The sequence below is a fragment of the Talpa europaea genome, assembly GCF_964194135.1.
Source record: "Talpa europaea genome assembly, chromosome: 9".
Classification (NCBI taxonomy): domain Eukaryota; kingdom Metazoa; phylum Chordata; class Mammalia; order Eulipotyphla; family Talpidae; genus Talpa; species Talpa europaea.
Window position 1 is genome coordinate 7,915,576 of NC_140076.1, and position 60,948 is coordinate 7,976,523.

The following is a 60,948-nucleotide window of genomic DNA, read 5'->3' on the forward strand; positions in this document are numbered from 1 at the left end:
CTCAGGCGTTAAGAGTGGGTTCCTAGGATTCAAGGGGTGTTTTTGCTCATCTGTGTGTGGGCCCCAATTCCACCATCCAATGCTATAGTCTTATTTATCTGAAAATCCCAAAACCTAATTGTTTGAAACCCCCTCCCACAGCTTTACTTATTAGCAATCAGTCCTCCTAAAGGGTCCCCCTGACTCGGTTTGCCCGGGACAGGTGATTCCCCAGGACACAGAACTTTCCGTCTTAGATGGGACAGTGCAGGCAGGTGGAGTTGACTTGGCCCCACTCCTGTTGTCCCCAGAGAGTTTTCTACTGTGAGCTCAAGCCAGTACCTCATAAGCATCCACAACAGCTCAATTCTTTTTTTTTTTTTTAGCCAATGAACACATTTGTTTATAATAATAACCATTAAAATTATTTATTTAAAACAAAAAGTTGGCACCCATCTTGGAGCAGCCATGGATACAATCAGCAGCAGGTGGTGGAGTCATCACAAGGCAGGCAGAAAGAGGGGTGTCTGGGGGGCCCAAGTGGGGGTGGGGGAAGGAGGCATTGGGCCTGGTGGATGATCAAAGGGAAGAGGGAGACACTCTCCATCGACTGGGGGTCACTTTTTTACCCCCCTCTACCTCACCACCACCTTAGTTTGCTCTTCTAAAAAATGGTATTTGAACTAGACCAGGCCTCCCCCACGTTTTTAGGAGACAGAGCAGGTGGGAGTTGCAGTGTTGGTGGCAGAGCCCCAAAAGAAGGGAAAGCTGGCTTCTGATTTCATTATTTTAGGTTTAATTTGCAGAGAACTGTTCCGTTGAATCAAATCGACACTCCGTTATAAAACCAGATACAAAAGCTCAGCCACAAGCATGTGGTCACAGGAGGAAAACTACACTGTCAAATGGGCATGTCAAAATAAGCAGGTGGCTGCCTTCAAGTGTTCCCATTAATATTTGCTGGCTCCTTGTTCATTTGTCTGTCTGCTGGCATTTCTTTGCCAACGAGTGGCCATAGGCACCAGAGATTCCAGAAAAGTCTATTGGAGGGAAGCGAAAAATCAGGAAAAGAGTGACCGTTCACTAAAAGGCTTTCGATTTGGTTTTGGTTTTGTTTTGGTAAATCAGAGAAAAGCTGAGAGTCCATTTGACAGAGGAAAATCTGAGTCCAACTTTGAGGTGCCAACAGCACTTCAAAGGGACCTCGTTTAAGTTAAGACTGGATGGAAGGACACTTCAAGGTCTTTTCCCAGAAAATCCGAGGGTCCCTGTCCAGCCTCTGTTGCTGTATGAATCGCGGGGCAGCTGGTCCTGGCAGCACCTAGGGGCCCAAAGCAGAGCCCAGGGCAGTTGTCCTGATGTTCTGTGCCAGCCTCAGCTGCTCCCAGGCACAGTCACAAGGCCACAGAGCAGGGCGCAGCCGACAGGCAGGCCAGATGTCAGGAGGATTGAGCTGGGAAATAAACATGGCGAGGCAGCTGGGCTGAGGCCCTGTGTTCCCCGGGACTGCAGCCAGTGCAGTCACATATGCCCCGTCACGGGCCCCAGGAGTGGCCAAGCCAAGCCACCAGCTGTCCCCCAGGGGAGGCTGTCCCGGCAGCTGCAGAGGGGCTGGTGAAACCTTGCAGTGGTCACAGCCCAGGGCACGCTGTGTGCAGCCTGGAGCCACACACAGGCACTTGGGAGCACCTGCCGGGACAAAGCTAGACAGGTGATGAGCCAAGGTCAGGACGCTCTGAATAAAAGGCACGAGTAGCAAGTGACAGGAGGAGACAGGTGGCCAAGGACACTCATCCCATCAACAAATGTTCTTTGAAAGACAGCAACACATGACTCGCCAACATTCGCCAGCTTTTATTTTAAAAAGTCGTGCATACTTTGTGAAAATATTAAAAGAACAGAGGAGTGTAACAAGAAAAAGTACAAGCTCTCCCTCATTTCATATCTCCAGTTCCACCCGCCCCCCCCCAGAGATAATCATGGTTAACAGTGTGGTGTGTGTGGTCTTCTGACTTGACTGATGTGCACATACGAAATACCTATCTGTGGACATCCACAGACACTGTCTTCCAGACAAACGTGAGATATCACGCTTCATCCTGCTCTGTAACTCAGTTTTTTCACCTAACACCTAATCACAGTTTACACTGTGTCCATGTACCTTTGTCATTCTTTTGAGCAGCTCAGTAATATTTTGTAGCACCAACATAAAGACAGAACCTCTCATCTGCTTCCTGTTTTCCACTATCCAGTTGTGGCTATGAACAGAATGGATGTACATTCTTGCACATCGGCCTAAGTATTTGTGCTAGAAAGATGCAGGAGCATCATGGGGTGGGCAGATTTTAGTGTTTCTAGACATTGCTAGATGCAGCTGAAAACAGGTCACAGCCCCCACACACACACACACAATGCTTAACAGAGTCTTGCAAACAACCATGGTGGTCACACTTTCAGACCTCTCAATCTCTTCGAGAAACAAAATCTAAAAACCTGGCCATTCACACATTTGGCCTATAATTTGTTGGAGTTCACAGCACGCCTCTCCTCCCAAGCTAGAACTCCAGGCTACGTCCCCTCTTCACAGGAAGCCCCGAGCAGATCACTGCAAAGCCATGATAACATCCTTTCCTCCCAAGCAGTCCAAACTCCCGGGGTGAGAGCTGCTTCGGCAGACCACGGCTAGTTCAAGTTCGCAGCACGGAGCCGGAGGCAGGGAGCCAGGAAACAGCCAAGCTGCTCTGCTCTGCCCGGTTAACCTGATTCTCTCCTTGTATGTGTCCTGCAGGCAATGGCAAATAACTAACCACCAGCAGCCCCCCCGGGGACCTTTTCAGGCTCAGAAAGGTCACAGAAGGAAATCAGTGATAATAAAGTGACAACTACACGAATCACATCTTGGAGAGTCATTATTTAGCAATCCATGGGACGTCCAGGGCCCCAAAAGCAAGAATAGACCGGAGTCAGGACAGCACCCAAGACTTTGGGGAAGCCCAACATCCCACTGAGGCTCAGCCAAGAAGGCACCTGGAGGCACAAGTGGCCTCTGCAGATCCAGGCCGGCCACTGGTTAACTGGTTCCTGGGACAAGCGACTGAACCTACCCTGGCACCTGGCTGTGCCCCTCCACTTTTGGGATGGGGTGGAGTGCAAATGAAATAAGAGATGGGGAAATAGTTCCAAAGAAGCAAAAGCCTCCTTTATAAGGAAGAGCAAAGAATTGGAGCAAAATGGGGGGGAGGGGGGGTAGTGTGAGGGAAGGAAATAGGCACAAGAGCCCATATTTACCTATGATTTATTTTTTAAATACTGCAATACTGCAAAATTAACAAAATTTAAAACTTCATGTAGGATTCACAGTTTTCTGCTCTCAGACTCTAGCCACCCCAAATTTGCTGATCTAAGAAAGACGCTGCTTTGTTTGTAGCCAAAATGTCCCACAGATCAGGGGTCCTCAAAAAGTTGGGGGAGGCAGGGGTGTCCCGCCAGAGGAAATGTGGCAATACCTAAAGACATTTTAGGTGGTCACTTCTCCCTCCAGCAGTACTGGCATCTAGTGGGGTGAGGCAGGGAAGCTGCCAAATATCCGACAGTGCAAGGAGCAGTGCCCACACAAAGGATAATCTGGCCCCAAATGTCCACAGGGCGCAGGCTGAGAAGCCCTGCTCCAGAGAACCGAGGTCGCAGCCACAGCACCCAACAGGGGCCTGGCCACTGGTGAGATGCCCTGTGATGTCCGTGGTGTCTGCTCCTCATCCTCCGTGGCTGTCTTTGCCCCCAGTTTGGAAGCTGTTAAGAGCCTGTTGGGGTTCGGTGGAGAAAGAGCTGCCTCCGCCCCCCCCACCCTCACTGCCTGGAGCAGGAAGGTTTGGGGGTGAAAGTCAGGCAGGGGGAGTGGCTTGGCCGCCTTACGTTTTAAAGAATAGTTTTTTGCGCAGGAAATTAAAGCACCCAGGCATCTGCTTGAAAACCCCTCTCTCTGAAACAGCATCAGCGACCTGTGAAGACAGGACCCCAGGGGGGAGTGTGAGTTCTCATGGCTGAAATAAGAATTCCAAAGAGGGGCTGGGGGGGGACAGTCCAGGGAATTAGCACCTTGAAAAAACAGCTGGAACGCCCCCTTGAGGGGGAGTCTGATGAGCAGCACCTCAACTCTAAGCTTAGAAAACTCAAAATTTCAAAATTTAAGGATTCACCAAGTTCTAATCTGTTTGAAAGGTTCACTGGGAGCGACGCTGGGAGAAGAGATGGGGCCAAGGGCACGTGCACTGCTTAGCCCTAACAGAACCCATTTCTCCTGTCCCCAACAGCAACCCATGGCCTCAGAGGTCACATACGGGAGGCCCTGGCCCGGGGCGCCCCCTAGAGGTGGCTGAGGGGGGCCCTGCACTTGCTCTTCTACCCGCCCCTCTGCAGGCACAGCTGCGCAATTGGTAGGCACAAGCCCTGCCCTCGCAACCTGCTCTCAGGGCACAGAACACCTGGGCAGAGCCAAGGGGCCCATGCGGGGCCTGTGGGGGGGGCGCAGCTGTCCTGAGTGAGGTTTCACTGGGTAAGGTGGGGCCGCTCCCGGGCCATCCTTCCCTGGTCCCTCAGTGGGGCCTCCCGAGAAGGGGATATCCTCCAGGGATTGAAGATTCTTGAGGTTCAAGAGTGGAAGACTAAGCAGTGGGGCAGAGAATGCTGGGGTGAGCCCCACAACCCGTCTTCGGGGTCCATGCATGAGCCACTGAGTCATCCCAGCCTCTGGCTCTCTATGGATAGGGGGGCAAGAGGTGTCAGCCTGGAGGCCTCCCAGGAGCACTCCCAGGCAGCACTTCTGAATAAAAGGAAATGTCACTGCAGGCAGTGCTATCTGCAGTTAAGGGCACAAGCTTCTTTCACCTGATTTACCTGCTCACCCCCACCAGCCCCTTCTGGCCGCCTGACGCTCCCCCCAGGAGGAAGGCAGTGCTCACCCTGAGCAGGAGGGTCTGCAGGTCTTCAGAGTGAGCCCACTGCTCCAAGACATGGTCCAGGGTCTCCACATACCAGGAGCCGCTGTTGAGGTCCCTCCAGGAGACAAAACCTCCAGGACAAAGTTGAACGTTAGCGGAGAGTGGCTCCTCCCAGGTACCCACACCAGCTGGGCCCCTCCAGAAACCACAAGTCCATCAGGAGCCGCCATCTTGACCCACTTCATCTCCTCCACCACCTCATGATAGGGTTTCCCCAAAAAGGAAACCAAGGCTGGGGAAGTCAAGCGACTCACCCCAGGGCTGAGAAAGGAAGGCAACCAGCACCTGAGCGCCAGGCACCGCGTTCAGCTGTGGGATGTGCCACCACACCCACATAGCCCAAGGCGTGAGTCCATTTTAAAGATGAGAAGCCCAAGGCAGGACAGAGTGAAGCACACCAGCCCAAGGGAGTGCGCCTTCGATCTGTACCCTAAGTGCCTCGCCCGCCTCGCCTTGTACTTCTGGGCACAGGGAGGTAGAGTCACTTGTTCCAGGGCACACAAGTGGCAAGAGGCAGAACCAAGACTCACACCCAGGATGTTTCTCTGGGGCAGACGCGGAGACCCGCTGGCTGGGAGGACAAGATCCCCGGAGGCACTACCTGGGAAGGTGGAGTAGGACACGAAGATGTCACTGGGGGTAGGTAAACTGGCCACGGCATCCGTCTGGTCGAAAGTCTCCAGGCCATCCTGGAACGGAGCAGCGTCCGACTCAGAGTCAACGTCAGGGGCCCTGTCTTCGTGGGGAGCGGAGGCCACTGAAAACCCATGGTCTTTCTGGTCTGCAGGAAACAGAAATGGCCACCGCTTGTCACTGAAACACACAGACCAGGGCTGCTCCGGCCCCCACCCCGTCCTCCTCTACCCCCAGACCACCTGGTTCCCTCTGGAGCCAGGGTTCCTGCGTGGGGCAAGCATGACTAGGGAGCTAACACAGAAGTTCTACCTTTTTCTGCAAGTTGTATATACTCATTACAAATTGGGTAGGAGGGAAAAGCAGAAGAAAAACACCATAAAAACAAACGACAATGTACACACCCAAAAAACTGAAAACAGGTGTTCGAACAAAAACTTGCAGTCAGATGTTCCCAGCAGCATCATTCACGACAGACAAAAGATGATCGGGGAACAGAGACATGCGATGGGGTGGCACCCAGCTTCCAAAGGAATGACGCGCGGACACGTAAGACAGCGTGGCTGGAAGACACGCTTAGCGAAAGAAGCCAAACGCAAGAAGCATTTCTATGAAGAACCAGAATAGGCAAATCTGTGACCCAGAAAGCAGATGGGCTGCTGCCAGCCACTCGAGGGAGGCAGGAATGAAGAGTGACAACGAGTGGCTAGGGGGTTCCTTTTTAGGGTGATGAAAAGTTCTGGAGTGAGATTGTGGTGGTGGCTGCACAGCCCTGCAAACGTAAGTAACGCCATGGAGTTGTCCACATTAAAACGGTAAAGTATCTGTCACTTAGAAACAAGACATATTACTCAGGCTTAAGAGGACGAAAACCCACACAGGTTACAACCCAGGAGAACACAGGACACACAGCAGGACACCCAGCAGGACCCCAAGGGAAATGCCGGCTCTGTTCCCAGCTAAAGTGGTGCCCCCATGTGGCCACAGCGCTAAACACACAGTCACGGGGCCTGCCAGGGGCTAAGCCAGGACCCGCACTCCAAAGGTCCCAGGGTCCTCACTCCAGCTTTGGAATCTTGCTATTCCCTGAGGTCTGGTAGCTTCTCTTTTCAATGGCAGGAGCTTACATTATCTCAAATTTTGCTCACAGAAATGTTTTTTGTATCTGCATAAGATACAACCATATTGCATAAGAAATTTGTGCCAAGCCAGGAACCTTGGAGAGCTGACCAGGGCATACAAGGAGAAAGTGCTATGACAAGGCAAGAACAGGGGCTGCAGGAGCAGAAGGGGCAGCTAATCCTGACTTTGTACAAGGAAGGGGGTGTTGACGGAAGACTGCCTGGAGGTGGTGACATAAGTTGTAACCAGATGGATGGATGACTAAGAGTTGGCCAGGAGAAAAGGCAGAGAGGGTGGAACAAGCCAGAGCCTGTGACATCCTGGGAAGGTTGAGCAGTGCTGGGATGGGCACATCCCAGTCTGGGGGGGATTCAAAATGGCCTGGGCCGGACCAACGAGAGACCAGTAAATCACTAGAGTCCATGGTACGTAGGCCAAAGGGTAGGCAAAGCTGCTAACTACGGACATGGAGGTGCTGCCAGTCAGACAGCAGTGGCCTGACTACCCAGAGAGAAACCCCATGTGCATGGTAACGGGCTAGATGGAGGAGGAAGACGGTGGCAGCATCATGCCCCTGGATTCATCTGCAGAGAGGGTGAGGCCCAGCTTACCCCCACCGCAGGCCTGGATGAAGAAGAGCTTGGGCTTCCCTCCCAAGCTGGGGCAGCCGGTTCCATTGAGGATATTCACAATGCTCTCAACAGACACAGGACAGCCATCTGCACCATAAACAGCCCCTGGGAACTGGCGGTGACTGGCCTAGGAGAGCAAGAATCCTGGTTACCAAACCCAGAAGTCGGGGTAGGTGCCTGACAGCCTATTTGGAGGCTTCGTGCCTCCTGGTCAGGCATTTAGAAGGTGCCAGCCTGGAGTGCAAGGCTGGTTCCAGATGGGCACCGGTCAGCATCTGCTCCAGGGGTCTCAAACTCAGAGGTCTAAGGGGCAGACAGGCCAACTGGAGCTCGTCAGCGACTTCCTCCAGGTGGGAGGCTCTCAAGTTATGGCCGCTAGACCAGCAGCATCAACAACATCAGGGAATTTGTAAGTCCTGCCCCACCCAGACCTCTGAAAGCAGAAACCCTGCTCATGGGTCCAGCAATTCACCCCCCCTAGGTGCTGGGGTTGTTAAACATCGAGAACCACGGCTCCAGATCAATTCCCCTCAAATGTCATGTGCAGAGGGACCTGTTCAGGTGCTGCCCTGAATAAAGAGTCTGAGAGCAGCCTGGGAGTCTGCATTCTCATGTGCTCGCTCCCAGGCAATGCCCCTGCTGCCAGCCCAGGGGCCACACAGCAAACAAAGGACCAGAGGGGCAGCTCCTGCCCAGCTGCAGGCAGTTTTTGAGGATGCTGGCCTGGTAAAGCCAGATCTTCGCACCTCTTCAAGGGAAGCCAGAAGTCCTGGTTTTCGTATATAAGTTGCTAGTTTTGAGAAACATGCCTTCAGCTTATAACTTCAGATCCGTCCAACTCCTCAACTTAAAAGATGAGGCGGCTCAGGAGCGGGAAGGGGTTGAGCACACGTCCCAGCATATCAGTGGCCAAGCCCAGAGTGGGTGCCAGGTTCCTGGCTCCCAGCCAGCAGCTGAGGCCCTGGAACACTGCCAGCAGGACTGAGGCAGGAGTGGGGAGCTCTTATGTGCGCTGCCAGCTCTGAGCAAAACCTGGGGGTAGGAGCTCTGTGAGCACAGCTTGTCTCCTCCTGGACTCTCCCAGATGGCTTCTCCCGGGAACACGGTTCCACCCAGGAGGCGCATCCAACTCCTCAGAGAGCCAGATGGCTCCCGAGAGAACAACAGCAGTGGACAGGGCCCCACGGCTCTTCCCACAAAGCCGGGAGTGCTGTGGGCCAGCCCGAGAGCTGAGGCCGCCCACCTCGCAGCCATGAGAAAGGATGACCACCACGCAGCAGTCCAGAGCTCTGTGGTCCTGCTTCGCCAGCTCGACCAGAGCCCGCCTCATTTCCTACAAGAGAAGGTCACAGGTGAGCCAGAGACTGACTCTGGGGCCCCCCCAAAGCCTGGACAGAGCCTCTTCCCTGTTTCCAGGGCCAAGACTGAAGTAATGACAAGCATAAGAGTTATGTCTGCCCCCATTCTTGGGGAAAGGTGCTGCGCTGAGGCACTGTTCACTGAACCCCCCAATGGGCCCCAAGCTACGACTCTTGTGGTCTAGACAAGGACACAGAGGCTGGGCAATCCCACAGCAGTCCCACGGGGGCCAGCCCTCCACCCACCCTCTCTGAGCCTGAACTTGAACCTGTAACCACGAGCCACATTGCTGCCCCCCTACAGACCTACTTGGGCTCACCCTGGGGAGGTGCTGGTTTCCAGGATCCCTCACTGAACCCGGCCTCACCCCACCCCACCACACACCCAGGCCTCTCCACAAAGACCGCACCTGGGCAGTGAGGTCTCTCTTCACCTCCACCATGAAGTGCAGCAGGCCGAAGCGCCTCTGCAACTTCTCACAGTCGATGTTGGAGCCGGTGCGGGTGCTGAGCGTCGACTTGGGACAGAACGTCACGTTGTTGATGATGAGGCAGTGGCCGCAGGGGTCGGCCTTCAGGACATACGCCTGCCAGAGCACAGGGACCAAGGTAAACTGGGGTCTCAATGTGCCCCTCCAGAAAAGCTGACCCCACCTCCCTTCCCGCACTTGATTGTCTAGAGGGAGAGAGCAGGACGTGCGGTCAGCCTGCCCTCTGAGGGAGCGGCAGGGTCTACGCCCAGCACTCCAGGGCGGAAGCAAACAGATTGCAAACCAGGCTGGGGTGAGCACGAACTGTGTGTGCGTGACGTCCAGATAGCTAAACTTGGGAGAGAAGAAGAACTCCTGCAGCAGTATTTGGGGACAGCAGCTGCTAGCTTAGAAATCCAGCCCCCAGAGACTTCCATCCCCAAAGGACCCCACAGATCATCCAGTCCAAGGGGCGCACCCGAGAGTGGTGTGGGAGGCTCCGCAGGCCGACTCATGCTCAGGCCAGTGCTCTGAGCATCTGGGGCCCTGGAGGTTCCCCTTGCAGATCTGTCTCACGCAGCCTGCTCTTTTCGGGTACGGTACTGAACACTTCATGTTTACATATTTCCTTGGGTAACTGCTAGGCCAACAGCTCCACAGGGGCTAGAAACACCAATGGTCTGTTCCCAGGTGTCCCGACACGGAGCCCAGGCTGGCACACGGCAGTCACACAAGAAAGGCTGCCGATAGAGAGCGAGTGAGTCTGAAATGGGCACCTCAGCCGATTCTGATGCCCACCCTGGTAGGTTTGCCTCTGACTTCACAGAGCTGGGTGGAGCAATCTGCTCCAGGGAGAGATGTGAGGGGTCAAGAAACAAGAAGGGGCCCCGGACTGGGAGCTTCTCTCCACTGGGCTGGGTTCCCCAGGCTCCCAACAGAGCTGCGGGGAGGGCCTGGAAATTAGAGAGCTGAAGGGGCAAAGCCCACACAATTGGCTGAGCTGCACGCAGACTCACCAAATCGGCATTTCTCTTTGATGTCTTCAGGACACCTGGAGAGAGAAACAAAGAGGGAAACATGATGTTAGGGTCAAACAGGGAAGGGGAAAGGAACTCTGTGAGGACAGTCTCCACAAACCCAGAGAGCTGCAGGAGCCTTCATGGGGTACAGCCGCTGTATGAAACCATTTAAAAGTATCTAATAAAGGGCCTCCCCGGTGGCACAGCGGTTGAGCACCATGCTGTGAAGCTGTCCGCAGCCTCTGCAGCACTGGTTCAATTCCCCGCCGGCCAGGAAGAACCCCACATGGCGCAGCAGACCTCTCCTGCCTCACCCGCTGCTCCCCTCAGCAGTGTCTTTGGTCCGCCTGCCTGTTCTGCTCCCCGCTCTGGCTCTGGTGAATTCTCTCATCCTCCCTTGCTTCTGACTTGTGCCCCAGTTTTTGTATAAAATAAATAAATAAATCTTTAAAAATAAATAAATAAAAGTTTCTAATAAAGTTAAACACACACCTACCCTCTGGCCAGCAATTATGCTTCCAGGTCCACATGCCAAGAGAAATGAGTGCAACAGACACAAAAACACTTAGCCATGAAGGTTCACTAAAGCCTCATTCCTAAGGCCCAAGACTAGAAACCACCCAAACACCCATCAACAAATAGACGGATGGACAAATTGTGATCCAGCCATACAAGGGAACACTACACAGCCTAGAAAGAAACAAGAAGCGGGCCTCCCTGGTGGCACAAGGGGTTAGGCACCCTGCAGCCACTACAGCATGAGTTCAATCCCTGGCTGGCCAGGGAGCTGACCCACATGGCCCAGCAGACCTCTCCTGTCTCGCCCGCTGCTCCCCTCAGCAGTGTATTTCAGTAGATCTGCCTGTTCTGCTCCCTACTCTGTCTCTGGTGAATCCTCTCACCACTGGCCTGTACCCCAGTTCTTGTATGCATAAATAAATAAATCTTTTTCTAAAAAAATGAAAGAAAGAAACAAGAAGCCTCAGTGTATATAGTGAGATTCCATTCATATGAAATTTTAGAACATAAAAGGGTAAGGAAGCTGCTGGGACTGGGGGCCTCTCTGCAGAGGCCATGGAGCGCGGCTTGCAAGAAGTCCTCAGGGAGTATTTGCAGAATGAACACATGAGGACCACGGCTGTTCTTCCTTCAGTGTCAAAAGGGTTTTCATCTCAATCAGCCAGAAGTCAAGTGGCGACCAGCCTATAAGGTTGTGGGGTTTTTTTTTCCTTGTTTAACCCGGGAACACAGTGCCTGCCTCTGAGTCATGCTATCGCCTACCCTCTGTTGCTCAGTTTGCTCAACAGTAAAAGGGAACAACTGTAGGAACTTCCTTACAAGAGTGGGGAAATTTAGATCAGATCATTGAGGTGAGTGTGCCAGTGACTGCCAAAAAAGCTGGCCAGGACTCTCCCTGTGTTGCCATGGAAAAAAAGTCCTCACTGAAAACATCCCACCTGCCCTACAGCAGGATGGCTGAAGAAGTATAAGTGGAATAAGAACTACTATCTAGCAATGGAGAACAAAGTATTGATAAAGATGAATGAATTTCACAAATATCACAGCAAGAAGCCAGACTCAAAGAACACATATTATAGGATTTCACTTATATTAAAGTTCAAGAACAAGCAAAAGGATCTGTGAAGACAGAGGTGAGAACAGTGATTAGCTTGGGTGGGGGGTGGAGAGGGTGGGACTGACCCCAGAGAGACTTACAGGACACCAGACTGTTCTAGATCTTGACCACCTGGAGGTTGGCTGAGGTAGGTAAAAATCACCCAGCTGAGCTCTTGGGATTTACATATTTTAGGGATGGAGCCTTGTGACCTTGGGCAAACTATTTAGCTCAGTTTCCTCCTCAGCAAAGATGGGTCCAGGAGGTTGCCAGACTGTGGTGAGGGAAGGAAGGAAAGTATGGGACCCTGCATGAGCCAGGCATGGAGCAGGGTCCACAGGAAAAGGCCTCCCTGGCCTGGGCCAATCCACACCACCAGCCCTGACCCAAAGGCAAATCCTGAACACACGCTTCAGGAAACACTGGTCAAAACCTGGGCATGCAAAACAGACTTCCACACACGCTTTTCAGAGGAGGGGCTGCCAAAATTAAATCTCCTGAAGACCTGCCAGAATTTTCCACCATCCCCTATGAGAGTACTCAGAAAGACAACAGCAAAATTCAATTCTGCAACTCAGCTTTGTCTGCCAGTATCAGTGGTCAACCCCCAAAGACTGCGCACAACACCCACCCACCCACCACTTTCTCAGTACTCACGGACATCAGTGAATCCTCCAGAACTAATGTCTGCTGGCCTGGGCACAAGTGGTTTAAGGTCCCTTGGTGGGAGCACTGCAGGCACCAACTCCAGGGGTTTGATGACCTCCGGGCCCCGCTTTGCTGGTTGGAGACTTGTTCTCACAAATGAAGCCAGGGCATCCTGGCCTGTGTCCTCCAGGCAGGAGATGAACAAAGGAAGGGCCTGCCTCCCTCGGGTCTCTAGATCTGTGATCAGCTGTCTGGCCTGATCGCACCGTGACCCAGAACCTGCATGCTGTTTGGAAAGAGAGACATGGCATTGTCACCCACACACCTGACCGTGACCCTCACCTTGCCCTCCCAGCTCCCGGCCAGGCACGAAGGTAAAAACTGAGCCTGCAGTTATAGTGAGTATGTGCCGTTCGCCACCTTTACTTCGTTCATTCACTATTTTGGAGGCATCTACTATGTTCCCAGCACTGTGCTAAGTGCTAAAAATATGGCTGTGAGCACACTCAGTCCTCGGGAAGCAAACATCTAGTGGGCGACGCAAACAGGCAAATCAACAGTGAGAAGCAAGGAGACAAGTGACAGGAGGGAAAGCACATGTTGCCGGGGGCGCCGGGGGAGACCCAGGAACCCATCTCAGGCAGGAGGGGCCCTGGAGCCCTCCAGGAAGGGGTGAAACCCTTCCTGGGACCCTAGGGGACATCAGGAAGTGAATAGTGAATTCAGAGACATGAGAAAGTGAGGGTGGGAGCAGCATTGAGGGATGAAGTATCTGCATGGTCACGCCAGAAAGCAGTGAGGAGCTGGCGAGGAGCTTTAAGAAGGGGCTGGGAGGCAGAGCTGCCTGGTAGGAAAATCCTCCTGAGATGGGGCGGACAAGAAGGGAGTGAGCCACGTCCAGGTCAGGAGGCGGCAAAGATGGCACAGCTGGCACGGAAAGAAGGGAGGGCAGAGCAGAGAAGTAAAGAGAGGGACGCGCTAAGACTTGACAACTGACTGAGTGACTGTGAAGTTGGAGGACAGTCAAGGTTGGCAGGTGTGGGGATGGTAGGGCCGGCCACTGAGATGGGGAGCAGGGTGGGAATAGGAGGACACTGGTTATCCGCTGTTGGTCCTTTAGACCCGCATTGGGTGAATTCCTTAGGATCCACAAGAATAAGACACCAGGGCATCCCCGGTGGCACAGCGGTTGAGTGCTGGGTTGCGAAGCTGCCCGCAGCCTCTGCAGCGCCGGTTCGATCCCCGGCCACCGGGTGAGGGTCCCACATGGCGCACAGACCTCTCCTGCCACCCGCTGCTCCCCTTAGCAGTGTAATTCGTCAGTCTGCCTGTTCTGTTCCCTGCTCTGGTGAATTCTCTCACCCTCCCGCGCTTCTGACTGTACCCAGTGCTTGTATAAAATAAATAAATAAATCTTAAAAAAAAAAGAATAAGACACCAAGCTGTCCTCCAACAGCCGACCGCAGCACTGCCCAAGAGAACCTTCCATGACAACGGAAGTGGTCTTCACCGTTGTTGTCTGATCGGGTAGCCTTCAGCCATGTGTGTGGCTACTGAGCGCCTAGGTCCTAGGGCGGAGGTACTGAATTTTTTTATTTGGTTTCATTTTCATTTCTTCTGATTTAAATAGCCACGTGTGACTAATGCTACTATATTGAGGAGCACAGACCTATAGTGTCACTGAGAAAATAATTCACTAGCAAAACAGCTGCATGCCTATTCTTTTCATTTGTTTTATTTTTTACATCATTGTTCATTTTTAAACAATATTTGCTTCTCCCTACCCCCTCAGATTGAGTCCCCATCCAGTTTCCTTCCCCAAGGCCCCCATGCACCATCACCTCAGTCCCCTGTGCTCCTCCCTCCCTCCCTCTGCTCCCTCTCCCTCCTCCTCCCCTGCAGGATGTCTCTGGTTTATAATTGTCTGTTTTTGCTTTGTTGTGTTTTGTATTGTTATTTTTTTTTACACTGATGTCTTATTTGGTTCCCCTATATTCCTGTTATAAGTGAAACCATGCGATATTTTTCTTTTACCTCCTGGCTTATTTCACTGAGCATAATTCCTTCTGGTTCCATCCACGTTGCTGCGAATGGCATGAGTTTATCTTTTTTGATTGTAGAGTAATATTCCATTGTGTATATATGCTACCTCTTGATCTAGTCATCTATTTTTTGGACATTTGGGTTGTTTCCAGGTTTTACCTATTATAAATAGTGCTGCAATAAACATAGGGGGACAGGTGTTCTTTTGAATCAGTGTTTTTGTGTCCTTTGGGTAGATCCCTAATAGTGGAATTGCTGGGTCATATGGTGGCTCCATTTTTAGTAGACTGAGGACCCTCCAGACAGCTTTCCATAGTGGCTGGACCAGTTGCATGCCTATTTCAGTGAGTGGATGGTGGTGCTTTCATTTCCCTCAACATTACCTGAATGTTCACAGTAAGATGCTGTGTTAAACACATCATTTAATTTAACCCCCCTCCACAACCTGATGGGGTTAAGTTATAAGTACCCCCCACTTTACACATGAGAGAAACTGAGTCACAGCAAGGTACTGCAATTTGCTGACACATAAACAGAGCCAGAACAAGGGCTCAGATTCGCACATGTATTTATCAGCCATAACAGGTGTGACAAAATGGCAGTCTGCTGTTGACATAATGTTCTTTGAAAACTCTGAATTTGCTGTAAACATTTCCAATCTGGTTATCTGACATCAAAAATCAAGATTTTGAACTTCTCTTTAAAAACATGAAAAATTTGGCAACCCTGGAGCCAGCATTCTGGTGTGACCAGACTCAGCAGGAGTTGGGGGCTGAGCAGCCACTGCCCGCTGTAGGGCCTCTGTGGGCATTTGAGTTGGTGAGCACCTGCAATATTATGATTTATAAGAAAAAAATAAATAATTAATCATTCAAATGACAAAAATATATTTCTCTCACACATGTTTGGTCTTCATCCACACACAGTTCCTGGCTCACAGCTCCAAAAAGCCTTGGAATTTAAGTATTGAGAGTGATGAGTTGTCTCTTGTTATGAGCAACTTCTAGGGACCTATCTAAGGGTGCCAGTGGAGCTGGCTGCCAGTGGAGCCCACCAAGAGACTAGCAGACAGAACCGCCAGCCCCACCCCCCCTGACCTTGACCCCCATGGATGCAAAAGGGGCTGGCGGTTGAATTCACTTGCCAGTGTCAGTGATTTAATCAATCACACCAATTCAATGCAAACTCCATAAAAAGCCAACATGGTGAATCCCAACAATATCCAAGAGGGGCTTCAGACAGCTTCCAGGTTGGGGAACCAGAGCACCTCCACTGTGCCAGACCAGAGCTCCACAGGACAGAGGTTCCTTTGTTAGGACCTCGCCCTAGCTATCTCTCCATCTGGCTGGTGATCCATGCCCTTCAATATCCTTAGTAATAAACCAATAATCTAGTGAGTAAACAGGTTTCCTGTGTTCTTTGAACAGCTCTGGCATATTAACCCAACCTGAGCAGGGGGTTGTGGGGTCCTCTGATTTGTAACTGGTTGGTCAGAAGCACAGGTAACAACCTGGGCTCCAACTGACAGCTGAAGGCCAAGGAGCAGGGCATGGGATTCTGGAGCAGGCGCTCTTGGGAATCTGAGGCCTTTACCTGAGCAAGGTGATGCTCTCCAGGCAGACAATATCACATGGAGTTGAATTCTCTACACCCTGCTGATGTATGAGGGCTGCTTGTTGGGGTGGGACAGCCGCCACATGCACTCACGTCAGAATTGGGTCCTGGAACCCCCTGTTCAGTCCCCTATCTTGTACCCGAAGGCAAGGACATGGCCTCAAGCCATCTTCACTCATAGCAAGGGCTCACAGCCTTCTTTTAACACATGTGGCCCTTATCCTATTAAACACATCCTCGCCGAATCAGGCCAAGGTCCTGGATAATGCCCAGAGCGGCCCAGAAGGCACTGGCCCCTAGGAAGCGTGGACTCCCCTCTCCTCCCGGAGGAAACACCTCCTGCATCTTCCTTTACCTCACAGGCCTGCGGGGAACAGTCAAATAAGGCAAAGACAGGAAAGGACTTTTAAAGAGAAAGTCAAATGTCTGAATTTCTTCTTCTCTCCCTTATTCGCAGCAGCCCCCTTATCTCCAAAGCCCCTTACAAAACAGGGACTTAACCCGGGAGGGGCGGGTCCCAGGGCCCGGCACAGCCCGCCCGGCCGCGGCCCCGCCTCGCACCCCTGGTTCCCGCCGGGCCCCGAGGACGAGCCACTGCAGAGCTGGGGTCGGAGGCCCGGAGGACAGCGACGCCCCAGAAGCAGGGTCAGGAGGGGGCTCACTCTGGAAAGAAAACGGGGCTCCCGCGCAGGCTCAGGGGCTCCCAGAGGGCTGGGCGCGGGGGGCCCCGCGGGGCAGGGGCGCGGGGCGCCGCCTCGAGGTCCTGCTGTGACCCCAGCGCCCCCCTCGGGCCCGGCCGACCCCTCCGAGCCCGACGCCGGCGCCCGGGCGGGCTGGGGCGCACCTGAATGTCCTCGACCATGTCCCGCGTGAAGAGCTCGCGGTCCAGCAGGTGGTCCCAGAGCGAGTCCACCTGCAGCTCGCGGACCAGCCGCAGCCGGCACCGCCGCAGGACCTGCCGGTCGGCTTCGTCCATGGCTGGAAACCACCCGACCCGGGCCGCGTCCGCTTCCGGGCTCGATGGCCGCGCCCGCCCGCTCCGCAGGACCCGCCCCCGCCCCGCCCCCGGACACACCCCCGCGTCAACGCCCCGCCCCTGGGCACACCCCCGAGTCAACGCCCCGCCCCGGGACCCGCCCCCACGCCCGCACCTCCCCCCAGGACACACCCCCACATTAACGCCCCGCCCCGGGACCCGCCCCTGCGCCCGCCCCGCCCTCGGACACACCCCCGCATTAACGCCCCGTCCCCAAGTCGCGCCCCGCGTCCACGCCCCGCCTCCAGAATGCACGCCCGCGTCGACGCCCCGCCCCCAGGACACGCCCCCGCGCCGACGCCCCGCCCCCAGGACATACCCCCCGCGTCGACGCCTCGCCCTGAGCCCGCCTCCACGCCTCCGCCCCGCCCCCCAGAACAAGCCCCCGCGCCGACGCCCCGCCCCGAGCCCGCCGACGCCCCGCCCCCAGAACACGCCCCCGAGCCGACGCCCCGCCCAGAGCCGCTCAGCCCCGCCCCCGGACACACCCCGCGCCACTTCCGCGGGCCCCTAACCCAATTCTCTGCCACCTGGGCTTCTGCAGAACCTCAGCCGGGATCACACATCCGGAGAAGCACAGTCATTTCTGGAGCCGTGGTCGGCTCGCCCCGTTCAACCTGCCACCCTCCCCCCGGCCGCCAGCGAAGTCCTGGGTCTCCCTCCGGGGCCCGTGCCCAGACGTCGTGGTTCACGGTCCCAAGCTCGCACGTCTCATCCAGCCACGCCCAGTTTATACACCTTCCCGTGCCCGCTCCCCTGCTTCCGACCCTAGCACCTCCCACCAAAAAAAGTACTAAAAACCTCGTGAATCCAGGCCTTTGAACTCCCGGTGTGGGCAGCTCATCTCCGCGTCCCGAGAAAGCGCTCCTGCTTCGCTGGGCATCTGCTAACCCCGCCGCACGTGCTCGCTTCCGTGGCGTTACCCCGTTTATCCCTCACTGCGACCCTCTTCTTGTCCCGTTTTCCAGGTATGAACACTTGGGCTCAGGGACGTGACCCCCGTTCACGGTCACTGGGGGAGCCAGTGGAGGGGCCAGGCAGGATTTAAACCTCCACCTGGTTCAAAGCCACTGCAGAATGCACTCCCTGGAGCAGAAAAGTCTCAACCCCATGTATTCACTTATTTCAAAGTATTTATTGAGATCTTGTCAGTGTCAAGGTTCGGGCAGGCACCAAGAATATACAGGTGAGCAAACAGACAAAAAGTCCTGCCCTTAGACGCTCCATCCCACTGGGAGGAGGAGACAGGTGTGAATGAATAAACGATATAGCATGTTAGTGATAAAAAAGCAAAGGAGATTTAAAAAATAAATAACCCGGGGGGGGGGGAGAGGATATGAAATCTCTGTATAGCCCCAAGGGACCTAGCTCATTGATTCAGTGAACGGTCACCTCACTCACCTGCGACTGTCTCCCAACCCCACCACCACGCCACAGACACCCCCTCCCTGTGCTAGGGCAGGGCCTGGCCCATTCTAGGGTGCATCTCTTTCTTGCAAACGGCCTAGGAGTCCTGGTTTCTAGGCTTTGAGTGTCCCTCTCCCTCCTGGGCTCCAGGGTCCCCATCGCCATATGGAGTTGGACAAGTAAGGATCCCTAAGGTCTCTTCCGAGGATGACGCTTCTGGAGTCTATGAATAGGGTTAAAGCGAAGAGGGACCAGCAATTGCTTCCCCACCCTGGCAACTGTTGCTAGACGAGGGCCATCTCCTGGTAGGAGTGGAAACTCGGCTCGGGGCCGGGGAGGTCTTTCTGGCATCCCGTCATGCATCGCGACTTTGCCTCGCTAGGAAGCAACGTTTTGGCCTCTTTGGTCACGAACATCCCTTTGGATCCAGCCAAAGAGCGCGCCTCGTTCCTATGGCAACCGCGCCAAGTCCACGCGCAGATGGCAGGTGACGAGGGTCAAACGGATTCGCGAAGTAGTCGCCCTCACTCCGTTCGGTTCGCGCCTACGGTGCGCCGCGCCTTTAAATATCACGTGACTACCACTGCCTCGCCCCCACCGCCTTCCCCTCCCAGGCCCGGCGAGTACTGGCGTGCAGCGGAGGCTCCCGGCTCGGTGGACTAACTGGAGCGCGGTCGCCGCAGCCGCCTAGGCCGGTGCCCCATCCCGGTAACTCCTTCCCGGCGTGGCGCGCGGCAGGGCCGGGCAGTCTCCGATCTTCCTTCAATTCCTCCTCGTTCCGGGTTCCCGCTGGGCCGGGGTGGGGGGGCGCCCAAAGCCGGCAGGCCGGGCCCAGGGCTCTCGGGGGGCGGCGGGCGGGGGACCCCGCGGGAGGCTCCGGCGGGAGCTCGAGGAGGGCCTGACTGAGCTCCAGGGCTTGTACCTGGGAGCGGCCGCCTGGTCCGGGGGACACTGCCGTGGGCGGCCGCCTACCTGTTGGGCAGGTTGCTTCCTGCCCTGAGGCCAGCACCGTGGAGCGGTCAGCCCGAGAACTTCCCAGCCCGCGCCTCCCTCCCCCGCGGCCACTGGGGCCTCCAGGAGGAGCGACTGGCACAGTTGAATAGGGCTTAAGGAGTTGCACTGCATGGTAGAAAAAAAACAGTAAGAAGTTACACTTATTGACTGTTGACCCTGTGTTCTGCTTCACCTTTACCTTTACCTCCCATGGGGATCCTTTCAGGGTGCGTAATTCAGCCCCGTTTTATGAATAAAGACACTGAGGCTTAGCAATTTTAAGGAACTTGCCCAAGGTCATAAACTGGGGGAGGACAGCTCCGGTTGTCCCCTGATTCTGGAGCGCCTGTGCTCAGCTAGTAACTGCTTCACCTCCCCAAGTTTCAGCAGGACAGAATAGATAGATAATCGTTTGCTTTAGCATTTTATTCAACACCCCTGTGGTCCTAAGCATTGGCCATCAGATTGATCTGTTTCGGAGAACTCTGGGCAGCATTTAGACACCCACTGTCAAAATCCACCACTGTTACACCTTTGCCCACCTTAGGTAAGTTGTCACACTAGTCACTTGAACCTGACAACTTCAGTCATGTATGAGAAGTCAAGATCAATGTGGCCCTTGAAAAAAAATCATTGTGTGATATCAGACATCATAATCCTGGAGTGTCAGTGTCTGTGCAATACAGCATTACCTTGCTGGTTAACCAATCAGGATTATTTCCCCAACCCACGTGTGCAGTCTTTACTGATAATCCCCTTTTATGTAGAAAATTAAATTTTTTCTCATCTGAGATCCTCATTGTTAATGACCATATTGATGATGATGAAAGAACAGCTCATTTTCTGGTTCAAATGACATAGTGAGAAGGAAGAGATTTGAAGCATAATAAGTTCTAACTGCACAGTCCATTGAGAGTACCTTACATTTTGTATTTGTACTTTTTTAATCCCTAAGAGCAACACAACTATCCCATTTTGTAATTTTGCACATGGTGAATCTCACTAATATATTTAGCATGTACTCAAGGAGTGATCCTTAAACCACATATTTGAAGTATAAGTGATTATTGCCAGAATAAGTGAGTGTATTTGCGACGTCGTCACCTGGGTTTTCCTATGATATTTTCCCACATTCACTTATTATTTCTTCATTTCATTCATTTTCAGTCATTTCCAAAGCTTTTCTGATCCAAGGAGTCTAGAAAATTGCGATTAATTCTTACTGCTCACCTTTTCATCTCTAATAGTTCTTATTTGTGATATTCAAAAACAGCAGCAAGATTGTGGATTTTAAAAGATATGGTCAAACAACTGGACACTTTTCCTGCGCAATATCTTTTATTTGTTTTGTTTTTCATCTATATATCTTATACCTTTACCTAAAAAAGCAAGACTCTCCCGCTTTCTACCACTGAAACTTATTGCTTCTTCCATCATTTCAGCTCTGGAAAGGAAGAGAATGGAAGTGAAAAAGTTGAGCATTTCCTGGCAGTTCTTGATAGTTCTGGTTCTGATCCTGCAAATTCTGTCTGCGTTGGATTTTGACCCATACAGAGTCCTAGGGGTCAGCCGAACAGCCAGTCAGGCCGATATTAAAAAGGCTTATAAGAAGCTCGCCCGGGAATGGTAGGTGAAACAAAGAAATAGAAGTTTAATATAAGCTAAGCAGTTTTAGCAGGATAATGGAGCCTTATGCTTAGCTTTTATTTGTCTCTGTTTCTAATTCAATAAATATATAATATATATCTGTCTGTAGTATTTTATGTGGGAGGATGAATATTCGTGTTATTCTGTCATTTTTAGGAATAAGATCCCAAAGCCTGTGTTACTGTGAAACCCCCTTTCTAAGAATTCTGTGGCTTAAAGAATTGCCTTCAAGTATTGCCTTACTGTTAGTGTATTTAATGTTAAAGTAAAGTAGGCTGGAACTTTAATTTTTTAAATATAGATGTAATCAACAAAGGATAAGCTGCCCTTCCCAGGATATATTATTCATAAAGCAGCTCTTTATGAGTGTCCTTGCCAAAGGGGACACTAGCCACTCCTATTCTCTAGATTATTAATTTTTAAGCTTTCCAAAAAATTTTAAAATATAAACTCTTGCCCTCAATTTTAAAAAAAAAAAAAGAATATTCAGGAACTGAGCACATTCCTTTTAAAAATTACCTTTTTTAAAATCATCTTATAGAAGAGTCATATTCTACCAGCAGATAATGCCTATAACTATGAAAGTGTTTGTGAATTAGCAGGACAGCAATAACTTTAAATGTTATTTGCACACACATATGGTCACTTACTCCACTGCTTTGGACATGCCAGAGTGGATGTGTCGGGTCATATAACAGGAGGACAGGATGGAAAAGACACATACACGCTGGGTGAACCAACCATATGTATTGAGGTGGGAACCATCAGTGAGCACCTACTGCATGCTGGGCCCAGATTCTATGCTTTTTCTCTCATCTAAACTTTATAATTACCTTCTGAGGGGGGGATAGTACTGTCCTGTTTGGGGTGAGGAAATCCACACTCAGACCTGTTTACTCTGCATTATCTCCCAGTCCCATAGGTCGACCTACTGCACCAACAGGTTGTTATTTGCTCTTTTGTGTTTTAATCACTTACCATCTGGACAGAAGTAAGAGTGAGCAGGTCAGTGCCTGGGTGTGTAGGAAATTATACAGGAGCAGAGCTGCTTTGTGCAGCTGGGCAGACCCTGCCTGACACCATCATTCTTCAGTGAGAGATGGATTCTAGTATTAAACTGGTTGCAGCCAAGATAGTTGCAGTAAAAGATAGTTTAAAATACAATCTTTCAGGGCCTCTCCTGGTGGCGCAGTTGTTGAGCGCTGGGTTGCGAGGCTGCCCGCAGCCTCTGCAGCGCCAGTTCTGTCCCCGGCCACCGGTGAGGGTCCCACAAAAAAAATAAAATAAAATAAAATACAATCTTTCACATACATAGATATTTCAGACCATATATCATTAGGAATCCAAAACAGGTTACTAAAAACATAAACTCTAGTTATGCATGGACCTTGTCCAAGGGACCCTCTTTAGGGCAGAATTGCTTTCTACAACACTTCTTTATATGTAAAGCAAAATATGTAAACCCACAGTTCATTCATAAGGACAGGGTCTGGCTTTTGACAACATTTAAAAACCGAAATGAGAACTTGAGTAAGTAAGACTTACTAAAATGTAGCTGTGTCTTGTCTGTCTTCCAGAGCTGAAAAGGGTGTTAAGATATTAATTCAATGAATCACATGCTTCTCTTCCTTAATTAGATTCTCTGTAGGAGTAATTCATCATGGTAGAAATATATAGTCAATCCAGTGGAAGTCTAAAATTTTGCTTTACCTTTATACTTTCACAGTTTTACTGTTTTCTGCTGTTTTGGCTGTGGCAGTGTTTATCACTGAAATAGCTTGTGTCCCTTCATAGTGGCTGCATATGATTTCATATCCGCTGGAAACAGCAGTGTTCTCTGATTTGGTTTCTCAGAATGAGTTCTGGGATTAATGTTGGTTTGGATTCATAGTCACCTTCTACTCTGTTGTGCTACTTACCTGTGTTTCTCAGACTTTGCAAGAGCTTCCCCTGGGCTTGGTAAAGCTATTTAAAATTACTTTCAGTTTTATCATAGGTATTTTTTTTTTTTTTTTTTGGTCATCATCTTGGGCAACATAACTCCTTCCACACCCAGAAAAAGATGTCATAAAATTTGATTTGAGACAATCATATCTGATATGAACAGTCACTTGAACAGTAAATTGAACTGTCTGATACTTTATTGTATTACTTTTTCAACCTTCATTTTTATTCCCCAAGAGGCAGCTGTACAGCCATAGCTACCAGAAAAAGTCTTTGCTTTGCTTTGAAATGTAAAGGCTGTTGATTAATGGCAGTTTGTGAAATGTTACATGTGTGTATTGGATGGTCCTTCCGAGCACTGAGTCTATGCTTCTCTAAATGTTTTCAACTTTGTGGCCTCTTCCTACGATTAGGAAAATATTCCTTATAAGCTGAAACAGTCTTGTGGTTGCCGCCCATTCTTGGGCCTTGGTTTCCTCTGCTTCAGGACCTGTGGTTTTACCCCAGCTGCCCTGGAGACTCTCTCTTCAGTTCAGTCTCCCTAAAAGCCCCTTCCTACCTTTCTTTCCCTAGAGTTCTATATGCCAGCTCTTCATTTGTGTGATCGCATAATTTTTATCTTCTCAACCTTTGGCCTAAGTTTGAATATTGAGAACACTTTTTTTTTTAATTTGGTTTTTGTCATCCAGAAACATGCTTTGGAGCCACCACCTTGTCCCCCTAAGTCACACTTTTCATTGTGCCTGGCTGCACCTGTTCCCCTAACATTCACAGCCAGGATTAAAGAGTTAATGTAGGGAAATAGCCAGCTGCTTGAGGCTAACTTCTTTTTTAGAGAAATCAGAATATGTGGTATAATTCATTAAAATAGGTTCCTGTTAGAATAAGTTGGTCAAATCTTACACTTTATTTTTTTAAAATTTGGGTGCACCTAGTGCTGTTTTTAGTAGTTATTTGCTTCCCAATGGATTATTTCTCATTCCAGAACCTTTTCTAGAGGAAATTTACTAGAAGTAGCAGAAGTGATTCCAATAAAGAATAAACTCTATAATAGAGTCTCTAAATAAAATGAACATTGACAAGTTACCAATTTACATCTTGGGACTTTCTATGAAAGTAAAACCCAGGTCCTACTTTCCAGGATTTTAAAACCCCCAAAACTGAAATTGGTGTCAACACAGGATAATACATAACTGCAAGATGGATACAGTTCACTGCTGACTGTGTAGAATAGCAAACATTAGCTCTAATAGTAGTTGAAGTCACTGCAGTACTTAAACTGGAGACTTCTCGCATCTTAAAACTTGTTCATCTTAAAACTTGAAATCACTGTCATGTATAGGTGAAAGGGAAGCACAGGCAGAACGGGGTAATCAGAGGAATAATGGAAACTACAGTGTTGGCCTTTGAATGTCAACAGCAAAACACTCTTTGGAACATGGTTGCTACTAAGCAAATCCTTGGTGCATCCTAAAAACTGTTTGCTGTGTCTCCCTGAGTCATGGGAAGAAACGTCTACGCTGGCAGCATTCTAACCCTTCGCGAGAGGCTGCTCTCTGCCAACAGTGTCTACCCTTGAGCTAGCTCTGGCAGTGGTGGGGAGCAATCCATGTAAAGACCCCTCTCCCCACATCCTCAGTGAATGCTGCATGCTCGCGGGTGCTTCTAACTGTGCCCAGCTGAAGCGCTTTTGGAAAAATTTACCTGTTTCAAGCTTTCATTTATTAATAGTCATGTGAAGCAACTGATTGCTTTTGCCATTTATTTTTAAGAAGCCGTCCTCACAAAATGGCCTCCCATCTGCCTCTGAGATAGTGAACTGTGTATACAAGGATGTGACTTGACTGTGTGTAAAACATTAAATCCGTTCTCATAGCCTGTTCGTTTGTGTTTCAGGCATCCTGACAAAAACAAAGACCCTGGAGCAGAAGACAAGTTCATTCAGATTAGCAAGGCTTACGAGGTATCATGTCAAACTGTGATGCATTCATTAGCTCTTATAAAACGTGTCCCAGGAAATCGTTTTGTAAAGTCCTCTCCAAAAGGGCATGATCCCTTGAGCGAACACATGTCTGGCCACAGTCAATATATTGAAACTAGTGCCTGAACACTACAGCCCTTGACAAAAAACTGGCCAGTCGTAAATGCTTTGATTGAAATTACAGAATTATCCTGAACGTTTGTCTCTATTTCCTGTTTAGAAACTTACATTACATGTTTCCTTTTGCAGCTCATATGGTAGAAATGTATATTAAAGGATCCCAGACCAGTTTGCCCATGGTTATTCAAGTGGCACAAGGCCACAGACACATTTGAACTAATGGTTTGCCAATATGTCAGCTTAAGTAGGTTAGTCTGGAATGTCTATAAAAGGCAGGTCCCAGGCCTCCGGATTTGAGTGGCACAGGGCTCCGATTTTGAACTCCAGAGTTATTTCACCACCCACCATCGTGGCCATGGCAGACTACCCAGCTCCCTGGCACCTTTCAGGGACACTTAGGGGTTCCCAAGCCACGCCCCTTCAATTGTCATCCACATGCCAAACAGCCCACCAGAGGTTTCAAAGGAAGAAAAGGCTGTTCTCCACCCGATCGGGTCACAGTGACCTTTGAGGGCACCTGGAACCTTCCAGTCATGTTGGCGTGTAGCCCAATCAGATACCTTCAGTTGTCCCTAGCTTCCTCACAGGAAAGAAATATACTGCTGAGAGGAGCAGCGAGCAAGAAAAGAGTTTTCATCTGCTATTCCAAAGTTCTTTTTTTTTTTTTTTTTTAAGATTTATTTATTTATTTATACAAGAACCAGGGTATAGACCAGATGCACAGGAGGGTGAAAGGATTCACCAGAGACAGAGCGGGGAACAGAACAGGCAGACTGACAAAATACCCTGCTGAGGGGAGCAGCGGGCAAGACAGGAGAGGTCTGCTGTGCCATTTGGGACCCTCGCCGGCTGGTCAGGATCGCACCCGCTCTGCAGAGGCTGCGAGCAGTTTCAGAGCGCTATGTTCAACCCGCTGCACCACTGGGGAGGGCCTCCAAAGTTAATTCTAAGTGAAACAAAGTCAGCTAACATACAAGGTCTTAACTCAGTCCTATGGCTGCTTTTTGGTGTTCAAAGCTTTCATATCTTGGTTTGAATTATTCCAACTTACATGATTTGACTGAGTCAATTTTCGTACAGTTGAGCCCTAGTGATCAAAGTTATGTTTTGTTTGCTTTGCTGATGTGTTTTTAGTCTTATGATAGCTCAACATCTTTAAAGGCAAGATGAGCATAAAGACCTAAATGTCTGGGGCCTCCCTGGTGGCGCAAGTGGTTGAGCGCAGCGCTGTGAAGCTGTCCGCGGCCTCTGCAGTGCCTGTTCGATCCCTGCCGGCCTCGGAGCAACCCACGTGGCGAGCAGACCTCTCCTACCTGGCCCGCTGTTCCCCTCAGCTGTGTGTTTCATCTGTCTGCCTGTTCTGCTCCCCACTCTGTCTCTGGTGAATCCTCTCACCCTCCCGTGCATCTGGCCTGTACCCCAGTTCTTGTATGCATAAATAAATAAATCTTTAAAAAAAAAATAGACCTAAATGTCTGAAATGTTTCAGTCTTGAAACACTGAATGTTTCCATTGAGAGAGCTGGCATGTTGAATGACTGCATTTAGAATATCTAATCACACCATAATCTGTACACTTATTTTCTCCCTTTGTCTTACAAGCTGCTTACAGGAAAGGCCTTTGTGTGAATTTATTTTCATTTCTGTCCTTTCTTTTGTTATAGATTCTTTCCAATGAAGAGAAGAGATCAAATTATGATCATTATGGAGATGCTGGAGAGAACCAGGGCTACCAGAAGCAGCAGCAGCGAGAATATCGCTTCCGCCATTTCCATGAAAATTTTTATTTTGATGAATCTTTTTTTCACTTCCCTTTTAATTCTGAGCGGCGGGACTCAATTGATGAAAAGTATTTATTGCACTTTTCACATTACGTGAATGAAGTGGTTCCAGATAGCTTCAAGAAACCCTACCTCATCAAGATCACCTCAGACTGGTGCTTCAGCTGTATCCACATCGAGCCCGTTTGGAAAGAAGTCGTTCAAGAACTGGAAGGTTTGGGTAAGATCATTTTATTCATTGGAAGATGTTTATATAGGAGAAGGTGACTTTTATACCCTTACTTTTATGGAAATTTGGGGAAGAAGGCAGTTCATGTGATTTCTCCTCACAAGTTCGTGATGACATATGACATATGTGTTTTCACTTTTGCTTTGCTTTATCTGTATAGTCTCCTAACTTCTAGTTGGGGACCTCTTACATAAGAAAAAGGAGCTTAAAAATTATTGGTTCAACAAAGCAACCCTCAAGCATCAATGTCAGCCCTGTAAGAGCTATAGATTAAGTTTACGGTATGTGTGATCTCACTCTATTCATTTGCTAGGATTGCCGCAGCACACCACCACCAACCAGGTGGTTTAAGCAACAGAAACTTAATGTTCTCATAGTTCATGAGCTTAGAAGTCCAAGATCAGAAACCTCTGTCCTTGGCTCAGAGATGGTGCCTTCTCCTTGTGTCTTTACGTGGTCATCTCTGCCTTCTCCTTGTGTTCTGCATATTAGATCACTGTCCAACCTAGTTACCCCCTTTTAAGTTAATTACCTCCTTAAAAACCCTAGCTCCAAAAACGGTAACATTCTGAAGTATTGGGGATCAGGGTTCAACATATGGATTTGTGCAAGGCGAAGGGACACGGTTCAGCCCCTCACCCTCTTATGGTCATGGGTTCCCATTCTAGGTCACTAGTAACTTTGTTCCTGGTTACCACTAATGCCAAGGAAATTTTAGTGTTCTGGTTATTTTAATTACTCCAAAAAGTTGGAATTACTGCATTAGATGTATGTGTGTGTTTTCTAGGAATTAGCAGGCCTAGTCTTGAGTCACCAAAAAGGGAGAAACTCAGGCATGGGGGCTCAAGGGCTTGGACTTCCTGGAGGGAGTGTCCACTGAAAACCAACAGTTCTTTTATTCTAAGACAGAAATTTTCAACCTGTCATTCAGAAGCTCTCAGGTACCCACATTGACCAAAATACTTTCCTGCAGTTGGATAAAGACAGTCTTAGAAAGTGAAGGCGTTAGCACAATACCTTATATTTGGCGAACAGTCGGTGGATGCTTGCCGCTGGTGCAGAATGAATGACCAAGGGGTTGAGATCAGCTGGGAGCCACCAGATTGAAAGGCTCCATCACAAAGAGCAATTGCATGTTACGCCATGCTAGCTGGAGTGCTGAAAACGACTTAACCTCTTTAGGCTAAGAGCTGACATTAACCCAAACATAAACCTTAAGCCATTGCATAATTTAGGATGGTAATGATTTACATCAAAGTCGGGACAAAGCCAACACTATACTTTAAACATGCAGGGCAAATACAAGGTGTGAGAGCACAGCTTGGTGACAGCTGTCACAGACACGAGGGTCACATCAGCACCCAAATGTCAGCTCCATGTCCTTAGGCAAATCACTGAACCCAAGTTTCTTCATCTCCAAAATAGGTGTGATAATGTCAAACCAACAGCATTCTTATGAAGATTAAGTGAGAAAAATTTATGTTAAGAGCCTGATTAATAAATTAATAAGTATATTATTCATTAATATTAAATGTTTAACCAGAAATTTTGGTTAACCAAAGTAAAATTTTTGAAAGCACCTATTTTATGAACTCCTTTTAAAAATCTTTCTTAAATGTGTTAATCCACTTTCTTCAACTCACTGACTGTCAAGCTCTGACTTTTGACTTACTTTAGCTAAGTCTTGAAAGATGCTTGCAGGTTGCCGGGGGGGCCGGTGGGGTGGGGGAGGGTGGTGGAATGAAGGAGTAACATTGCAGGCAGCGGGAACTACAGCAGAGAAGCCGAGGGCACCGCAGGTGAGCCAGCAACAGGTTGTGACCTGGGCATAGGCGAGATGGGAGGAGCCTGCTGGGAGCCAGTGACAAAGAGCCTTATACCCCAAACCACAGAAGCTGGCCTCTGTTTTATTGTATATAGTAAAGCCCAGAGACATTTTTACGTAGAGGAAGGTCTATCAGACCGACGCCCAGCAAGCTCACTGCTACAAGCATCGGAAGGACAGATCGAAGAAGTCGAGGGGAAAGGCAGGGATGTTACTAGCCCCGGCAAGACATTTGTTGGCCTGAACTAGGCGGGTAGGCAGAGAGCAGGTAGTTCGGAGGTAACATCATGGAGGTGTGGTGGGACCTGGCTCCTGTGGGCCACTTGAATGTGAGAAACAAGGAAGAGGAGTCAGGATTAACTCCGTATCCCACTTTGAACGACTGAATGGGCAGGGAACACAGAGAAGATTTGAATTTGGGGAAAAGCATTTCTAAATAATAAGGACAGTTTGGACATGCTCAATGTAATGACGTGAAAGTAATATAAATGTGATGGTGATAATAAATATATTAATAACAATAGCTTTTATATTTATTGAGAGTTTGCCACCTGCACTGTTCTGAATATCGACTCATTAAACTGCGGCCTCTTGAGGCAGGTGCTGTTGCCACCCCTGCTACAGCTGCCTAGCCACTCTCCAGCGCCTTGTCAAGGTCCCACACTTGGTGTTTGCCAACGCTGGGACTTCAGCCTGGACAGTTTGGCTTTGCATTGGCATGACGCCGTGCTGCCTTTCAGTGTCCTTAAATGTCTGATGAAGGTATATCTTGCTATTCTTTAGGATTGTTTTGCTGTTTAATCCTAGTAAGTCACAACTCAGATTACAGAGATGTTAGGGGCTGGATTTAAATCCACGGAAGTTGTGTTTGCTGAGTATTTAGTCCATTCCTCCATTCCACCCCATGGCCCAGGGAATCTAAATGTATTAGATTCACTTGGTTTATAAACCAGTTGAGCAACATGGGGATGAAATCCTTATAATCGCCATGGTCGTTCCTTTGCGACAGATACCGTGGGAAAAGTTTCCATTCTGAGTTGACACAGCAGCCAGTCTTAAAGATCAGCTGAGTCGTCTGGGGAAGCTGGGACATTATCTCAGAATAACACAAAATCCCTGAATTGTCGTTTATGCACAAAATAGAACAGTTCTCCCCAGAGGAGAAATGTAACAATTCCTTAGGTGGCGTCTGCAGTCATGTCACTTGCAGGAGCCTCCAACACTCATAGACAACCCCACTGGGGAGAGGGGCCCAGAAATAGTCAGCACCGCCCTGACCTTGAGGATCTTGCCATCTAGTGTACCCCAAACTCACATAAGCACATTTACAAGTACAAAGTAACAGTGCAACAAGAGAAGATGACAAGGAATTCATTCCATGTTCTCATATAAAGCTTTTTTCTGGATGAGCTTTTTCAGACACTAATGTATGTCTTAGAATATTTTTTATTTAAGCATCTCAGTTGATTATATTGTGCTGAGTGCTTGATGTGGATCATCTATCCCCCAAAGCAACCCAGTGCAGGAGACTGTTGTTATCCCTGTTTCACAGATGAGAAAAGTGAGGCCCAGAACATGAAGGAGCCAGCGGGGTCACACTGTGCAGAAACAGCAGTGTTGGGGTGCAGATTCAGAAGTCGACCTCCAGTGTTCACTCTGTTTTACTACTGCTTTACTACTGCTTTTACTACTGCTTCAGAAATAAGTAAAACCTGGTCCATGGAAACTCAGGTAGAGACACACCAGGGCCCTCAGTGCCGGAGGGAGGTGCCAGCACTGAACACCAGCATCCAGGGGTTAAGGGTCTTGAAATCGAGCCTCTTATTAGGGACACCCAGTTTGGATGATGACGCTGTGATAGTTCATCACAACTTCTTTCTAAAAAAGGAGGAGTAATTCCTCTCCTTCAGGGAACTGCTGAGGATGGGACCATTTTCTACTGTTCAGGGTAAGGGTTTGCCTGGATATTGGTGGGGGAAATTTTTCCTTCTGCTTTAGCCCCATATCCTCGATTTTGATAGTTTACTTCCTGACAGGCTTGTGTTGAGGCAGATTTGACAGCGATGTTTTCTTCCAGTTGACTCAGTTCCGTCCCTTAAGGCATGCATAGGAGTGGAAGAATGAATATGTGTATGCTACGGAGGGGGGCAGAAAGAATTGGCAAAAAATATATACAGTGAGGGGCCTCCCCTGGTGGTGCAGCAGTTGAGCGCTGAGCTGCGAAGCTGCCCGCAGCCTCTGCAGCATTGGTTCGATCCCCGGCCACCGGCGAGGGTCCTGCATGGTGCACAGACCTCTCCTGCCGCCCGCTGCTCCCCTAGCAGTGTATTTCATCAGTCTGCCTGTTCTGCTCCCCGCTCTGGCTCTGGTGAATTCTCACACCTTCCCTCGCTTCTGAGAGTACCCAGTGCTTGTATATATAAATAAATAAATCTTTTAAAAAAATGTACAGTGAGGATTAGATCAGGATAGCAAATAGTATGTGTGCCTCTAGACGGAGGCGCGACACGGAGGTGCTTAGTGCCATATAGGAAGAAGATTTTCAGAGCCTCAAAAAAGGAGACTTAGCTCCAGAACATCCAGTCTGGAGTCTTGTTCTGTGATGTTATCAGCTCTGCAATCTGGACTGTGATGTCTAAGGCTCCCCTTTTCCTGCCCTTTAGAAACTCCAAGGGTAGCAGTCAGTAGATTTGTTTAGTCTACTCAGCAATTTTTAATTTTAATATCAAGTTTATGATCCCTGCCATTTACTCAGCAGTTCCTTACTTAGAATTCATCAATCAGGAGATGATCCCACAAGTGTGTATGGAAAAATTTGGCACAAGGATGCCCGTCAGATAGTCCTTACACTGGTGAGAGCCAGGAATCACCCAGTGTGCAGCTTTGCAGGTCGATGGCCCAGCCTTGGGGTGCTCCAGCTACGGGCCAGGCTCTGACCTGGTGCTCAGGACACATCAGGCTTCCTGAAGCTCACATCTAGCAGGAAAAAACAGACAGTACTGGGAGGGCTGAGGAAGGAGAGCATATGAGGAGCTGGAAGGTGGTAAATGCTGTGTGCAAGGGAGAGTGAGCAAGTGAGGGGGATCCTGAATGTGGGGAGCAACGCTCCAGATGTGGCAGCTGGGTGGGCCTCCTCCCATAGGACTTGCCGTTGTACTCCTTACAGGTGTCTGGAGACACACACCGGGCAAAGGCAACTGCCAGTGATCACATCACAAAGGTCTTGTCGGCCTTTGTCAAGATTGTGAGTTTTATTCGTGAAACAGTAAGGGTCTTGTTGTTAAGTTTTTGCAGTCTTGGGCAGAGGAGTGGCTGAAGATGTGTGTGTTCGAGAGGGAAGAGCCTGGTCTCTATGTTGAGCACAGACTGTGAGGGACAGAGAAACAATAACCAGGTTATTGCAGCAGCCCAGGGAGAAGGACTAAGAGGGGAACGCAGGAAAGCAGGGAGAGACGGCACAGTGAATTCATGGTATATTTTGAAAACAGGATCAACAAGACTTGCTGACAGATTGGATGTGGGGGGTGAGAGACAACTTAAGATTCCAGCCCAACTATGGGAAGGAGGGAGCTGCCATCCACGGAAATGGAGGCCTGGGCGGAACAGATTTTTTTGGAAATACAAAGCTTGAGAAGCCTGTTAGACATCTAGAGGAAAGTGTATTTGCCAACTATTAATATTTTCTCCTTCTCTAGTGTTTGCAGAGTAACCAGTCCTTCAAATATATTTATTGAATGAAAGAACAAGGAGTTATTCAAGTCTTAAGTGAAATAAGTGTCAGATTATCCCTTTTTATTTATAAAAAGGGATACAAGTACGTATACACGTATACACGCACATATGTGTATACACGCACACATCTACATATTTGTGAAAGGGAAGGTATAAACCTAACAAAACATTGATAGTGACTATATCAAATATGGCTTTTGAGTGATTTTGGCTTAATTTCTTTCTCTGAGCCGATTTTCTAACATCTCTATGAAATCATCTCTATACAAGGGAGCCTTGCTGTGAAGGGGTGAGAAGATTGTGACCTTTCTAGCCTGTCAACAAATAAAGCTGTTTTTTTGCAACCACCGCCAAGTTGTTGAACCTTTGGATTGCTTACAGGTTTTGTTCTTTATGACTAAGAGTCACTGAGAACAGATTGCTGTCCTTTCTCTTGGAGGATTTCCTCATGGTATACCCCCCATATTAGAAATAACCGCTGAGAGAGATGAAGATTTGTAGCTCTTGTTACCTTGCCAGATTGCTCTGCAGAAAAACTGAACCAAGTTAGAATCCCAGCCATGAAAGAATGCTGGGCAGTGTGTTAGGAAAGCTCTCACCCCTGCTAGGTTGGAATTTGATTTCAGTTTCACAGTGAAAAGTCACCTCACGTTTCCTTAGCTGCGGGGCATAGAAAGGCTTCATAGAGGGCTTCCATGCTTTGCAGGCGTAGGAATCGGCGTGGTGCACGCTGGGTATGAGAGACGCCTGGCCCATCACCTGGGAGCACACAGCACCCCCTCCATCCTGGGAATCATAAACGGCAAGATTTCCTTCTTCCATAACGCAGTTGTCCGTGAGAACCTCCGGCAGTTTGTGGAGAGTCTTCTTCCGGGAAACTTGGTGGAGAAAGTAAGTGCCGGGGAGGGGAGCCTGGCTGCAGTAACTTCCCCAGTGCCTGGGCCTGCTGACGGCCCCGAACACCCTCTTGTGCTCACCTCAGACCTGAGTTGCATTTTGAGTTGGACAAATATATGTGCATTTAACTAGTCTCTCAAACTAGATCATTGAAATGTCTGTCGGAGGCTGAAAATGGAAACAGATAAGGTAGAGAGATGGAAAGAAACCAACTCTGTTAGTAACTACTGTGCAGATTGACACTGTCACAGGGATCTGAGACTAAATGACAGGGACTGTGTTCTGAACCAAAAATTCCATCACAATGCAGGGCGAAGGATTTCTTTCCCACTCGTGAATTTATTTATTTAACGATATTTTCTGTAGGAAAGTATTCAAGTTGTTCCATTTGGTTATGTATTTAGTGAGCATATCTACAGAATACACCAGGTTCCATGAAGTCAAATAGTATTTTGGAACATTCAAAAAATACAGTGATGCAACAGTATGAAGAAAATTCACAAAGATCAAACTTAAGAAGCCAGGCCCCAAGAGCTCATGCTAGTTGATGAGTTGTATATTTAAGAAGCATGTGATGTTTTTCCCTCAGCATCTCAGGTTAGAGATCAGAGGAACTAGAGCAGGATTCTTACTTTGCTTTCAGTTATTTGTTCCTTTCACAATACCAGGGAGAGCAAACATACAGACATTCCATCACATTTCTACCTACCAGGATCATTGTCCACGCAAAGTAGTTGTTGGCCTTAGCTTGAAAGGAAATTGCCAAAGAGCAGCACAGGCTCCTGAAATAATGATAAGATGTCCTGACAGTTCTCAGACCTTGATAAAGTATCTTCTGCATCGGGCACCATGATATGTGTTGAGTATACTTTTCGAGGGGCTCCCAGTCTGGCAGGTGATTATTTCCATCTGACATTTTGTGAACCCACCTTAAGGATTTGGGAGATGACACCCGTCCTGAGTTTGCCAGGTGGGGAGACAGGTGGGGAATGAGTCCCAGGCAGGCAGAGGTGTGGAGACATGCAGCAGCCTGCTGTGTAAGGCATGGTCCCCAGTGGCAGTTGAGGATGGGTCGGAAGCTTACCTGGAATCTCACTTGAGGAGCTGAGAGGGCCATGCCCTTTGAGGAGCAGGGTCTGTAGGGAGCAGCCAGGGAGGTAAGCACAGCAATAAAGGGACAGGTAGAGGTTTTGCGTGGATCATTCACCACACACACTTTGTGGAACTACTATCAAAAACTTCTAGGTAGAAATTTAATTTATTTATGTTTGTGATTTGTTCTTTTAGGAATATTTTAAGGCATGAACAGGAGAACAAAATTCAGATGACAATAAATGAAATTATGTAATGCATGCATGGGGTGGGCCAGCTCACTTTTATGTAAGCCATTTTGTTCCTTTGTGTATTTTAGGCCATTTTAAAAGCGCACTTGTCGCATTGTCAGCTGTGGGTTAGTAGATGAACGAGTGCACTCTAGAATTAAGCAAGAACTAACTTTGAACATTCGGTTTTTTTATATTATGGTCAGTAATTGTTTCCGTTTGAAGGACTGTGATTTCAGTCTGTAAGAGTTGGAACAAATGTAAATACGAAGTCAATCTCTGTTCTTTTAGTGTTATTCAAATGAAGGCAAAAACAATAGGTGTCTGCTTTTTTTTTTTTAACAGAACAACCTTACACATAAGTGATTTTTGTCTAACTTCAGGCAGGATTATAACAGAATGATTAAAAATTAAATACTGACACCAACATCCTCTTTTCCATTTAAGGTTACAAGTAAAAATTATGTCCGATTCCTCTCTGGCTGGCAGCAGGAGAATAAACCACACGTCCTTCTGTTTGACCAAATGCCCGTTGTCCCACTGTTGTACAAGGTACTTCATATGCCGAGGTATTGTTTTCTCTTAATTTGGTGGGAAGAACTGGTAGCCTGATTGTCTTTTCCGTAAGTAACAGCTTATTCTCCCATAAGAAATGTTTCAAAGTCAAAATCTGTTTTAACCACCACGCTGAGCACCTATTGATGTCATTGCTATGCTAGCATGTTTCACACACACAATACCATGTGGTGTCGAGAGAAGCCAACGATACAGCTATTTTTTGACCCAGACACTAAAGCTCAGAGGTGATGACCGACTTACCCAAGGTCTCTCCACAGCGTGATAAATAACAATCCTCTGGAAGCCGCTTTGATCCAACTACTCACCCCCTGCAGGATACTGTGTGACCCTAGATGCCCTTCTAGCACACCAGGTTGTCACAGTGACCTGAGATGGGGACAGTGTGTCCTGCCCAGCCCCAGGCACAGTCACTGCATTCCTACATAATTGAAGGACCAGTCATTTCTCAAACACACCTACCTCCCACCCAGCACAGAGCTCAGTAACACAAATATTTTCTGTCCGTGAATAAAAGGATTAGTTGTGTTTGGCTTTCTTGGCATCATTTCCATGCATGGAGCACCCAAGAATTCCTGCCAGTGTCCAAGGTGCAGATGTCAGGTATACAGCAGGCAACATCTCCACCTGCTGATGTGAACAGGTCATGCTCGGTTTATAACTCAGATGCTGTGCCTGCGTGTAATTTCCTCCTTTCTGCGATGCCCTGACAGTTGACTGCTTTTGCATACAAAGACTATTTGTCGTTTGGATATGTGTGCGTGGGCTTGAGAGGGGCGGAAGAGATGACACGGCAGTACAACGTCAACGTCTACACCCCCACCCTGCTGATTTTCAAAGAGCACGCAGACAAGCCCGCCGATGGTCTCCAGGTATGCGAGTCCCCTTGGGTCTTCATGTATGCGAGTCCCCTTGTTCCCCCATTGTGCCTGCAGCCTCCAGAATAAACACACAGCAAAACTGAGCAACGCAAGTGAGGGGAAGGAGAAACTAGTTTGAGGGTTTTTCCTTGAGAAGCACAAAGTATGAAAACAAGTTTGTTTTTTATCAAACTTGACACTGTTTTGCTAAAGAAATTCTCTTTTGACAGAAAACAGAATGGTTGTCTTGGGGGTGGGGCAGCAGGAAACTGGGAGTTAGTGTTTGGGAAGATGAAGGTTCTGGAGTGACTGGTGGTGATGCTGGCTGAACAGTATGAGTGTACTTTGGGTCAGAAGATTATACACTTAAGGATGGTTAAATGGTAAATTTCATGCTGCATATTTTACCACAGTAATAAATAATCTCTAAAGTACTCCTGTTAGAAAGTCAATAATCTCTTTATAAAATAAATTACAAAGAGAAATTTGAATTATAAAACTCCAGTAATAAAAATTCAGGACTAAGAAAGCAACCATAATCTAAGTTGGGGAATGTGTCAGTGAATATTTATTTTGACCTTAGGATGGAGAAGGGCATTGTGGAAAATCTTGCTGGAAAATGTTATCAATTTTAAATTTTTAATTTAATTTTTTTAAAGATTTATTTATTTATGCATACAAGAGCTGGGGTACAGGCCAGAGGTACGTGGGGGTGAAAGGATTCACCAGAGACAGAATGGGGAACAAAGCAGGCAGATTGACCAAAGTACACTGCTGAGGGGAGCAGCAGGCGAGTCAGGAGAGGTGTGCTGTGCCATGTGGGTTGCTCCCTGGCGGGCCGGGGGTTCAAACTGGTGCTGGAGAGGCTGCGGACAGCTTCATAGGTAGCGTCTTAACCCCTTGCGCCACCAGGAAGGCCCTAAATTTTTAATTTTAAATGATAACTTCAAGCCTTTATTTAAGTTCTTTAAATTTTAAAGTTAACAGCCAATATAAAAAAGAAATACCTTGAACTTCTCACGAGCTTCTTCTAATCAAGGAAATCACCCCAAAACTTTTAGAAAATGACTACTTCATGGGTACAGGGTTTTCTTTTGGAGTGACGAAAATGTTTTGGAACTAGGTAGAGGTATTGAGTATACAGCATGGTGAAGGTGCTACTTTAAATGGTTCATTTCACCTCAAGAAAAATGGCCTAGAGCATATAAATAACTCCTACAAATCTTTAACAGAAAAGGCAAACAATCCAGCAGAAACATGACCTGACAGGCTTGTCACAGAAGGGGGCGTCCTAAGGCCCACATACCCATGAGTAGACGCTCAGCTTCAGGTATCCAGCTCAGAAGAGGCCAGTGGGCAAGGATGCAGAGCAGTGAGCCTTTTCAAAGGACTGGCAGAAATGCAAGCTGGCACCTCTGCCTTGGAGGACACGTTTTCCAACAAAGCTGGAGCTTTGCACCTTTGGCAAGCCAGTGTTTTACATTTAGGTCCCGGGGCAGCAGTTTCCCCCTTATCTTTTATTGTTTGGATCTGGGGCAAATATCTTCCCCCATTCTGTACCTTGTCTTTTCATTTTTTCTCTGGTACCCCCTTTTTAAAATTATTTGTTGAAGTCTGATACACGTATGGAAAGCTGCACAAACCTGCATCCCAAGTGTGGAGCTCAGTGAATTTCCACAAAAAGAATACGTCCCGGGGCCTCCCCAGTGGCGCAGCAGTTGAGCGCTGGGTTGCGAAGCTGCCTGCAGACTCTGCAGCACCGGTTCAATCCCCAGCTGCCAGGTGAGGGTCCCACATGGCGCGCAGACCTCTCCTGCTGCTCGCTGCTCCCCTCAGCAGTGTACTTTGTCAGTCTGCCTGCTCTGCTCCCCGCTCTGGCTCTGATGAATTGTCTCACCCTCCCGCGCTTCTGACTGAACCCAGTGCTTGTATAAATAAATACATAAATCTTTTAAAAAAAAAAAAAAAAAAAAGGAATACATCCCTCTACCTCGCCTGGGTAAAGAAGTAAAATATCAGCAACCAAAGTTCCCCTCTGCCTCCCTCCCAACCACTTTTCCTTCCCAAACATCTGCTCTGTCCATCTTTCTAGCACCATAGATTAATTTTGCCTGTGTTTGAATGTTATATAAGTGGAATCAGGACGTATTTATCTCTTGCATCTGGCTGTTGACATATATTTATGAGGTCAATGCATGTCGTACTGCAGAAGTTGGTATGAATATAATCTGTCCACTCACTCTACTTATGGACACACCTTTGGGGTTTCCAGTTTGGAATTATCTGTCTAATTATGCTATGAATATAGTCCTGTATTTGGCGTCTATTTATTTATATTTATTTCTGCATACAAGAACTGGGGTGTAGGCCAGAGGTGCAAGGGTTGAGAGGATTTACCAGAGAGAGAGTGGGGAGCAGAACAGGCAGCTCTACTTAAATACACTGCTGAGGGGAGCAGCGGGCAAGTCAGGAGAGGTCTGCAGTGCCAGATCTGGGTAGCTCCCTGGCTGGGAAGCGAACTCTTGCTACAGTGGCTGTAGATAGCTTCATAGTGCTGTGTCTTAACCCCTTGAGTCACCAGGGAGGCCCTGTATTGCTTTGTTGAAGTCAGTTTTGGGCGAATAGACATCCTGACAAAATTGAGCCTTCACTGTGAGCCAACATCGCCTGTCAGTTTCATCTGTCATTTGTTCGGGTCTCCTGTCATATGTTTCCATATGGACTTCCCATTTTCTCCATAAAGATCTTTTTTTCCTAGCTTATTTCTAGCTACCAAAGATTCTTTTATACTGTTGACAAGGTTATCTTTTTCACTGTTTTTGTTTGCCAATATTAAGTAACATAGCTGATTTTTAAGTATTGACTGATTCCAGCAACCTTGCTGAACGCTTACTGATTCAGATAACTTACCTGTACCATCGTTTGGCTTTGCTGAGTCTGCAGTCACATCATCTGAGATTCATGACAATTTTGCTTCTTTCGCCAGCCCCTGCTTTCTTTTTTGTACCATAGTGCTAACCTCTGGTGTAGTGATGGGGCACCTTTGTTCTTAATTTCCATCACCCCGACAAGCACAATGTTTGATAAAGAAGGCTCCCTTCAAGTCATTGCTAAGAGTTTTAACTGCCAATGGTATTAATCTTTATCGATTGGTTTTTCTACACCCACTAGGGTCATCCTGAGTTTTTTTTCTTTAATCTTCTATAATATTAATTCTTATTAAATCGTATTTCATTTGAACTCGTATTCTTGAGAAAAGCCCAGCAGGATCAAGATGTGTATTATGCCTTCAGTGTTTTGCTGGATTCCGTTTACTAACATTTTAAGATGTTTTTTATTTGAATTCAGAAATAAGATTGATTTCCAACTTCTCACTCTCCTGATACCCTCATGGGCTTTGCATCCCGAAGTGAATTGGAGATTCTCTCTCTTTCTCTGTCCCTCTCCATCATCCTTGACTGTGGTGACTTGTGCCTACTCTTGTTTCCAGAGTTTACTTTCCCAGGGGTTTGTTGATTTTTTATTAGCTCTTCCAAAGACCCAGTTTTGCCTTTGTTATTCTCATTATGTATTCGTTTGTTTCATTGCTTCCTATTTTTATCTTTATTTTCTCCTTTCCACTTTGGTGTGTTGGCTGTTTCTTTTTAGCTTCTCATATGGGTACCTAGTTCATTAATTTCTTTTCTATCCTATTCACTTTAACATTACCCTGCAAGTACGATTTTATCTGCATCACAAAAAAAAAATGTTTTTAGGATTTTTATTTATACAAGAGCCGGGGTAAAGGCTAGATGTGCGGGAGGGTGAGAGGATTCACCAGAGACTGAGCGGAGAACAGAACAGGCAGGCTGATGAAATACACTGCTGAGGGGAGCAGCAGGCGAGACAGGTGAGGTCTGCTCCATGTGGGTTGCTCCGAGGCTGGCGGGGATCGAACCGGCACTGTAGAGCCTGCAGACAGCTTCACAGTGCTGCGCTCAACCACCTGCGCCACCAGGGAGGCCCCTGCATCACAAAATTTTTAAAGTTATATTTTCTCTAGCCATTCAAATTCAAAATATTTTCCAATATATTATACCCTTTCTGCTTAGATCAGAGTTACTCAGAGTGTTTCTTAATTTCTAAACATGTTTATATCTAATATCAGTTTCTAGACTAAACTGTAAAGAATTTCCATCCTCTGAAATGTGTGAATGTTAACAATAGCGCCATACAGCTGTGTAGTCTGTCTCTTCCACTTAGTAGCATTGTTATTCTGGTTGGCTATAAATTGTTTGCTTTGCTATACATCATAGATGGAAGTTAATTTGCCTAAAATTCAAAACGATTGACTTTTTAACTGCTGGCATCAAAGCAGTATACAGAAGTTCTCCAACAAAGATTTTTCTTTTGACCTGAAATAACTTCATCATCGCTTTCAGCCCTGCATTGCTGAAACGGGTCGCCACACGTTTATTTGCTCAAACAGCTCTGACTTACTTGGTTATATGACTTTAGCCAGGGTCATATTACAGTAGCCTGCCATTTTTATTAAGCTTGTAATTTAAACCCACTTGCCGTGAGAGAACAGAATAAAAATCAACTGTTTCTTGTTTTTTCTGCAGGCCCGAGGTATGAAGAAGCAGGCCATTGATGACTTCATCACCCAGAACAAGTACCTACTGGCAGCCAGGCTCACCAGCCAGAAGCTGTTCCATGAACTCTGCCCCGTGAAACGGTCTCACCGACAGAGGAAGTAAGGACCCGGGGTTTTGCCTCTGCTTGTCATTGCAGTAGAGGGGCCAAGTCACCTTTCCCTGCAGGACAACTAAACGTCTGCCCTGTGACATTTAATTGCCCAGGGCTCCCACCCCTGACCCAGTCTCTCTCTCTTTGTTTCTCTTTTCCCATAACACTTGTCCCTGCCCGTCACTGATAAGACTGTTATCTGTTTTCCCCACTGAAATGTAAAGTTCCACATGAGCGAGAACATTGTCTAGCTGACCTTGGATTTAGTGAGTGCTCAGTAACTGTTTAGGAGAAAGACTGGTTAGCTAAACTCTCCACTGGAACCCTTTGGTTTGGGGAAAACATTGCCAGTCTAGAAAAGAAGCAGGTCATGAATGTCTTAGAAACCTCTCACTGGAGACTTCCGGCCTCTGGCTCTCACTAGCCAGGCGTACTCACTGGAGCCAGGCATACTCACCCGTCAAAGATGAGCTCCTTGGTTTCTTCAGCATCACTGCTGTTGCACATCCCACCTTGGCCTCCGGGCTGGCTGTAAGGTCTTCTCCTTTGTCGTTGTGCAGGTACTGTGTGGTTTTAATCACGGCCGAGGCTGCCAAGTCGAGTAAACCCTTTGAGGCCTTCCTGTCCTTTGCCCTGGCAAACACCCAGGACACGGTTAGGTTTGTGCATGTCTATAGCAATCGGCAGCCGGACTTTGCCAGCACCTTTCTTCCTGATAGTGACGGCCTGCAGGGAAAGGCAGTGGTGAGTTGGATTCTCTGCTGACCCCAGGCTCTCTGTGCTCTGTAAACACGTGGGGCTGGTCACTGTTTCCTCCTCCCTCGGGAATCTTGAATGCAGAATCCGAGAAATCTCTAAATCCTGATTTGTAAACCTCCTCTTAAAATAGTCTCTCCCTGGTGATCTCACATCCGTACAGCCATGGACCTTCGCAGAAAGCAGCCGTCATTAGCAATTAAGGCTCATCCTTCTCCCCAATTGCTGCCCATGGCAGGTCCAGTCTTGCAGTACCAGGATGTGAAATCTCCCAGGGCTGCCAGTCCTCTGACTTCATAATTTCTCCTTCCTTTTTTTCTGCCCCTTTCACTTCCTCCTAATAGATTTTCCCTTCCTTGGTCATCCCTGTCCAGGAACCCTGAAAATCCTGTCTCTGTCGTTATTGGTAATCATGGAAATGCTATCTAAACAACAGAGGTTTCCTCTACCAAATTTTGTTAGAGGTTATAGTGCAAAGCCTAATGAGAAGAGTCAACTGCCAACAGAAGCTTTGGAAAGTCACCACCAAAGTAATTCCTTTTGTCAGAAAAATTGAAATCTCTTGAAGGTATTCAATATTCATCCATATTTGCGTCACGGCTTGCTGCTGACTTCACTCAGCCCTATTTTCCATCTGCTCTGGGGAAAAAAAAAAAAAAAACTATGGTAACTTAACCATTCTTTTGAGACTAGTAACGATTTCTCTCTTTTCCTCCCAGGTGTCTATCTTAGAACGGCGCAACACTGCAGGAAGGGTGGTCTATAAAACCCTGGAGGACCCCTGGACGGGGAGTGAGAGCGATAAATTTATCCTTTTGGGTTATCTCAACCAGCTGCGGAAAGACCCAGCGCTTCTGTCCTCAGAGGCTGTGCTCCCCGACTTAACCGATGAACTCGCCCCTGTAAGCTCGTGGCCTGGGGCGGGGACACCGGGCAGGGCTTACGAGCCCCCAGCCCAAGCAGAGTTTCCACAGTGCACAGGGCGGGTTCAGGGAACTTCTTTCTGTGGCTCAGGGGTTCAATCATCATCTGCTTTCTCTCATAGATTTTTCTCCTCCGCTGGCTCTATTCAGCTTCTGGCTACATCTCAGACTGCTGGGACAGCGTGTTTCACAACAACTGGTACGTCCCAGACTGAATGTCTTGTTTTTCTTTGGAAAAAACCCATCCTTTTGATTTCAGGATGTCCTCAGCATAGGCAGGTGGAAGAATGTTCACATGCTTCCTACCACTCTTCCTCTTCTTTCTTTCAATAACTTCACTTTTTTTTATTTGCTGATGGACCCTTCCCCGCTGGTTGGGGATAAAGAATTGCCCCTGGCTGCCCTTCTAGACAGTAGCGCCTGCGGCTGTTCTCCTCATCAGGGCTCCCTCCTCTGGTGCCCAGCACAGGACCTGCCCCTCACAGGCCCAGTGTATAGACAACAGACGAGTCAGTGAATTCATCAGGGAGGGAGAGCACAGCACCCTCCATCACTGAGCTTCCACAGGACAGATCCCATCTCATTCCCTGTGTAGTTCCCAGCACCCAGCACAACTTCCGGAAAATGGCAGGCCGGAAAATGGCAGGCCTTAGATGGTATTTTGGGTGAATAAAATTTTAGAACACCAATTCTAGAGGAAATCTTGGAAATCAACTTTTTCTCCCTACTCTACCCCTCTGGGCCACATCTGATTTATTCTGACCCGGGGAAAAAAAAAATCAAAGAAACCATTGCACAGACTCTTTAGTCACCATCAGTAGCCTGGGCATCAGTATGCTCTCGTGCTCACCACTTAAGCCTCTGCCCCACTTTTCCTGCTTCCTTCCACAGACTCTCTAAGCACAGCCTCGTCCACTGAGACACAAAAGCAAGTGTTCAGAATAAGCCATCTGTAGGGCCTCCCTGGTGGCCTAGGTTAGGTTAAGACTCAGTGCTGTCACTGCTATGGCCTGAGTTCGAGCCCCAGCCAGGGAGCTGACCCACTGGCGCAGCAGACCTCTCCTGTCTCGCCCACTGCTCCCCTCAGCAGTGTATTTCAGTAGATCCACCTGTTCTGCTCCCCACTCTGTCTTTAGTGAATCCTCTCACCCTCCCCCAACACCTCTGGCCTGTACCCCAGTTCTTCTATGTAAAACTAAATAATTTTTTTAAAGCCATCTGTGAATTAAAACAGCGAGGGAAAAATCTGTTTTCCCTACTGCCATCCCCAAAAAGCCTATTTATATGAAATTAGAAAGTGTTCATTGGTATGAAAACTTTCTGTTTTGACCTTTTGTTAGTTTGAGCTGGAAAGAAAAAAAATACTGAAATCACCAATTGACACGTCACAGCAGCCTGTTTAGAGCTGACCAGAGTTGGTTCACTTCATTTCAGGAGGGAAATGATGCCTCTGCTGTCCCTGGTCTTCTCTGCGCTCTTCATCCTCTTCGGCACTGTCATCGTGCAGGCGTTCAGGTAGGCGCCTTCAGAGTGTCTTGAGCAGTGCCTCAGGCATGAGCCACGAAACTCCATGGTGCTTTGTACTCTTTCTGTAAAACTCCTTTTCTCATATTTTAGTGACTCAAATGATGAGCGAGAGTCAAACCCTCCAGATAAAGAAGAAGCCCACGAGAAGGCCGGGAAGACTGAGCCAAGCTTCACCAAAGACAGCAGCAGGTTCTCCTGACAACCCCCACCCACTCAGCATCAGGCCCACAGGCCTGTAAAGAAGCATTTGACTCCACATATGTGCAAGAACACTGGTTCGCCCTCCTATGGGAGATATAGCTATAGGGAAGTCGCTGCTGAGTAGCATAGTGAACCCCCAGCACCTAAGCACAGCTTCTGCTTCTCTCTGCTCAGTGGTGTTGGTGACTCAGGCTGGCATCTGAGTGTGTTAGAGAGATGCTCGATGAGCAGAAGCAGAGAACGGTCATCACCAGCACTGTGTCGATGACCTTCATCCTGTCCTAAAGCTGCCTCTGTCCCAACCGGACAGTAGCGTCTGGAAGTACTTCGCAGGCTGGGCTTGCCAGCTCAGCCCCCTCCTGGCAGCGGGTCAGGCCCAAAGATATTAAGTGATGTGGCTAGTCTGGTTAGAACAAAGCATTTTCTTCTGCTTATTCCTTTTAAAAGTAACATCTTAATTCCTCAATATTTCTCCATAGCAAGATTCCTAAAAAAGGCTTCGTGGAGGTGACTGAACTCACAGATGTCACATATACCAGTAACTTGGTGCGCCTGAGGCCAGGCCACATGAACGTGGTCCTCATCCTGTCGAACTCCACCAAGACCAGCCTCTTACAGAAATTTGCTCTGGAGGTCTACACATTCACTGGGTAGGCTTATGGGCTTGGCGGGAGAGGTGTGTGTGTGAGAGAGAGAGCACAAACATTCAGGTAGAGAGGGACCAGAGGCAAAGTACATTCTATCCTCTCTGACTAGAAGGGAATTTGTCTGCAGGAGATGTTGACCTTCACCCAAAAATCTAAGCCATCATGGGGGGGCCCTTTCCCCCTTGGCTTCATGTCCTGTTGACTGTGAGCAGAACTGCTTCTGTCTTCTCTCCTCAGCCCTCAGGAAACCAACTTTTCTCTAGCTTTGGGCATTTTCCTGAAACCAGAGCAACAAGTGGCCCCCAGCAGGAGATGGGAAAATGGATGAGTGGTGCAGGCCTTGTGGGCACCCTCCGGTCCTCTCAGAAATCCCACATTTCTTCTGTATTCAGCCCCACCCAACACAAAAATGTATGTTCCTGCAAATGCGTCAGGACACGTGCTGACGCTCCTTCTTCTTCCCGCAGGAGCAGCTGCCTGCACTTCTCCTTCCTGAGTCTCGACAAACACAGAGAATGGCTGGAATACTTACTGGAATTCGCGCAGGATGCCGCCCCCATCCCAAACCAGTATGATAAGCATTTCATGGAACGAGACTACACTGGCTATGTGCTGGCTCTGAATGGCCACAAGAAATACTTCTGCCTCTTCAAGCCCCAAAAAACAGTGGAAGAGGAGGAAGCCATGGGGTCGTGCGGCGGGCTTGACTCTTCCCTCCATCTGGGGGAATCTCGGGGGAAATCCTCCTGTGGCCTCGGATCCAGGCCTATCAAAGGGAAACTGAGCAGGCTGTCCTTATGGATGGAGCGCCTGTTGGAAGGCTCCCTACAGAGGTTTTACATCCCATCGTGGCCTGCACTAGACTGAGAGGGTTTCCAACAGAGACTTGTACTCTTCAGCCTTTTTAACGGGTCCCTATGAACAGGTATTTTCAGGACTCAAACTATCACAGCAGACAGAGTATAGATTTTAGATCATTCTTCTAGAACAATGGCTAGAAGAATCTTCCTTTGTCCTGTTCTAACCTAGGAGTGAACACCACCACAGATTGAATTCCCTAGATGAAAATATTTTCCTTTGGAGTTCTTTTGTTTCTGCCCTGATTTGAATGCCGCACTATTTAAGCTAGGCTGCTCATTCCCTCCTCCTTGGTTGCCCCTGTCACGTGCTCACACCCCCCATCCCATCTCTGCTGGGGAAGCAGCACAGGGCTCAGTCTCGTAGCAGTACCTGGATGGACCCTTACAGGCTGGAGTGCTGGTCCCCCTGCACCCCCTCCTGGTCCCGCAGTGCTTCTGCCACGTGCATGCCGTCCCCACGGAACCGCCCAGCAGCTTCCGGGCCCTGCATCTTGGAAAGGGCCTCGTTCCAAGTGATCTTACGTGTGAAGGTGTTTCCGGTAGCTCAGAGTCTATCTTGGGAGTCTCCCATGACAGTTGGTCAGCCACTGTTTTAAAAGGGTCAGGGTGAGTGGGCGTTCTGCACGTGAGATTTCTTCCCTAGAGAAGTGGGGGAGAGCTGGGGTGACCGAGGGACCCCCTCGGTGAGCCTCTCCTCGGCTGCCTCTCCACCGTGAAACCGCGCCAGGAAGGGCTCGGCAGGCAAGAAGTACTGTATCAACTTTGAGCCATTTCTGTGTATGTCTTCAGATGCCTTTCTGCTTCTGTCAACTTTAGGGTAAGGATATTAGGAGCCATAATTTGTAATCCTGTTTTTTGAGCGTAGAGATAAGCTGCTCTAAGCCAGTAGACGTTCAACTAAAGACACGCTCTTCCCACCCGCCGTGAGCAGCTCTTCACTCCATGTCACGTTAGTAAAACACCAGACGTGTCTCTGTATCAAGGAACTTAAAATGTCTCAACAATTGTATTTTGAGCACTATTACCCCCAAGTTCTATATCTTCAAGTCCTCTTTGTGACAAGTGAACCAAGACTTGTTCTGGACTCCTGTTTGGCAAAAGGCTTGCTCGAGCTTCTGGCCTCTAGTTTGATGTCTCCTCTGAATTGTTTTCACCCTTAACTTACAGCCGCTTCGCCAGTGACAGAGTCAGACCTGTCAGCTGCACCCCAGCTTGCTGAGCTACCTGGACTCCAGGCCGGATCAGACCAGCCAGTTAGAGAGTTTCCCTTTTCTCTTTTGGGCAAAACAGCCCCATGGAGTTTGGGCGACATTAGGAAGAGTCTGTGCAAACATCAAAGCAGACCCGCCTTGTGTCAAGTGAAGCGTCAAAATGGGACTTGTATACTAAGTATTTCTTTAACCACGGTTGCTTTAATCTAAGCCATTTGGATCCTGAATAACTTAAATAGTGAACTAGAGTACATCATAAATTATTGGAGGCCAGGAATTTCACAGAGTTTGTAGTTTTATTTTAAAAATAAAGAAATCATGCCAGGCTTCATTTTTCCACAGGCTCCTCTAAAAATGAACGCCTTCTCTAATTGCCATGCTTCATGGCCATGCTTCATGCCCGGCCCAGTTAGAAGTGATCAAGGATTCCCACTGACTCCTTGAGGTACCAGTCCTCACAACTGTTTTCTGGACCTGTCATGGCCAGGTTGCTTTTATGATAGTGTTTTTGGTTCAGTGGTAGGTTTTATTTTTAATTTCTGGTACAAATGGAATTCCCAACACTAATTTCTGAAAACCAAAAACTCCCCAGAGTTGTTCATTTGTTTAAAAAAGTATCGTTCAAATAAAAAGTCCCTTCAGACAGTGTACCTCCCAATGTACTAAGAAAGGAAAATGATAGTAAGATTGAAAGCATTCCTGGTAAACATTTTGGCCCTAAAGTTCTTGTGCAGATGATTTGGGGGGCTGGTAGATCTGTCCCCAAGTGGACACTAGAGAGCTTTCATTTTAAATCAGATTTTGTTTGAAATCAAATCAAGATCACCCAGCCCTTTCCCCCTGAATGTTGTTCCCATGAATTTGTTTATCTTTTACTTTTGTGTCAAACATACAAGCCCTTGTCACGTTCAGCCAATGTCGCCACCACCTGTCCTGCATGTAATCACAGACCTGATTTCGGTTTTAACTTCCTAGTGTTTGAATACCCTGAAACTGACTGCGTCCCTGTTCGCAGAGGCGGACTTTGCTGGTCGGTACAGGCGAGGCATCATGTTTAGCAGATGGGGAGCAAAGACTAACTTAAAACGATTCTCTGTAAGAGACTCACCCATGTAAAAAAGATTTCTCACGGCCAGGTGTTGGCACAATCTGTGAACGCTGAAGTCGCTGCCCCACCTCAGCAGCGTGTCAGTGACAAGACCGCCCGGCCTCTGCCAGGTCACGCCGCCATCACCTGATGACCAAGAAAACTTGGTGATGGTTTTTAAATAAGAGGTTGATTTCCTCCTCACTCAGTATATTGAAATGTTTTCCTGATAGATAAAAGATCATGAGCTGAAGGTGTTTTAAGTGGTTTGCTTTGGGAAGGACATTTGTTTTGGGTTTGTTTTTGTTTGTTTTGTTTTGGTTTTTTTTTAATAAAATTCTCTAAAAGCAGGTGCACAGCATCCTTACAGATGAAATGTTGCTCAGGCTCATACACCTGACATCATCCCTTGAAAACAGAGGCAGCAGAGCAGCTGCTGAATCTCTTTGTTCAGTTTGTCAAGGAGGGGGATTGTGTTTTCAAGATTGATGTGAAAAGAAGGTGAATATTTTGCACTTTTGATACTCTTAAGAACAAATAACCTATTTGGCAAATGGTGTCTTTTTTATGTTGTTTTGTTTTGTATTGTGAACAGGCACTGAAGCTGATGTTATTTTAAGATTATTACAGACTGGAAACAGAAATAAACTATTTTAATGTGTGATGATTATGGGTAGCTTTTGCATTTCAAGACAAGGATTTGATCACGGGCGCAGCTACAGAATTGAATTTGCATGTAACTCAACACATGCTTAAGATCAGTGCATCTTAACTGCAGATCTCAGGAACTGCCGTCCTGGAGGCTGTACCAGCTGGAAGAGGAGGCGAGGGGGCAGGCGGTTAAGGAGGCGTCCCTGAGGGTCTGCTGAGTCCCTGGTGTCTGGTTTAGAAAACAATTCATGCACCTCCCTGGGCTTTTGAGGGGAGAGTTGACAGGGAACCGTGTGTTATTCTGTCCCAAGCTTTGTGTTTATGTTCACCACGGCCTAAAATCAGGACGCGGCCCTGAGTGTCCAGAGGAGGAGCCCCAAAAATAAGGAATGTTTGTACAGTGTTATAGGTTTTTACAAGGTCGTTCCTCCAGTGTGTGGATAACCTTGAGCTAAATTCTCCATCCCTTTCCCTTCCATCCCCCAACATTTTCACCAGAGGGGAAAAGCCAAAACAGCCCAAGTGGTGCTTTTTTTTTTTAATCCCTGCTCCTTAGAAGTACGTGCTGTTTGGATTAGCGTTCCTCTGGGTGCCCTGATATCAGCCACCAACGACATTTGGAGCAAAAGTTTTATTGGCATAAACTCTTGAGGATTCAGCTACTTGCTCATAACTTCTTTCCAGAGAACTTGTCCTCGACACAAGCTGGTGTTTTATCCTGGAGGACACCAGCTCAGACAGTTTTCACCTTGGGGAGAGCACACAGCATCTCAAACAGCAGGTTGGCCGCCACGAGGGCCGTGTTGCCTGCAAAGAGGGAAAACCCACGTCAGCACCACACAGGTGTCCTCGGCCTCCCAGGACCCCTCGACCTCCCTGGGTGCTGGCTCCCGCAGAGTCCTGCCTTCTAGAGGGGGCGGCCCACTCCCCGGGACTCACTTTCCCTGGCAGTCTGTTCCTGTCAAGCATCATTTAGAAAGAGTATTTTAAAAGTTGAAGGTTGTTTGTTCAGAACAGATTCCCCTCGAAGGAAAAGCCCTAATGGTGTGTATTATGTTTGCGATCTACCCTCTGAGGCTAATAGGCCTAACTCTGTAAACTTTGCTAAATGAAAATGACTAGGATGGTATCTGCTTCCAATACCTCTCCTACATCCGCTTGCTCCTCCCTTTTTAATGCTATTAAATATTACTTAACTTTGAGAGCTCACTTTTGAATGAAATGTCACAGGCGATGGAGCTGCCCCGCCGTGTCACTGAATGGCAGGCTGGTTTCTCTCTGCTGACTGGTAGGCAAGCTAATAATACTTAGCCGCCTCCCTGGGGTTTTGTTAGGGTTAATTAGCTCATGTTTGTAAGGCATGCAGTAGTAACAGGTTTATTTTCTTCACTGTAGGACATTCTTGGCAGGTTCCTGAGTTGTACAAAAGGACCCATCCATCTACCTTATACATGTGAACTGGATGAAAGCCACTTAAGCTGTGGCTGCCTACCGACCCCCATGTGCTCACTCACCAGAAGGATCGTATAGTGGGGAAACTTCCACAAGATCACAGCCCACCACGTTCAGGCCTTGACAACCCCGGATGATCTCCAGGGCCTGTCCGAGATCAAGTCACAATCATTTACAAGAAAGGAAACCAGGGCCTCCCCCGTGGCGCAGCGGTTGAGCGCTGGGTTGTGAGGCTGCCCGCGGCCTCTGTGGTGCTGGTTCGATCCCCGGCTGCTCCCCCGCCACCGGAGGAGGGTCCCACATGGCGCGCAGACCTCTCCTGCCGCCCGCTGCTCCCCTCGGCAGTGTACTTCGGTCCTTCTGCCTGCTCTGCTCCCCGCTCTGACTCTGGTGAGTTCTCTCGCCCTCCCGCGCCTCTGACTGTACCCAGTGCTTGTATAAATAAATAAATCAATCTTTAAAAAAAAAAAAAAAAAGAAAGGAAACCAGGGGAGGTCTCCACGAGTCCCCACCCATACCCACCCTTTGGCTCAGAAACTGTTCCTTTGCCTCAATAAACATTCCCCGACAGTCACACACACTGGCGGGCATCACAGAGACAACGATCGGAGTGCAGTCCCTGCTCCTCAGGGCTCCATAGTGTGATGACAAGACAAGCAAGCCAGTCATTTCTGGGTCAAGTGTGAAGGACTTCAAGAAAAGCATACACAATTCTGGGTATAGGTAGCAGCCTGCAGCATGCACGAAGGCTTCGCCCAAGGGGGAACACTCAGCTCAAAGGCCGGATGACTAGGGCAAGGGAGATGCAGGCAGCAGAAGCAACACAAGCAAAGCACCAGGATGGAGAAGAGCCAGTAACTATCAATAGATGTGGCTGCAAGTCAGGAGGGTTAGTAGGAGAGCCATGTTGTGTGAAAGGATTTACAGGTAGAAAAACCCAGAGGGATGATGAGTCAAGGAATAATAACTGTTTTAGAAATCTCCGATGGGAACTGAGACTGGCTTTGAAGAGGGAGCCCTTACTTTCTGAGAGGATATAAGGTAATCCTCCTACAAGGTTTAAGTCTTCACTCACCAATATATTTGAATGTCTATTTGTATGGCAGGCCCAGTTCTAGGCTCCAAGAGCAGTGAACACAAAGGCCCCACCTCCTGAGCTTCCCTTCCAGTTAAAACCACACTCCAACCCTGTCCCCCCTGCATGTACCTTACAGGAGTTTTATCCGCGTGTTTCTAGAACTCCTAAATGATCTCAGTAGGTTGTTAACCCCACTGCACACTTTTTAAATGTAACCACCAAAAGAGAAGTTTACTGTTCTGAAGAGGAGCCAACTACAGGTGGACCAGAGGCAGAAAGACCAAACGAAGAATTACTATACCCCAGATTTAAAAGGAGTTACAGTCAAAACAAGTGAGTTTTCAAACCCGCAGTCGGTCCTGAGACCACTCAGGTGCTCTGCTTTTAATATCCTGAAGACTCACTTTGAATCCCAGGAAAGAGGGGAGTTAAGAATCCTCATCCCCAGGAATTGTCACTGGTGGAGCCGCCTTACCTGACTAGGGGTGAGACCAGCGATTTCGGGAGTCCCTGTCCCTGGGGCATAGGCAGGATCCAAGCCGTCAATATCAAAGCTGATGTACATGGGTTTGCCCCCCAACTGCTGCCTGACCTCCCCCATCAGAGGAACCAGGGATTTCATCCAGCAGTCTTCAGCCAGGACTACCCGGAACCCCTGGAGAGAGGGGGCAGAAGAACAGAGGTTAAGGGGAAGCATTTGGGGGCATCTGTGGGCACCAGCCCTAGGCCGAGCTCCATGTGTGCCCAGCATACTGGCCCTCAGTCTCTGTGAGGAAGCTACTACTGTCCCCACGTCCCCAGGGGGATGGAGGAACAATGGCTGGCCAGGAGGCGGGAGCAAGTCAGAGGGAAGCTTTGCTAAGGCAAGAGTGACAAACTCAGGGCAGCCCAGGCCAGCACCCCCTGAACAGCTCTTTCCAAAAAACTAGCCTTTGCATGCTCTGAAAGCAGAGTGCTGGGTGTCCCATTGGGACACAAGCCATTGCACCCAGTGCTGAGGTGGAGAACTAAGAAGGTGAATGCTGAGGAGGTCCCGCCACATCTGAGGGCTCCGTCTGTTTCGACTTGTGACCCCACCGGTGACACAAGAGGCCTCCTCTGCCTCCCAACTGACATCCTCGCTCCTCTCTGCTCCACGGGGCCTTCCTGAGGCAAATTTAGCCTTTCATCCCCTTTCTGAACCGGATTAGGAAAATCCATCATGCCCCTGAGTGGGCAACGGAGAGGGAGGCACCTGGGAGGGGCAGAGGGAGGGTGCGAGCTGTCACCTGGCTCCGGCTGTATCTGTAGGTATCCAGGGTCACAGAAGAGCCCCGGATGCCGATCTGCACCACACGCTTGCAGTCCAGGAGCCCCTCGTCCACACAGCGGCGGAAGGGCGTCCCGTGGTAGAGCTTCTCTCCCAGGGCCTTGTCGGCCGTGTCCATGTGCGCATCCACATGCACCAGCCCCACGGGGCCATGCCTGGCAACAGACAACAGGGCCACTGAGAGGCCACGCCTCTGAGGCCCCAGCATGCCCTCCAGGCCGCCAACACCAAAGCCTTCAAATTACTTAGCAGCTCAGAACAATAAGCTGACATGAGCTTTAACTACCACCTGCTCCCCATCACCCAGAATTCCCTTCTCTGAGAGGTGGAGAGGGCTGGGAGCTCGAGAAGGAAGCACAGCCGCCCAGGTGAGCTGGGCTGAGGATGCACTAACTAAACTCCGCTGCCAAGAAGCAGCCTCCATGCCACTGTCTCTCCAGCCTCCCCACCAACCCTTCCAACCACCCCGAATAAACACAATCCAAGCCCAAAGGCTATACACACCTGGCCCCACGGAGATTGTGGCTTGCACACCCTTCCCTTATCTGAATTCTGGAGCCACCCCAGCCTGGGCCCTGCCCTTTCTCAAACTAATGAACCAAAGTTAGTCCATTTCTGGCAGACCCCACTACTGGGAGATCCATCACCTCATTCTCCAGGAAAAAATTGGGCCTTTCCTCAGTGACACTTCACTGTACCAGTCAGTATTTGTATTTGGTCTTTCAAGCAAAACAGAAACTGAGGTTAACTATCCCGCTAGGGGCTCATCTTCCAAAACCCCAGGCAAGTTGAAAATGCTGAGTGTGCATCCCAGAGCAGCTCTAGGGCAAAGGAAGTGGCCAGGGTGTTAATAATAAATTGTCTTGGCTTCCAGTGATGACTGACAGAGACACCCAGAGCTCAGCGTTAATTTTGATGCAAGGAAGCAACTCAGTGGGGAATTTCCTATCACCCCCCACCCCCATGACCTGAGCCAGCAGAGGTCACTGATGCCATCCACAACTAACTCGTTCCCTGGCTCCTGACTTTTGAAACCTCACTGGGCCCAAACACTTGGGACTTACTTTTTTGCCACTGCTTGCAATATGGGATATGTGATTGTGTGGTCTCCACCTGCAAGGACAATGAAGAAATATCTGGAATGTAGATAAGGTTAGGGGACCATGCATTACGTGAAACAATCTTCAGTTTGCCAAGTTCTGGCACTCTGCCAGTTAAATCGAAGAACTGTAACCCCAGCTAAAATAAGATCTAGTTCAGTAGTGAGAAAATGGTCTCTGGATGTTTGAGATTACATTGGCATTGTAAAAAGGCAATTAAATAAATTAAGGCTTGCAGATAAAATACCCAGAACAGCTTTGTCCAATAAAACTTTCTGCAGTGAAAGTTGCAGTTCTGTTTTTCCACTGGCTACTTTAGTGGCCACGAGTCACATGTGGCTACTGAAATGAGGCTCAAGCAAGTCAGAAACTGAATTTTAATTATTGCTTAAATTAATAATTAAATTAGTAATTTAAATAATTTTAATTAAAATGGTCACATGGGGCTAATGGCTACCCTAGTGGGCAGCACAGGCCTTTCCAGGTTTTACTATTGATAGTAATTAAAATTAACAACAGGGGCCTCCCCGGTGGGGCAGCGGTTGAGCACTGGGTTGCGAAGCTGCCCGCGGCCTCTGTGGCGCCGGTTCGATCCCCGGCTGCTCCCGGCCACCAGAGGAGGGTCCCACATGGCGCGCAGACCTCTCCTGCCACCCGCTGCCCCCCTCAGCAGTGTACTTCGGTCCTTCTGCCTGCTCTGCTCCCCGCTCTGGCTCTGGTGAATTCTCTCACCCTCCCGCACTTCTGACTGTACCCAGTGCATGTACAAACAAACAAACAAATAAATAAATAAATAAAAATACATGCCCCTTTAAAAAAAAATAAAAAATAAAATTAAATAAAATTAACAACAGCTAACACTGACGCTTAAAAGATGCCAGGCACAAAAATGAATAAAGAAATAAAATACAGGCCTCTCTGGTGGTGCAGGGGTTAAAGTCTCAGCCCTATCAAGCTATAGGCTGCAGCCTGAGTTCCATCCAGGCTAGGGAGGTGACCCACATGGCGCAACAGACCTCTCCTGTCTTGCCTGTTTCTCCCCTCAGCAGTGTATTTCAGTAGATCTGCCTGTTTTGCTCCCCACTCTCTGGTGAATCCTCTCAAACCCCTCAACTCTGGCCTACACCAGTTATTGTGTGCATAAAAAAAAAAATAATAAAACCCTCCAGGCACCATGCTGGGCACTCTAGGGACAATTTCACTCTAGGCCCCTCCCACAAAAGTGGCAGGTCAGGCAGGGGCGGTGTCATTCCTCTTTACATAGGAGGAAATGAAGCCAGTGCACAGGGAGCTGAAATTTCAAATCTTGCCATCCAGAAACCACACTCCTCACCTCTGTACTCTGTAGATTAGGCTCTCTAGCTTGGCAAAAACAAAACTGGATATTTAGAGAAAGATCCATGTCATTTTAACTATGTGTGAACCAGAAGAGAAAGAAATGTGACAATGAGGGCGAGGGACAAAGTGGAGAAGGGCAGGGAAAAGCTGCCCTCCAGGTTGATACAGACCCCAACAAGGAAGAAAAAAATGCCCCTTTGCTGATCTCTCAAAGTCCCTAAAGCAAGGCCCTTGAAATAGTTAGAAAGTCATAACCGAGTGCCCGGTAGCAGCTCTTCCAGGTCCGGATCAAGAGCTCAAAGGTAAGGTGAGTACAGGCACTTGCCAGGATGCAAAATTTAAGGAACACCAAAAGCTCAGTAAACAAGATGAGTGCTATTTGAATGTGATGTTTCAAAAAATTAAAAGTAACACCAAAAAATGAAGATACATTATAAAGAGAGATGGGTCAGTAACTGCTGTTCCAGGCAATCTGGGAGCCATACTTACCCTTGATTTTTTCAGTGCCCCTTAAATGTTGCCCTGAGGCAAATGCCTCACTAGCCTCACCCGAGTTCATCCCTGTGGTCCTGCTAGTCCAAAAATGTGTATCTCCCTCCCCAGCAGTTAAAACACACGCATGAGAAATGTGGTGTTTCCTCCTGTCCCCATGTTCACAGCGGCTCGCCTGAGAAGCAGCAGTCCATCATACATAACCCCCAGCCCAGGGCCACGCTTGCCCTTGAGGCGCATTACCCAAGGTCAGAGGAATACAGCCAGCTGCTACGATTTTCTCATAGGCCTCTCGAATCCGGCGGCAGCTGTCCTGGAGGTTGTAAAGATTGACATTGACATCGCCGAGGTCTGCAACCATGAGCGACTGGAAAGGGACGGCCCCGGTGCTGGGGTTGACTCTCCGGATCATCACAGACTCCTCCCGGATCCGGCGGGGTCCAAATCTGGAGGAATAATGATTCTGTGGGCCACCCCTTGGGGTGCAGGAGCCTGCCTTCTCAACCTCCATATCCCAGGCTGGATGATCCTTTGGGCGGGGGATGAGGGTGAGATCTTGTGCATTCTAAGATGTTTAGCAGCATCCCTGGTCTGTGCCTACCAGATGTCAGTAGCACAGCTTCCACCCAAAAATGCCTCCAGACGCTACCAACTGTGTGTGTGTGGGGGGGGGGGTTTACAAGGAGGGGGTTCATGGAGCTGGAGGAACCCCAGATCCCACTGATCTAGGCTACCAATGGAAAAGATTAAAAGTTGGCCACCCATGCAGGGGTTAGACAGCGCTATCAAGCTATCACCAGCCACTGCAGCACAAGTTCGATCCCCAGCTTAGCCAGGGAGCTACACACATGGCGCAGCAGACCTCTCCTGTCTCCCCGCTGCTCCCCTCAGCAGTGTATTTCAGTGGATCCTCCTGTTCTGTTCCCCACTCTGTCTCTGGTGAAATTCTTACTGCTGCCCCCCCCCACTGCACCTCTGTCCTACACCCCAGTTCTTGTATGCATAAATAAATAAATCTTAAAAAAAATAAAAATAAATTTTTTAAAAGTTGGCCCATCTTCAATTGCTAAATGGTTTTAGGTAATAATCTCCCTGAGCCTTGGTTTCCTAATCTATTCCTAATCAGAATATGGATGTTTACTTTACCCTGTTGCTGTAAGAATTATGAGGTCATCTACACAAAGGGCCTTGCACTCAGTAGACACTTAATAAATGGCTGCATTTATAATTCAGATGTAAACTTGCGGAGCTCAATGGGAAAGAGCTGATGCGCAATGATTAGGAAAACGGATTGTTACTTCCACTGACTTGATGGCAGGAAAATTGCCTGAATTTCAGCAATGCTTGAGTCAGGTGGCTTGGGGAAGTATTATCCCCTGCCTCTGGAAAACCAGGGCTCCACCATCACAGTGGCAGCAAGACAGGGGTCCCCCTGGGGAAGGCCCGGCCCTTTCTTTCCCGGGCCTCGCCGCCAACCTGCCCCAGGAGCAGAGGAGCCCATCGGTTTGCCTTCGGGCGCAGGGCTGCGGGCTGTCTGGCCACGTGTCCCCCGTCTCTGGGACCTTACCTGGCCCCGGGCCGGTTGGAGGTCCCGATGTCCAGAGGCACCCCGACGAAGGCGGCGTCCAGCCCCTCGGGGGAGGTCTGCACCGGCAGCCGCATCATAGAGCAAACGCCCACCGACCGGGCCACGAACTCGGAACTGGGGGGCTGGTTGAAGGGGGGGTCAGCGGCCTTGCTGCTCAGGCTGCGGCAGGGGTAGCGGAGCCCAGCGGGGGGCAGCCCCCGTGCGCCCCCGCGGGCCCCCAGGCCGCGGGCGCAGCCGGACACCAGCAGCCTCAGCATGCCGCCCGCCGGCACCACCTCGCCGCCGGCACCACCTCGCCTGCCGCACCGCCCCGCGTGCGCGCCGGCCCCGCCTCCGCCCGGCTCAAAGGGCAGGGGCGCGGGATCAGTGGCAGAGGAGGGGCTGCAGGTGCCGCCGTTCTCCACCCCCACCCCCACCCCTCTCCGGACTTCGGCCTCTGGCCCTTTGCTGGCTGCCTTGGTAAATAGAGCCGGGGTTGGGGTGCCCTACTCGCGCGCACCCACACTGCCCAGGGGAACTGCGACGCCAAAACCTGGTTCTCTCACTCAAAGTAATTTTTTTAAAGGTTTTTATTTATGCATATAAGAACTGGGGTGTAGGCCAGAGGTGTGGGGGGGTGAGAGGATTCACCAGAGACAGAGTGGGGAGCAGAACAGGCAGACTGACTGAAACACACTGCTGAGGGGAGCAGCAGGGAGACAGGAGAGGTCTGCTGCACCATGTGGGTTGCTCCCTGGCCCGGTATCGAATTCATGTCGCCGTGGTTGGCCATAGCTTGATAGCGCTGTGTCTTTGATCCCTCGCCACCAGGGAGGCCCCAAAGTAATATTTTTAAAACCCAAAAGGTTTGAAGGGGAAAAAAGCTTTCTCTAAGAGAGGAAAAAAGGAAAAGCAATTTTTTAAAGAATGTATTAGGTGTTGGGGGCCTCTCTGGTGGCGCAAGTGGTTAAGACGCACGCAAACTATGAAGCTGTTGGCAGCCTCTGCAGCAAGAGTTCAATCCCCTGGCCGGCCAGGAAGCTACCCACATGGCGCAGCAGACCTCTCCTGTCTCACCCGCTGCTCCACTCAGCAATGTACTTCAGTCAGTCTGCCTGTTCTGCTCCCCACTGTGTCTCTGGTGAATCCTCTCACCCCCACACCTCTGGCCTGCACCCCAGCTCTTGTATGCACAAATAAATAAATAAATCTTTTTAAAAAATGTATTAGATGTCTGGAAGCAGAATCTTTCTGAAAAACCTTTCAAAAACAGACTTTGAGCCGAGCCAAACTGTAGGGAAGGCAACAGTGCCAGCAGCCCGCCCATCTACCGTCCTCTTTCTTCCTTCCTTTTATTTTTTTAATGTTATCGACATATAATACACCTTTATTAGTTTCAGGTGTACAACATCAGTGATTCAATATTTGTATAGAGTACTGTGAAATCATCACACTCCAGTTAGTGCGTCATCTCAGACAGCTAATTTTTTTTTCTTGTGATGAGAACTTTTAAGATTTCTCAGCAACTTTCAGATGTGCAATATGGTATTATTAACTGTATTAATAATCATCATGCTGTGTGTTATGTTACAACCTCATGGCTTATTTTATAACTGGAAGTTTGTACCTTTTGACCCCCTTCACCCATCTTGCCCACCAGTGGAATAGTATTCAGCCCCCACCAATCTGTTCACTGTTATGATGAGCTTGTTTTTTATTCTTCTTTTGTTTTATTTTGTTTTAGATTCCATGCAGTAAAAGACAGCATATGGTATTTGTCTCTCTGTCTGACTTTCACATTTAGCATCATGCCCTCAGGGTCCACCCATCTTTGTCACAAATTGCAAGAGCACATTCTTTTTTATGGCTGAATACTATTCCATTTTTTTAATCCATTGGTCCACAAATGGACACTTATGCTGTTTCCATAGTGTGACGATTGTAAATAATGCTGCATTGAACATTGGGGTGCATGTATCTTTTTTCAGTTAATGTTTTCACTTTCTTCAAATCCATATCCAGAAGTAGAATTAATTGCTGGATCATAAGGTAGCTGTCTTTTTAATTTTTTGAGGAATCTCCATTCTGTTTTTGTTTACATTGCCACCAACAGTGCACAAGTATTCCCTTTTCTCACTGTCCTCGCCAGCACTTTGTTATCTCTTACCTTTTCAAAAATATTTATTTTGTAGAAGAATTGGGTGTAGGCCAGAGGTGCAGGGGTGGGGGTGAGAGGAATCACCAGACAGAGTGGGAAGTAGGACAGGTGGATTTATTGAACTATACTGCTAAGGGGAGCAGTGGGCAAGACAGGAGAGGTCTGCTGCACTATATATGCTCCTTAGCCGGGGATCAGACTCAGGCTGTGGAGGTGATAGCACTGAGACTTAACCCCTAAGTCACCAGGGAGGCCCCACTCTTGTCTTTTTGAGAATAGCCATTCCCACCGGTGTGAGGTGAATCTCATCATGGTTTTGATTTGCATTTCCCTGAGGATAAGTGATAACAAGCACTTTCTCATGTGCCTATTGGCCAGCTGTAACTCTTCTTTGGAAAAATGTCTATTCAGATTTTTCTCCAGAAAAAAATATCTTTTCTAAGAGGGGAAAAGACACTTGGGAAAGAAAGAAGTGCTTTGCAATAGAATTATGTGCCTTATAATAGTAATACAATTTATCTGATAAAATATCTGCTTTGGAGCCTCCCTGGTGGTGCAAGGGGTTAAGTCTCAGCACAATGAAGCTATCCGCAGCCACTGCAGCATGAGTTCAATATCGGGCCAGGGAGGTGACCTACATGGCGCAGCAGACCTCACCTGACTTGCCCACTGCTCCCCTCAGCAGTGTATTTCAGTAGATCTGCCTGTTCTGTTACCCACTCTGTTTCTGGTAAATCCTCTCACCCCCACACCTCTGGCCTGTACCCCACTTCTTGCATGCATAAATAAATAAATTTTTTTTTTTAAATCTGCTTTGTCCTTTTGGCTGGCCTCTAAACGCAGTGCTTGTGAAAAAACAGGTAATACATGTTTGGTGAGCAGGTGAATGGATGCAGCACTGGGTGATTACGCTTTCAGCCCCAAACTGTGCCAGCCAGAGTGTGAGGGCAGTGCTGTGGACCCTCAGCTGCCTATGTGGATTCCCTCTGGCCTCGCACGTGAGGCACACGTTCTCAGGAGTCAACATTTTGAGTTCGTCTGTGCTTGCAGAGACTAGGAAAGATCCAGCAGCAACTCCAGCCTCCCCACTGGGGCTTACTCTGACACTCCATTCGCCTTGTTGCCCAATCTTTAACTTCTTTGTCCCCTGGCCCTAAAGAAAAACAGATATTTTTTAGCAAGTTCAAAATATTTTCCTCAAAGTTTGTCAAAGTCTCCACTCTTATATGAATTCGACCTAGAAAGTAACACACTCAACAGTGCCTCCGGGAATACTTAACACACTCACATGGAGTTACCTATACTCATAACATCATTTTTTTTTTTAAAGATTTATTTATTTATTTATTTATTTATTTTTAAAGATTCATTTATTTATACAAGA

General features: G+C 48.5%; 4 protein-coding genes across 4 annotated transcripts in view; 2 read left to right on the top strand and 2 right to left on the bottom strand.

Moving 5' to 3' along the window:
• CELA2A (chymotrypsin like elastase 2A) overlaps positions 1-307 on the top strand; it is a gene marked incomplete at both ends in the record, with an annotated part of 8,923 nt that extends 8,616 nt beyond the window's left edge. Inside the window, one exon of the mRNA XM_084244081.1 lies at positions 203-307. Within this exon, the coding sequence (XP_084100207.1) occupies positions 203-307 (105 nt within the window). The remainder of the gene's footprint in view (positions 1-202) is intronic.
• Positions 308-3,887: 3,580 nt separating this feature from the next.
• CASP9 (caspase 9) lies at positions 3,888-17,106 on the bottom strand (the record flags this gene model as incomplete). The annotated part of the gene is made up of 5 exons (XM_084241516.1): positions 3,888-3,977; positions 4,938-5,047; positions 5,578-5,757; positions 12,483-12,759; positions 16,975-17,106. The coding sequence occupies 5 exons, from the start codon at positions 17,104-17,106 to the stop codon at positions 3,888-3,890; spliced, it is 789 nt and encodes a 262-aa protein (XP_084097642.1).
• A 3,908-nt stretch (positions 17,107-21,014) lies between these two features.
• Positions 21,015-46,128, top strand: DNAJC16 (DnaJ heat shock protein family (Hsp40) member C16; the record flags this gene model as incomplete). The annotated part of the gene is made up of 14 exons (XM_084243709.1): positions 21,015-21,192; positions 25,054-25,120; positions 26,922-27,258; positions 33,531-33,715; positions 35,491-35,595; positions 36,333-36,491; positions 41,084-41,214; positions 41,768-41,951; positions 42,683-42,865; positions 43,009-43,085; positions 44,321-44,401; positions 44,504-44,602; positions 45,094-45,264; positions 45,729-46,128. The coding sequence occupies exons 1-14, from the start codon at positions 21,026-21,028 to the stop codon at positions 46,126-46,128; spliced, it is 2,346 nt and encodes a 781-aa protein (XP_084099835.1). The 5' UTR covers positions 21,015-21,025.
• Positions 46,129-49,803: 3,675 nt separating this feature from the next.
• On the bottom strand, positions 49,804-57,684 carry AGMAT (agmatinase (putative); the record flags this gene model as incomplete). Its single annotated transcript, XM_084241517.1, has 7 exons — positions 49,804-49,877; positions 50,585-50,669; positions 52,076-52,255; positions 52,869-53,064; positions 53,974-54,022; positions 56,083-56,285; positions 57,407-57,684. The coding sequence occupies 7 exons, from the start codon at positions 57,682-57,684 to the stop codon at positions 49,804-49,806; spliced, it is 1,065 nt and encodes a 354-aa protein (XP_084097643.1).
• Between the last annotated feature and the right edge of the window lie 3,264 nt (positions 57,685-60,948).